We start from the raw sequence: 72,089 nt of genomic DNA, 5'->3' as shown, positions 1-72,089 counted from the left end.
GTGTGTGTGTGCTCTGAGTGTGTGAGAGTGTGGGTCTGCAGTGTGAGTGGTGTGTGTGTGTGTGTGTGTGCTCTGAGTGTGTGAGAGTGTGGGTCTGCAGTGTGAGTGGTGTGTGTGTGTGTGTGTGTGTGCTCTGAGTGTGAGAGAGTGTGGGTCTGCAGTGTGAGTGGTGTGTGTGTGTGTGTGTGTGTGCTCTGAGTGTGTGAGAGTGTGGGTCTGCAGTGTGAGTGGTGTGTGTGTGTGTGTGTGTGTGTGTGTGTGTGCTCTGAGTGTGTGAGAGTGTGGGTCTGCAGTGTGAGTGGTGTGTGTGTGTGTGTGTGTGTGTGTGTGTGTGCTCTGAGTGTGTGAGAGTGTGGGTCTGCAGTGTGAGTGGTGTGTGTGTGTGTGTGTGTGTGTGTGTGTGTGTGTGTGTGTGTGCTCTGAGTGTGAGAGAGTGTGGGTCTGCAGTGTGAGTGGTGTGTGTGTGTGTGTGTGTGTGCTCTGAGTGTGTGAGAGTGTGGGTCTGCAGTGTGAGTGGTGTGTGTGTGTGTGTGTGTGTGCTCTGAGTGTGTGAGAGTGTGGGTCTGCAGTGTGAGTGGTGTGTGTGTGTGTGTGTGTGTGTGCTCTGAGTGTGAGAGAGTGTGGGTCTGCAGTGTGAGTGGTGTGTGTGTGTGTGTGTGTGTGTGTGCTCTGAGTGTGAGAGAGTGTGGGTCTGCAGTGTGAGTGGTGTGTGTGTGTGTGTGTGCTCTGAGTGTGTGAGAGTGTGGGTCTGCAGTGTGAGTGATGTGGGGCGGGGCTCACGGCAGCCCCCGCTGCAGCGCGGAGGTCAGTAACTGAAGAGCGCGTGTTCATCTCAGAGTCGCCAAAAGTCTCCAATAACACCATAAAAACTCGCTAGATTTGTCGCTAGTCGCTTTTTTACAAAAAAAGTCGCTGGAGGGTCTGAAAAGTCACTAAATATAGCGACAAAGTTGCTAAGTTGGCAACACTGGTGATAGGGGGAGTTAAACTGAAGTGGGTGAGGTAGTTGGCACTTCAAATTATAAATTCTAATTATAACAATTATATTGTTGTATGTTTTCGCAGTGTATGGTTTGATTTTAATATAAAGAGGACTTTTCATTTGTTAACATTCTGCAATATAATTAATGTAGAAATTTGATTTTCTACATTTTTGCAACAACTTAATGTAATCATTCAATATTCACGGAATTCCTCACTTAACTTTTTTTTATCGTATTTCATCAATTTTTCATTTTTTAACGTATTACTTTTTGAAAAAAAGCTTTTTTATCACTACCCCTCTAATGCGCAACATTGGTCAAAACTGTAACTTCACGTATGGCTCAGTGTTTCTATGATATATCTTAGCAATAAATTAATTAAGTTATTCAGAATTTAAGGTATTTCTCAATTAACTTGTTTTTGATCATACATCCTTATTTTATTTCTAAAATAGCAATGGTGGTTGCTATGGTGTTGCTAAGTGGTTGCAAAGCAGTTGCTAAGATGTTGCTAGAAAGGTTGCTAAGGTGTTGCTATGGTGTCTGTGGTGGTTGCTATGGTGTTGCTATGCAGTTGCAAGTTGGTTGCTAAGGTGTTGCTATGGTGTCTGTTCTGGTTGCTATGGAGTGACAATGATTTAGTAAAATCAATATATTAGAAAATATATTTAGTAAAATAATATATAAAATATTAGTCATTTAATTAGTTATTATAGCTGAATGAATAAAGTTATTAACAGAAATGTTAATGATGGAAAAGACAAAGCAAGATAAGCTACTAGATAAATCTGAGTTTTAACAGTATAAATGAATGTAGAGTTACTATTTGGTACATGACAGGCCACTGTTGCCCTTCCTATTTATGTGTTGTAACTGCTTATTAATGGTGTATAACCTTATTAATAACATTAATAAACTCCTTATAAACTATTTATTAACCCTTTATAACAGAGCCTTATTTTAAAATGGTTCCAGCCCTTTTTGTATACATATATTGCATACCTGAATAAGTGTACAGCTCTTGCACATACTAAATGACTCATCTCGAAACAATGATCTCATAATAACCTGTGTTTAAATTGGTATGTGGTCAGTGATGCTGATGGGAGGGACTCTACATTTCGCCACTATGTCACTTCATGAGAAACAGGAAACAGCAAAATCAGACAGAAGAAGAGACAGAGGACGACACGTAAAGACGAGCAGAATTCACTGTACGGAGGATTAAATCTGAATTACAGAAGATAAACTCACTGGATTGGAGTTTGTGTGAAGATCAGGATGAAGATCCTCCTCATCTTCACCTTCTTCCTGATCTCAGGTCAGATATTCTACTTTAATTGTATGGATTTGTGTTTCATTTAGATTTTGATGCAGAAATGTAGAATTTTGAGAATTTGGAAGAAACTAATGAGATCAGAAAGATTACTTAGATTCTTCTATTTGATTGGCAGGTCCAGCAGCTTGCTTTGATGTGATTGGCTACTCAAGAGGCAGCATCATTATCTACTGCTATAACAAACTATCTGGGAATAATGGATATTTCTGTAAAGAATCAACAAACCAGTGTGTGTTTCTGGAATCTGCTCAAAGACAAAACTCATGGGATCATAAAGGCAGAGTTTCTCTAGTTGATGGTTCTGGATACTTTAGAGTTTTCTACAGAGATCTGAGTTTAGAAGATGCTGGATCATATCGGTGTGGAGAGGCTGGAGTGTGGAATCACACTGTGAACCTGAGAGTGAAAACAGGTGAAAATTAGCTATAAATAAATACTGAAATTATTCCAAAAGAAAAAAAAATCATCACAGACTCTGAGAAGACTTAAGCACTAACTCTAAGTTTCAAGAAATTTGAATTCCAGATCATGCTGCTTCTCCATCAGCAGCCAGACTCAGAGAGAGAGAGTACAGTAGATCATGCTGTTTCTCCATCAGCAGCTGGAGTCTGAGAGAGAGAGAGAGAGAGAGAACAGTAGATCATGCTGTTTCTCCATCAGCAGCTGGAGTCTGAGAGAGAGAGAGAGAGAGAGAGAGAGAGAGAGAGAACAGTAGATCATGCTGCTTCTCCATCAGCAGCCGGAGTCTGAGAGAGAGAGAAAGAGAGAGAGAGAGAGAGAACAGTAGATCATGCTGCTTCTCCATCAGCAGCCAGACTCAGAGAGAGAGAGTACAGTAGATCATGCTGTTTCTCCATCAGCAGCTGGAGTCTGAGAGAGAGAGAGAGAGAGAGTACAGTAGGTCATGCTGCTTCTCCATCAGCAGCCGGAGTCTGAGAGAGAGAGAAAGAGAGAGAGAGAGAGAGAGAGAGAGAGAGAGCACAGTAGGTTATGCTGTTTCTCCATCAGCAGCCGAAGTCTGAGAGAGAGAGAGAGAGAGAGAGAGAGTACAGTAGGTTATGCTGCTTCTCCATCAGCAGCCAAAGTCTGAGAGAGAGAGAGAGAGAGAGAGAGAGAGAGTACAGTAGGTTATGCTGTTTCTCCATCAGCAGCCGGAGTCTGAGAGAGAGAGAGAGAGAGAGAGAGAGAGAGAGAGTACAGTAGGTTATGCTGCTTCTCCATCAGCAGCCGAAGTCTGAGAGAGAGAGAGAGAGAGAGTACAGTAGGTTATGCTGTTTCTCCATCAGCAGCCGGAGTCTGAGAGAGAGAGAGAGAGAGAGAGAGAGAGAGAGAGAGAGAGAGTACAGTAGGTCATGCTGTTTCTCCATCAGCAGCCAGAGTCTGAGAGAGAGAGAGAGAGAGAGAGAGAGAGAGTACAGTAGGTTATGCTGTTTCTCCATCAGCAGCCGGAGTCTGAGAGAGAGAGAGAGAGTACAGTAGATCATGCTGCTTCTCCATCAGCAGCCAGAGTCTGAGAGAGAGAGAGTACAGTAGGTCAGTCCATGCTGTTGATGGAGAAGAGCTTATTTACAACAGACAGACATACATAATTTCATTTTGGAATGCTGTGATTATGGAAAAAAAAAATAGATGCATTATTTATTGTTTATGATTGACAGATCCGTGTTGTTTGGGACCAAAGACTGTGATTGGTTATCTGGGAGAGAACGTCACCATCAACTGTTCCTATCCAGAGGAGTTTCAGACAAACACCAAGACCTTCTACAAACAGAACGGTCCATATTTATCTCGAGTGATCTCTACCACAGATCCTCAGAAAGGAAGATTCTCCATCTCTGATAACAGAAGATCTAGAGTTGTCAGTGTGAGAATCAGTGATGTGAGAGAAGATGATGGAGGAGTTTATTACTGTGGAGAGTGGATTGGAGGGAATGAAGTCAGTTATCTTCCCCTCTACACAGAGATTGATCTGCAGGTTTCTGGTGAGAAACAAACTTTTACTACAGATCATGAAGCTGTATTTAGCTGGCTAAAATATTAAGTTAATAATGAGTGCTTATTAATATAACAGCTAAAGTGAGCGCAGTCTTTTTATATCAGAAGAAATGACACCATCTGGGCTTAAGCTTCTGGGTAATGGTCTCGGCATCACTATGACGTGTCTAACTTTTACACTTAGAGTAAAAGAGTAAAGGAAGAGAGTCTTTTTTAGAACATTAAACTCTATATACACCTCCTCATTCATTGTGCACATCTGAATGCATTCCCTAGAAGTGATGTCTACAATTTTATTCATTATTATTTAGTATTTAATATTAGTATAGAGAGAGTTTCCCAGACTGGGATTAAGCATAGTCATAGCGATATTTTCCTGAAAAAAATTCTCTATTCAAACTGCAGCTTCACAAAGAGTAAGTATAACGATACAGAAGTCAGTACTATTTCCAATGAGGTTGTAATATTTAATATTTGTCAATGATGCTTCTATTCCTCATGCACCTGTATAAATAGCCCTCTGTTTCCTTTGCTCCTCGTCGAGTTTTATCTAGTTTACTAGCTCTGTTACGATGCGTTTTCGTTGGTTTCTTGCCTTATTGTTACCGACCCTTTTCAGCTTTTTGTTTACTCTCTTGTCTAGCCCCATTGTTCTACTGTTGATCTTTAGTTACTGACCTAGCTTTCCTCTCTGACTACTCTCTTGCCTTATCACTCTACTCCTGATTGATTACCCGTGTACCGACCCTGCTTCTGGCTCACTACGTTCTGGTATGTTGCTGTTTATTGCTGCTGTGTTGTTCACTAGTTGTATATTGTACACCAATCCCTTTGGGATCTGTGTTTACAATAAACCTGTGTTTTTTTTATCAGCACTTTTCTCACCTTGTCCTGGCCCTGGTGATACCATCTATACAAAGCATCTCCTATGCTGCCCTGCCATGTTATTGACCTAGACTGTCTCACCAATCTTGTCTGGTTTTGACCTTGCCAATGATTTTGGGTTAGCCTTAATTAATTTAACCCCTCTTATTGTATCCACACTTGTCTCATCCCTGTCTGGTCCTGACAAAACTGATTGATCAGAGCCAAATTACGAGACAAAAGAGAAAACCTGCTGAAATACAATTTGAATAGCCAAAAACCAAAGTCAAATGACAGAAAAAAGGGTAAACATTCGGAATTAAAAACAGGATGCCGCTGGACAAACATTAGCGATACTAGGCAAAAAAATAAAAAAACAAACAGGTTTATGTACACATAGTGTGGCGCCACAGACTGGAGTGAGACACCAAAAATAGGAGAAATTTTCAATAGGGCTATACCAACAAATGTACTAAAAGTACAAGCAAAGGTAAAACCAGAGACAAGCCTAAACAAACCAAAATGCCAGAGCCAAATAAACAGTCCAGAAGAAATAAACTGCAGACACAAAGGGGCAAAAACCAGAGCAAACGCACCAAGGTAAACTAGCAAAAGGGACAACACAAAAATCAGAAACAAAAAAAGCAAAAAATAGGCCAGGAAACAAGGGAAAACAGCTGAAAGAAATCAAAACTCAGGTGAGGCTGATCTACCAATCTGGTAGTGATTGGCTGGCTGAGACACATGACTGAGAAGTGCATTCTGGGAAAATGTCTGTAAAGGAATTGGATGGCATGACATAAAAAATATAATTGAAGAAAAAAACATAATTGAAAACTATTTTAGAATTCAGGGGATGATGACCAAGAGAGAAAAAGAAAAAGATGTGATTGTCTAAGTCCAATCATATGTTAATGTCAGATGCATTCTGGGAATTGTAGTTCTTGGGAGGAGCATGTCCATGGACTGGAAGGGAAAAGACTAGGTTTGCGACCACATTGTCAGTATCGGGCATGACCATATGTAGGCTCACACTTCAGTTCCATAAAGGCTCATAACTACATAGGTCTTAAAATAGAACCCTGTGGGACCAACAAATATTCTATACACAACAGTTATCTAATAAAACATAACAGTTTATGCATTGGAAATAATAACTAAATAATTATGGTAAAATAAATTAACTTATTTTTTTATCCATAATTATTTTTATACTATGATTTTGTTTATGCTTTATATTGTAGCATCACCACATACATACAGAACCACATCAGAGTCTTCAAAGACTTTCACTGTTGCCCATTTTGAGTCACTTCATTCTTCATAAATGCTTCAAACATGTTTATTGTTTTAAAGGCTCAACCAACAGAACCCCATTGGTAACCTCAACAGCAGCACCACCGGCACCATCAGTGATACCCTCTGGTAAATCTCATGTAATGATTAAAGAGGAGTTTATGGTAATAATTATGTAATAAATTTGGTCATGGTCTGTTCTGTGTGTCTCTCAGCTTCAGGCTTCTCTGTCATCATTATCATCATCGCCATTGTCATCATCACTGTGAGCATCTGTGTGGTTCTGCTGCTCATCTTCTACAAACTGAGACGCTACAAGACTCAAGGTGCCAATCAGAAGTGATTTTCTCCTGCTGGTTCATCCAAGGCCTGCAACTAGTTTGCAATGGCAGTTTAATTTTGTGTCATTTGGATACAGTGGGTATAGTTGGAGATGTTTTTGGCACTTTTTGGTTAATCTTAAATAGAACTCAAACCATTATAGGAAGCTTAACGAAATATTGGCTGCTTATGGACACATAGTTATCAGTTTGATATCATCATCTACTTTCAACATATGATGATTTAAAAATAGGTAATTTTCCTTTTTTTATTCTTAAAATATATAATCAACTGAAAAATCCCTCAGTAATCGCAAGATACTCAGGCTCTAAAGAAGCAAGACAACTAAAAAAAAATGTCTGATTGTATCTGTTTATTTCTGTTTTTTAGGCTCCAACTCTTCATCAAACATGGCAACAACAGGAACCAACAATCAAGTAAGTGCCTCTTATTTTTTTAGGTATGCATTCAAAATTTAAATATAATTTAATGCAAAGAATATATATATACAGTTGTGGTCAAAAGTTTACATACACTTGTAAAAAAACATAATGTTATGGCTGTCTTGAGTTTTCAATAAGTTCTACAACTCTTATTTTTCTGTGATAGAGTGATCGGAACACATACATGTTTGTCACAAAAAACAGTCATAAAATTTGGTTCTTTCATAAATTTATTATGGGTCTGCTGAAAATGTCACCAAATCTGCTGGGTCAAAAATATACATACAGCAACAAAATTTGTCAATTTTGGTGATGTAGCGAGTTGTGTCAATCAAATTAGCTTCATGTCATGGCCTCTTCACTTCTTGTAAGTGATTCTGATTGACTACAGCTGTTGACTTCTCATGAGCCCATTTAAATAGGGCTCATTTGACCCAGTGATTAGACTCAGCTACAAAAGCTACAATGGGAAAGTCAAAGGAACTCAGTGTGGATCTGAAAAAGCGAATTATTGACTTGAACAAGTCAGGGAAGTCACTTGGAGCCATTTCAAAGCAGCTACAGGTCCCAAGAGCAACTGTGCAGACAATTATACGCAAGTATAAAGTGCATGGAACAGTTGTGTCACTGCCACGATCAGGAAGAAAACGCAAGCTATCACATGCTGCCGAGAGGAGATTGGTCAGGATGGTCAAGAGTCAACCAAGAATCACCAAGAAGCAGGTCTGCAAGGATTTGGAAGCTGATGGAACACAGGTGTCAGTCTCCACAGTCAAGCGTGTTTTACATCGCCATGGACTGAGAGGCTGCCGTGCAAGAAAGAAGCCCTTGCTCCAGAAAAGGCACCTTAAGACTCGGCTGAAGTTTGCTGCTGATCACATGGACAAAGATAAAACCTTCTGGAGGAAAGTTCTCTGGTCAGACGAAACAAAAATTGAGCTGTTTGGCCACAACACCCAGCAATATGTTTGGAGGAGAAAAGGTGAGGCCTTTAATCCCAGGAACACCATGCCTACTGTCAAGCATGGTGGTGGTAGTATTATGCTCTGGGGATGTTTTGCTGCCAGTGGAACTGGTTCTTTGCAGAAAGTAAATGGGATAATGAAGAAGGAGGATTACCTCCAAATTCTGCAGGAAAACTTAAAACCATCAGCCCGAAGGTTGGGTCTTGGGCGCAGTTGGGTGTTCCAACAAGACAATGACCCAAAACACACATCAAAAGTGGTAAAGGAATGGCTAAACCAGGCTAGAATTAAGGTTTTAGAATGGCCTTCCCAAAGTCCTGACTTAAACCCCATTGAGAACATGTGGACAGTGCTAAAGAAACGGGTTCATGCAAGAAAACCATCACATTTAGCTGAACTGCACCAATTCTGTCAAGAAGAGTGGTCAAACATTCGACCTGAAGCTTGCCAGGAGCTTGTGGATGGCTACCAAAAGCGCCTAGTTGCCGTGAAAATGGCCAAGGGACATGTAACCAAATACTAATGTTGCTGTATGTATATTTTTGACCCAGCAGATTTGGTGACATTTTCAGCAGACCCATAATAAATTTATGAAAGAACCAAATTTTATGACTGTTTTTTGTGACAAACATGTATGTGTTCCGATCACTCTATCACAGAAAAATAAGAGTTGTAGAACTTATTGAAAACTCAAGACAGCCATAACATTATGTTTTTTTACAAGTGTATGTAAACTTTTGACCACAACTGTATATATATATATATATATATATATATATATATATATATATATATATATATATATATATATATATATATATATAAAATGAGAAAACAGATACAGATGTACGTGTGACGAAGGTACGTTTGAAGAATAATGTAGCCCTAAAACTCCCCCTAACCTACTCCTGCAGCCTAACAAGAATCAGGACACCCTACTACTAGACCTGCACATTCAAAACAGAGGAGTATGACTACATGGTAGGACCAAAGGGTAAAATGGGATTTGTCCTTAGTTGACATGCCTTTGGAATGTTGCCCTAATTACCTTAGGGAACAATACCAATGCCATGCACCAGCAAACTAGGGTGGGGTGCCCATTTTTATAAAAGCTTGTAAAAGCTGTACTTTGTTTGGATGACCTGATATTACCATGATGGCGGTCGTCTTCCTTGTGGAAAAGTTAAACTACATTTTTAAATGTTTGCAGACACATATGCATGTGTTTGAACATATGTTTTAGAAGAATCAGTGTGACCTTAAATAATGCCTAGTCCTGTTACATGTAACATTCAGCATTATATTACAACCCACATATAACTGATTCTCTCAACAGGTTTCTCACTCTGCATCAGACTATGCAGAAATTAGAGACATCAGACCACATCAAGACACCCAAACCACTCCACTTTACTCCACACTCCAACCACCCACCAATCCTCTGAAGACCATGTACGTCCTCGCACAGCGACCATCACCCAGTCCTGCTCAGGGAACCTACAGCATGGTACAGCTTCCTCAACCCTCACCTGAAGCCCAGGGGTACTCCACTGTTAGTTTCCAGAATAATCCAGATTCTGCCACTGATGCCAGTGTTGCTTTTGGGAAAACACAGCATTACTTGAACAGCATGAGTAAGGGGTCACAATATTCATAGAGCGGGCCAAGTATTATTTCACCAGTCACCCATGTTTAAACACACAGTAAAATCGAGTTAATTTTGTGCAAAAAGTTTTACAAAACTTTTAAAGAAAAAAAAAGATACTTGGTTACTTCATTATCCTTTTCAGTTTTTTAAATAATACATAAATATTTTGGATTTTGCCCTCATTTGCGAGTTTTTTCGGAGGAATTTGAAGGAATTTCTGTGTATTTTTGTGCATTTTGCTGCTTCTGTAATCTCTTTTTCGCTTCTATGTGTATATAACCTGCAATTTTGGTTAGCTGAGTTATAGCTTGCATTTCTTTTTTTTTTGTACATAGACAGAATACTCTCAAACACACTCACACGGAATGGAAGAACATCCATCATTTTATTCATTTTTTAAAACCTTTTTGCTTTTTTACAAATATTCACATTTGAATAACATTACCACAAATTCAAATAATGATACAAAGCAAACAGAACACAAAAGCACATTTTATGCTGCATAGTGCATGTTTTTATACATACACAAATTGTGAAACAATAACCAAACTGTGAGTTTTACATAATACAAAAAGAGAAAACAATGGATATTGGAAAAGTTTTTTGCATAACAACTAACATTTAAACACAGTCAATGTGAGTACAAAGGACTTTTTAGTTGTTGTTTGGCTTACTAAAACTATATCTGATAGATAATCTGTCAATCTCATTGATCAGCACTGATAGCTTTAATGATACTTAAATGCATGGGTGAAATCAGCATAACTAAAGAATGTGTTTGTCATTTGTAACATTTGTACTTTCTTTCTTTTCTTCCTTTGTAATTGTGTATGGAACTCAAAAACCTACAAAAAAAATATCATTTATAAAAAATATATAATTTAAACTTTTTGTCTGTTTAAGGATTTTCTATGTACTTTTTAGGTATTCATTTGGAAAGATGTGATGACATGAGATTATTCTAATTTAAAAAAGAAATTTTCTCTTTGATACTGATGTAGCCAGTGAATTGTTGTGATCTAAATCATTGGTTGTGATTTAATAATCCACAGAGTCCTTAAACCTTAACAGAGTTGAAGTTAAGACTTCCAGGAATCTTTCAACCACAAATTTCCTAAAAGGAGGAACTAGAAAGTTGAGCAAGTCTATTCTTAGAAAAAATAAGCCAACATGATTTAAGAAGAATGCACAAAACCTACATATATATTTTCCTCAGTTTCTGGAAATTATTATTTTATTTATAGTGTTAGGTAAACATTTTACAATTCATATTCTATGGAAAATAAGGCCTAAGCCTAATTTAACAATACATTTTAAAAAAGGAACCGAGAGCTACAGACACTGACTAATTCTCTTCTTCAGAAGTTGGTGAGGTTATAAAAAGAGGATGATGGCCTAACTGAACCTAGAAGTTGTGGCAAGACTAACCACAGTTTGTCACCAAGAGGCTCAAATAAGACAGCAGAGCATTGCACTATGATATCAGTAGATAAGACACTACTGAGGTCAAATAAGGTCAGATGGTTTGTGAATTTTTAAGTTAATTAATATTAGATTTTTGGACATGGATTATTACTAGTTTCAGACCATTTTTTTAGTAGAGAATCTCTATTCAGAGTATAATCATGAACACCACAGGGTGACCATATGCCCTCTTCGTCCTGGACTCCACATGCAGTTATATGTTGGCATTAAAGTTTTACATTTATTACAGGTGTAGTTTGATTAGCCACGAAATCTAATCTTATGCCACAGAAGGCCTTAAATTACAAACTGCCCTATAAAAAAGCTCTCAGAGGCTACTTTTGGGTAGTGTACCTCTTGGCGAAATATTGTTGACTGATAGACATGCCTCTATAAAGTATTCAAAGACATTTTGTCTAATTGACAGTCAGTAAGATGGGGCCATCATTACCTTCAATTGCAGTAGTGTTGTAAACGTCTCAGAAACATGGACTGCTATGGATCAGAACCATAAAGGATCCAGGTTCTGTTCGTGATGCAGTAATAATTGGGTTCAAGTATGAAGGCCTTGTGGTGACCGCTTTAATCTTGTCTTTGAGACCTGGACTGAAAAGTTCACACTGTAAACTGCTGGTGTGGACTGAAGAGTTCACACTGTAAACTGCTGGTGTGGACTGTAGAGTTCACACTGTAAACTGCTGGTGTGGACTGAAGAGTTCACACTGTAAACTGCTGGTGTGGACTGAAGAGTTCACAATGTAAACTGCTGGTGTGGACTGAAGAGTTCACACTGTAAACTGCTGGTGTGGACTGAAGAGTTCACACTGTAAACTGCTGGTGTGGACTGAAGAGTTCACACTGTAAACTGCTGGTGTGGACTGTAGAGTTCACACTGTAAACTGCTGGTGTGGACTAAAGTGTTCACACTGTAAACTGCTGGTGTGGACTAAAGTGTTCACACTGTAAACTGCTGGTGTGTCTGATGATCTGGGAGACATTGCACACGACAGTTGGTCACCCCTAGTAGTGATATGAGGAACACTTCAGCTTCACTTCACTTCAACAGTTCAGCTATATGTGGGGGGGGGGGGGGGGGTCGTGGTCTTGGGGTCCTTCCCCATATACAGTGAGTCCAAGAAGTATTTGATCCCTTGCTGATTTTCTTTGTTTGCCCACTAATAAAGACACTATCCTTCTGCACTTTTAATGGTAGATATATTCTAACATGGAGAGACAGAATATCAAGACAAAAATCCAGAATATAATTTTAAAGAATATATTTTAATTAATTTGTATTTCAATGAGGAAAATAAGTATTTGATCCCTCTTGCCAAACACACTCAATACTTAGTGGCAAAGCCTTTGTTTGCAAGCACAGCGGTGAGACGTTTGTTGTAGTTAACCACAAGTTTAGCACACACACCAGGGGGAATTTTGGCCCACTCTTCTTTGCAGATCCTCTCTAAATCATGAAGGTTGGTGGGCTGTCGCTTGGCAACTCTGACCTTCAGCTCCCTCCATAGATTTTCGATCGGATTGAGGTCTGGCGACTGGCTGGGCCACTCCATGACCTTAATGTGATTTTTCTTGAGCCAATCCTTTGTTGCCTTTGCTGTATGTTTAGGGTCGTTATCATGTTGGAAGACCCAACCACGGCCCATTTTCAGATCCCTGGCAGAGGGGAGGAGGTTGTCCCTCAGGATTGTGCGGTACATGGCTCCATCCATCTTCCCAGTGATGCGGTGAAGTAGCCCTGTACCCTTGGCAGAGAAACACCCCCAAAACATTATGCTTCCACCTCCATGCTTGACGGTGGGCACAGTGTTCTTGGGGTCATAGGCAGCATTTTTCTTCCTCCACACATGGCGGGTGGAGTTGAGGCCAAAAAGTTCAATTTTGGTCTCGTCTGACCACAAAACCTTCTCCCAATAACTTGGTTCATCTTTCAAATGATCATTGGCATACTTGAGGCGCGCCTCCACATGTGCTCTCTTCAGCAGGGGTACCTTTCGGGCACTGCAGGATGTGAATCCATTGTTGCGCAAAGTGTTGCCAATTGTTTCCTTGCAAACTGTGGTCCCAGCTGCCTTCAGGTCATTTGCTAACTCCTGCCGAGTGGTTGCAGGACGATTTCTGACCGTTCTCAGCATCATTGCCACCCCACGAGGCGAAATCTTCTTTGGAGCACCGGGCCGAGGTCTGTTGATTGTCATGTTATACTCTTTAAACTTTCTGATAATTGCACCAATAGTTGTTACTTTCACATCCAACACCTTACTAATCTTTTTGTAGCCCATTCCAGCTTTGTGAAGGTCAACAATTCTGACTCTGAGGTCCTGTGACAGCTCTTTGGTTTTACCCATGTTGGAGACTTGAAATCTGTGTGATCTGTCTGATTCTGTGGACAGGTGTTTTTCACACAAGTGATTAGTGAGAACAGGTGGCTTCAGGTCAGGTAACAAGTTGATTGGGAGTGTCTAACTGGTCTGTAAAAGCCAGAACTGCTAATGAATACTAAGGGATCAAATACTTATTTCACTCCATGAAATACAAATCAATTAATATATATTCCTTAGATTTATTTTCTGGATTTTCTTTTTAATATTCTCTCTCTCCATGTAAGAATACATCTACCATTAAAAGTATAGAATGATCATGTCTTTATTAGTGGGCCAACGAAGAAAATCAGCAAGGGATCAAATACTTCTTGGACTCACTGTATATTTTTTTAATTCCCTGCATTTTGGTGTATTTTAACAGGTTACTTAATCTTATGAATATTTTAGATTCAGATACAGCTCCCTTGCTAGGATTTACCCCTTAAACCTTATAGCTTGGTTATGTCTTTGCGTCAACAACTGCAGTCATGCATTGGTAATAAATGGCAATGAATTTAGTTCCACTATTCTGTGCAGAATTGTTTTTAGCATGACAATCCTGTTTAAGATCATGCCACAGCATCTCAATCAGTCATAGCTATACAAATCAATTAGATTTTTTATACATGTTTTTACCAATTATGAGATAGACTTGCTAGTGTACTTCAGATCATTGTCCTGCTGCAGAACCCAAGTACACCTGAGCTTAAGGTCACAAACTGATGGCAAGACATTGTGTTTCTGGATTTTCATCAATTCCTGCAAAGCAGCCCCAGACTATCACACTACCATCATCATGTTTTACGTTCAGTATGATGTTTTTTTCTGAAATTATGTATTAGTTTTACTACCAGATGTAACAGAACACACACCTTCCAGAAATTCCACTTTTGTCTCATCAGTCCAATGAATATTTACCCAAAGTTCTAGAGATCATCAAGATGTTTCTTGGTAAATGTGAGACAGGTCCTTGTGTTCTTTTTGGTCAGAAGTGTTTTTTATCTTGGAACCATACACTTCTTGGTCGTATCTAAGACCAACAAAGATCAACAAACCCAAAGGTCAGTGGATCAGTTCACTTTTAGAAAAGAGGAACCAACAGAACTAGACAGAAATAAAAAAAGATCAAGACACTCGCATACACATGATTACACGTCTCAACAGCAGACAAGTCTTTCTGAGGAGAGTAACTGGGGCTTTTAGAACATTAAACGTTAGAAAAGCTTCTCTAAGAAGAAATCAGATCTTAAAAATATCCAAAGGCTACTTTTTGTTACTTCGAGATGAGGATCCTCCTAATCTTCACCTTCTTTCTGATCTCAGGTCAGTTGTTGCACTTATAAAAACCTACAGCTGAATGAGAATGCTACATATTGCTTGCACTCATGCTTTATTGTATAAATTTTCTTTTTTGACTGATGTTTATTAATGATTATATGTTTAAATGAAACATTTTAAACAACTTTTGGTAGGTGGAGTGGACTGTGACGATGTGACGGGCTATATTGGAGGAAGTGTCCTCATTAACTGTTATTATACTAACCCGAACTACATCAATCACACAAAGTACTTCTGCAAGTTAGACAAAAATCAATGCATGGAAAAGTTTCTTTCAAACAAATCGACTTCACCAAATCCTGATCAGAAGATCTTCTCTATGGATGAAACTGAGCTTAAATTGTACAGTGTGCTCATTAAAAACATAAGTCAGCAGGATGCAGGAACCTACAGATGTGGGGTTGAAAATAGAAACCAGTTTACAGACGTGGAACTGAAAGTGGAAGAAGGTGAGAGTCTAGTTTAATTTATAGGTCAGTATCTATTTTTATACAGCAAATGAAAATGAGATACTGAGTTTTATTTTATATTGTTATATGTTTCTGGCAGATACTTGCTGTGGGATGTCATTGCCTCACAAAGCTCATCCAGGAGAGACTGTTACCTTTACCTGCAAATATCCAGCGGAATTTCAAAAGTACTTTAAGTACCTGTACAAAGTGACTAATCACAACTTGAGTGTGGTCATTTATACTCTTGGATCATCAGTACAGAAAGGGAGATTTTCGATTTCTGACCATACAGAAAAAAACCTTTTTAATGTGAGCATCAGTAACCTGACTGTGAAGGATGCAGGAGTTTACCTGTGTGGAGCTCAGCGGATAAAGGATGGAGATAGGAAACCATACTATTCTCTCTTCAATGAAATGCAGCTTCAAATTGAAGGTGAAATTGATAATTATGAATTTTGCTTTTAATATTACTGTAAGTTTTTTCTAGTATTTGAAATGTAAAAAATGCTTAAGAGTAGATTTCTTTTTATTTGGGGATTTAGAGACCTCTCTGGTGAAAATGTGTAATTGCTCAGGGCATGTGTAAGAATACATTCAGTACATAATGCATCTATAACTTCCAACAAACCTAACAGACCACTGGATGGTCATGCCAGGACATTTGTACCATTAATTATATACTAGTGCTTCTCAAGAAATTTGAATATCATAAAAAACCAACACTGATTGGTGGAAACTTCACACTAGACCTCAAGCAGCTTGGACTGTGTGTCTCTCCACTCTTCCTCCAGATTTTGCTCCCTTGATTTACAAACGAAATGTAAAATTTATCAAAAGTACCAATTGGTCTTCTGTAATATTCACATTTTCTGAGACACTGATTTTTGAGTTTTCATTGGCTGTAAGCCATAACCATCAACAATAATAGGAATCAATGTGTAATACATCTATGTATAGTTTTGAATGTTTCACATTTTAAATGGAATTACCGAAATAAAGTAACTTTTGAATAGTATTAGTTGTACAAGTATGCAATGGCAATATTGATTTTTAAATCAATTGTAAGGCCTTCTGTTTATTTTCTAACAGTGCTGTGAGGATTTGATGGAATTTAGCCATTAGATGATGTGGGGAACTCATAAATGGTTAGTTATGGATCAAACCTACCACCCCACGCAAATCTGGACAAGTATGATAAAACTGATAAAACTATGTAATGATAATATGTAAAGTGTAATGATGAGTTTATTGGGTAAACTGTACAATATATTGCTGAAAAATGCTATCAGTTGGAAGTTCCGCCATGAGAGTCAGCAACATATGTTTCTGCAGGATGTTCTGCATTAAGTGAGCTGTTAGTGTTCCTCATATCATTAGCAGGGCAAAGCAAAGGCAGTATTGGAGCTAACCATTACTAACCATCAGACCAGACCATCATCATATCTAGGAGTTCAGATTTCTCATTCATGAGACCAATGCAAATGATGGCAAGATAACAGGCAGTTAGTCTTAACTTGGTGCACTGTCTCAAAGACTGACAACTGGGCAAAGTGTCTCAGAGTGCATCGTAGAGACATGACTAGCATTTAGAATTTCGTAGTCTCTCACTGAGATATTTTATTTGGTACAATAATTTATATTTCGGTTTACTTAATAGATTATCAAAGTTGGCAGTTGGTTCAATTAGGAACTCAATTAACCACAGTTCACTAAAATACTAATATCTTTTTTATTGCTTAGTTCTTAGTTACTCTGTCAACATCACCATCATCATAATCGTCATCACTGTGAGTATCTGTGTGGTTCTGCTGCTGATTGGAGGATTAACACTGATCTACTACAAACTGAGACACAAGAAGACAGAAGGTAACACAAGCACAAGTTATGCCACACACCACTAGTCCACTAGTCATCACTTTAAGGGAATGTGGGGATGTGTTAAAGTATAACAAGCTTCTGCAAGTAATTGTTTTCAGATGGTCTACGCAGATCTTTGGTAATTTTTTTTTATCTTTGGAATCTTAAAATTCAAATTCTATTGTTGTAATACTAGAAATTACTTGTCGTTTAGTCTTATTGGAGCAATTCCTGACTAAACCACTGGATCTGATATTTTAAACATAATTATTACATATATCTTACATTTCCCTGTTTTAACAGGATCTCCAAACATGCAAATGGAAACCAATGACCAAGTGAGTTCTTTAAAAAACATTTTTGTTACCTTTTATTAACCCTTTTTTTCATGTACGGAAATGTGTATTAGCTTAAAACTACAAAATAAACATATACAAAATACACAATAATCCCAATCCTAAATATGATGTTCAAATTAAAGTTATTGTTGTTTCTTTATTTATTTTATTTCAGACTGATGTGGATTACGAAAATTATCCACCCAGAAATAATCAGAACATCAGCATGAATTCAACCTACCAGAATCAACCCCCCAAAGTCAACCAATCAGATTCAGTCTACCAGACCCTACACCCAAATACCAACCAATAAGATTCGGTTCTCCAGACTCTAAAACCAAATGCCAACCAATCAGATTGAGTTTACCAGAGTAAAGACCCCAAGACTAACCAATCAGATTCGGTCTACCATAATCTAAACCCCAACACCAACCAATCAGATTTCATTTACCAGAGTCTAAACCCCAACACCAACCAAATTCACCAATCAGATTCTAGTCTAGATTCCAATACCAACCAATCAGTTTCAATCTGCCATCTTTAATGTGACATGGCAAAAATTATGGGACACATTAGGATTGCCTGTCCCATGACTATTTGGATATATTTATAGTTTTTTTCTGAGCTAGGCTAATGGCAAATATGTATATTATTTTGAATGATATTATTTTCCTCTGTAGTGAACAAATACAGTATATTAACCCTACATGAATGAGTATATTATGTCCAAGCTCACTGTTAAATAAATAAATCTGCTTTAGTTTAATACATTTAATACTTGCCATTTTACTGAGCTTATTCCATATTTCAAAATGACTATGCATCTGTCACAGTTCATTTTTTATTGTTGTGTATATTTTAAGTGACATGAAGCTTTATATTATTTTATCTTTTTATCTCTACTTTGAAATTTTTGTTTTAGCAATTTTATTTTGTTGTGATTTAAATCAGGTCCTCCCCCCTTAATGTTGACCTGATATTTTATAAAGAAGGATAATGATGATGTCTGTAAGTTTGATCTTGTTTTTATTTCACAAAAAAATAAAGAAAGAAATAAAACTTGCACTAACTGCATGTTTGTCTTTATTAAATCTTTGCGCCCCCCTGGCCTTAACAGGTACTGCAAAAAAGTATAGATCACACTAATGGGCTACTCCCACTAAACCCAGCACAAGGCCAGCGCTTTCAGATATTTTATGGGAAGAAAAATCTAATCCTTGTTTAAGAAAATATATATCATGCAGGCTCTTAATGCTACCTCGTTTTAGTTGTGAACAGTGTGTTCTAGTTCTTTAAATAACATTATATTTTAAATAACTTACCGAGAGCAGCAGACTCTGACTGATTCTCTTCTACAGAAGTTTGTAAGGTTATAAAAAGAGGATGACGACTTAACTGAAACTAGAAGTCGGTGCAAGAATAACCACAGTTTGTCATCAAAAGGCTTAAGACAGACAGCAGACCATGATCATATGGGATCAGAAGATAAGACACTACTAAGGTCAGATAAGGTCAGAACTGTTTTATAAAGTTTTTAAGTTAATTAGCATTAAGGTTAGATTCCTGGACAGTGATTAATACTAGTCTCAGAGGTCTCACAGTGAGTGCTACAATGTTGTCGTTGACATGGACTGAAGAGTTCACACTGTAAACTGCTGATGTGATTGATGATCTGGGGAGCATCTCATATGACAGTCGGTCACCCTAGTAGTAAAATGATCATAAGTGTATAGTTTTATGCAAATAATCCAGGTTCTGATCAGGATCCAGAAAATATGGGTTTATTTATGGAGGTCCCATAGTGAGTACTTTGATCTTGTTTATGACATGGACTGAAGAGTTCACACTGTAAACTGCTGGTGCGATTTATGATCCGGGTAATATCTTATATGACAGCTGGTCACCCCTATTAATTAAATTATCGGAACTGTATAGTCTTTAGCAAAGAATCCAGGTTGTGTTCATCATCCAGTGAAATTTGGGTTCAATTGGGTTCAACACCATGCCATAGAGGGTTAACCCCCCCACCTACTTGAAGTCCCTCACCCACAATGCCAAAATATGGATGCCCCATGTGTTCCCAGTGTCCTATTTGTTCAAAAACCAAGAAAATGGTCTTAAGGTATTGTACAATATCTTGGTACCAATGATAGAAAAGCACCAACAAGAGATTCAGGGGTATATTTCAAAATATTCTCACCACGTCTGATGGAAAGATGTATTTTAATACTGTGGTAATGATGTAGGTTTGAACGTAGGCAATTTTAGTGTAGTGGCCTTTACATCAGGTACTTTTGGGAGTGAGTCATAAACTGAGGTCATAGTTTGTGGCTTGCTGTGTGCGATTGTCTCACGGTCAGTGATACGGGGGGCTGGAGGCGTTACGATAAGCACATTTTGTACATTATCACTCGATGTGACGGAAGATCAGCAGACAGACAAACTCCACTCTGAGTAAGGAGCAGAACAAGAGTTATACCAGATATTTGACGAATGAAGCTAACATTTATGTGGGCATCACGCTTTTTGGAAGAATGAAGACCTTCCTTCTCATCTTCACCCTCTACCTGATCTCAGGTCAGAAATTCTATTCATCTTTACACTTTAAAACCCAGGTTTTAGGTTGTATCTTCAACAGTCAGGAGAACCTTGAAAAGTTTTACTGTGGTTTAAAACTTCACAACCAAAGAAATATGGAGGATTTTACTGAGATCAGAAAGAAAAAGGGCTGCTTTGTTGTTACTGGTGATTCCAGGAATAGGGTAATTTTGTGGAACTGATGATGAGAACATCTTGCTCAAAGGTGACATCACTGAAAATCTATATTATTACATATAGTATTTATTATTTACTTTAACTTAGGTTTTTACACATCTTTACAAGGTCTGAACTCCTGTTGGCTATTTATAGCATATAGGCTTTATTGAACATAGACTCATTGTTTTTTAATCAAATTAAATATATTGTAATATTTATGACATTGTGTCAAAGATTTTCTTTTAAAAGCATTTCATTTGTATTATTTTTTATTTTTTATAGTAGCACAAAACAAGCAAATGAAAACATAAGCCCAAATTTGACTTGTAGAAGTTCAAAGTTCAAAGTTCAAAGAGTTTATTGTCATGTGCACAGTAAGAAACAAGTTTCCTCGTACAATGAAATTCTTTCTTTGCCCCTCGCCAAGTATGCCGCATAAAGATAAAAATAGAAAATATACAATAAAGAAAGAATAAAAAACAAAATATAAATATTAATTAGTGTTAACTTTTCATCCATGATGGAAATATATACATGAAAGCAGTAATGGGGTATGGATATTATTTACAAGTAAGTACATGTTATCTACAGCAGTGGAATATGAAAAAAGTGCAAAAGGTTCAGTAGTGCAATTATAAAATTTTGCAAAGTAAAGTAAGCATGTGTCTCTGAGAAATGTCCTTGACATGTAAACGTGTAGAGAGTAATGTGAATGGTTATTTCTGAGGTAGGTTCAAGAGTCTGGTAGCAGTGGGGAATAATCTGTTCTTTAGCCTGGTGGTTTTGCATTTCACACTTCTGTACCTCCGGCCTGAAGGCAGAAGAGTGAACAGTCCTTGCTGGGGGTGGGTAGAGTCTTTGAGGATGGAGGCAGCTCTCCTGAGGACTCTCTGGTGGTAGATGCTCTGCAGAGAGGGCAGTGGAGTTCTGATGATCTTCTCCGCAGTCTTTACAACTCTCTGCAGGCGTGTACGGTCCGTCGCAGTAGTGTTGCCGTACCACACGGTGATACAGTTGGTCAAGAGGCTCTCAATAACACAGCTGTAGAAGTTGCAGAGTATCTTGGGAGACATCCTGAACTTCCTCAGCCTCCTCAGGAAGTACAGCCGCTGTTGAGCCTTTTTGACCAGCTGTGTGGTGTTCAATGTCCAAGTGAAGTCCTCACTGATGTGGATGCCCAGGTATTTAAAACTGTTCACCCTCTCCACTTCAAGCTCCCGGATGAACAGTGGCTGATGAGGTCTCCTCTCCCTCCTCATATCCACTATCAGCTCCTTCGTCTTGTCTGTGTTGAGGGCGAGGTTGTTGTCCTCACACCATGACACCAGTCTTGTCACCTCCCTCCTGTAAGCCGCTTCATCTCCGCCACTGATACGTCCTATCACGTCCACGTCCTGTCATCTGCAAACTTCAGGATGATGTTGTCCTTATGGGAAGCGACACAGTCGTGGGTGAACAGGGTGTAGAGGATAGGGCTGAGGACACATCCCTGTGGGGTGCCTGTGTAAGTGGTGATACTGGCTGAAGTCCTGTCTCCAATCCTGACAGACTGAGGCCTGCCAGTCAGGAAATCCAACAGCCAGCTGCAAAGGGTCGGGTGCAGGCCGAGTACATACAGTTTGTTTGTGAGTTTGTGAGGAATGACTGTGTTAAAGGCAGAACTGTAGTCCACAAAGAGCATCCTGATGTAGGAGTCTTTGTTTTCCAGGTGGGAGAGAGAGTAGTGGAGGGCAGCAGCGATAGCGTCTGAGGTGGATCTGTTGGGACGGTAGGCATACTGCAGGGGGTCCAAAGTGTCCAGTATGCTGCACTGGATGTGATCCAGAACCACTCTCTCAAAGCACTTCATAATGATCGGAGTGAGTGCTACTGGCCTGTAATCATTCAGGCAGGTTGGGGGGCTCCTCTTGGGGAGGGGGACAATAGTTGTGTTCTTGTAGCAAGTGGGAACAATACTCTGGCTGAGGGAAAGATTAAAAATGGAGCTGAAAATGTTAGCCAGTTCATTAGCACATGCTCTGAGGGCCCTTCCAGGAATGTTGTCTGGTCCTGCCGCCTTGCGGGGGTTGATCTTCCTCAGAGCTCTGTATACCTGGCCTGATGATACTGTCAGAGCTGGGGAGGGGGGTGTGGAGGGCTGTGTGTGCCTCTCGGTGGTAGTGCTGGGAGTTTCAAAGCGGGTGTAAAAGGTGTTGAGGTCATCTGGTAGGGTGTCTGCAGTGCTCAAGGTGCTGGTGGTAGTCTTGTAGTCTGTGATGTGCTGCAGGCCTTGCCACTTCGGCCTGGAGTCAGCAGTGGAGTAGAAGCCATCCAGTTTCTCCCTGTACTGCCTCTTAGCTGCTGTGATGGCCTTCCTCAGTCTGTACTTTGCGGCTTTGTACTCAGTCTCATTGCCTGATTTAAATGCAAGAGAGCGAGCACGCAGCATGCGTCGTACATGGCTGTTGATCCAGGGCTTCTGATTGGGGAATCTCTTCACTTGTATGGTGGGCACGATGTTATCCACACAAGTGCTGATGTAGCCGGACACATGCTCAGCATAGTCCTCTATGCAGACAGAGGAGTCCTCCATTGTGGCTGCAGCTTTAAACACATCCCAGTCTGTTGTAGCAAAACAGTCCTGCAGGATGCCCTCAGTCTCCAGAGACCACAGTTTAACTGTTTTGGTAACAGAGTTTGCCTGTTTGAGTCTCTGTCTGTAGGCTGGGTAAAGGAACACTGAGATGTGGTCTGACTGTCCGAAGTGGGGGCGAGGTGCGGCTCTGAATGCACCACGTACATTGCTGTACACATGGTCAAGGGTGTTCTTGTCGCGGGTGGGAATGTCCACGTGTTGATAGTGTTTGTGAAACACAGTCCGTAAGTTGCACTGATTAAAATCCCCTGCGGTGATGAAGACGGCATCAGGGTGAGCCGTTTCCAGCATGCTGATGACGTCATGGAGTTTGCCGAGCGCTGCCGTAGAGTTAGCCCGCGGAGGGATGTAAACAGCGGCTAAAAACACAGCAGTAAATTCCCGTGGTAGATAATAGGGACGGCATTTCAGCAGTATGAACTCCACGTCTGTATGTCTCCACACCACGCGTTGTTTACAAACACACACACACCTCCCCCTTTAGCCTTACCGGAGGCTGCAGTCTGGTCTCCTCTGTGTACGGAGTGAGTCTCTAGCTGAATAGCGCTGTCCAGAACTTTATCTGAGAGCCAGGTCTCGGTGAAAATAAGAGCGCAGCACTCTCTTAATTCCCGCTGTGATGTAATCCTCGCTCTCAGCTCGTCCAATTTGTTTTCCAAAGACCGCACGTTAGCTAACAGGAGGCTGGGCAGCGGTGGTCGGCTAGCGCGAGCCTTTAGCTTTAGCTTAGCATGTAGCCCTCCTCTCTCGCCTGTGTCGCCGCCTCCGAAGCGCTCTCCTTGGGTCAGCGCACTCGCTTGGGGTCGGCGCCGCTGGGTCTTCCTGGCGGCGCCGGTGGCTGTGGGAGCGAACAATGGGTTGCAGCTCCGGTGGAATAAAGCCAGTAAATCCAAAATTACTGTGTGATGCGATGTCCAACAGAGTTTGTCTGTCATATACTAGCAGTGCACGACATTTGTGTACTGCTAAGAGAGCGTAAAAAGTCCAAAAAAGAAGATAAAAACGGCAAACTCGAGCAGAGCGAGCAAACACGTCCGCCTCGGGGGGCGCCATGATGCGTCTGAACAACAGAAACTAGAAAAAAGAATATCCACACCTTAGGTTTTGATTGCCAAGTAGTATCTAGTGGGTTGCTATTGTGTTGCTAGTTAGTTGACATGGTCTGATATTCCAAGTGGTTGCTATGGCGTTGCTCAGTGGTTGCTATGGTTTCAAGCTGGTCAAGATGGTATCCCAGGTGGTTTCCATAGCATTATAAAAGGGTTACAAGCTTGTCCTGTCCAAGGCAGTTGCTAAATAGGGGCAAGGTGGTTGCTAAGGTTCTGCAAAGTGGCTGCAAAGTGTATAAGATGGATGCTAAAATGTTGCTAAAGAACTGTTCGGAGATGTCTAAGGGGTTGCTATGGTCCTTGTGGTTGCATACACATAGGTTATAAAGCCTGGTCTGCAAAGGCTTTTGTTAGCTGATGTTTCAGAGCTGGGGATCTGGCACTTGCTGTGATTAGAAAAGAGGCAGATTCTGACTTCATATAACTAATAATGACCTTTTTTTACATACATTTTCTTTGCAGTTATGAAATGCTTTTTGACCATATTATACAATTAAATCTAATAAACACACTCAGATCTTGATAACTTTTTAAGGTATATTTTAAATTTTGTTGGGTCTATATCCAGTACTTTTTATTCTGATAGTGTGTATTGCAGAACTTTACATTTGTTCATTTTTGAGATGGAAATTGTGATTGGCAGGTCCAGTGGGCTGCTTTGATGTGATTGGCTACTCAGGAGGTAGTGTTAAGATTTACTGTAATCAAGTGAAGAAACCCAGGGCGATTTTTTGCAAGAAAACAGCAAATGAATGTAGAGAACCTTCTGGAACCAAAGCAAGCAGTAACCCTGGATCCACTGTGGTGACCATTAATCGTTTGAGATCCCAGGATGCAGGATCGTACCAGTGTGGAGAGAGTTGCGCCCCCCTTATGGTAGACCTGAAGGTAATTGAAGGTGAGACAAAAAAAATATATTAATATAAACTGTATAAATACTATGGTTAGCCACTAGGTCTTGCAACAAAACTACATAAAATGCTTCACACATTGCCCTATAAGAACACTTTCAGAAACTACTTTTGGGTAGTGTAACTCTTGGTGAAATATGTTGACCGATTGACATGCTACTAGCTGCCCTTTAGCAGTATAATAGTATAACTAAACAACAACAATAATGCTTACGATTTTGAAATATTAAAACTTAAAATTCTGCATACTCTAAGTTCCAAAAGATCATTTATCTTTTATGATTGACAGATCAATGTTGCAATGGGTCAACGACTGTGATTGGTTATCTGGGATCGACTGTCACCATCAACTGTTTCTATCCAGAGCAGTTTAAAGAAAAAAACAAATACCTCTACAAATGGGACGGTCAACGTTATACTGAAATTATCGAGTCCAGAGATTTTCAGAGAGGCAGATTCTCCATCTCTGAGGACAAAAGGTCTAGAGTTGTCAGTGTGGGAATCAGAGATGTGAGAGAAGATGATGGAGGAGTTTATTACTGTGGAGTGCGGGTCGATAAAAATTTGTTTCAATATGAATCCATCTACAGAGCTACTTTTCTACAGATTTCTGGTAAGGATGTTTCATACATGTACACATCTAGAGTGCACTTGTCCAGCAGTTACAATTGTTTTGTCATAGACATGTCATATGTTATATACTAAGGATTGGTTTCCCAGGCAGGGATATGTAAGAATAGACTATTCATTAAATTAATTAATTAAATTATTCTTTTTTTTTGTTCAAACTGCTGCACTGTCCAAGATTAGTCTTAATATGCCTGTTTAGGAAATGATCCCTACAGTTTTTCTGCAAATATTTGTGGACACCCTTTCTAATGAATGGATTACACGTTCTAGTTTTGTTGAGTTTTTGAGATGGTATTTGTGATTGGCAGGTCCAGTGGGCTCCTTTGATGTGATTGGCTATGTAGGGGGTAGTGTTACAATTTACTGTATGCAAGAGAAGAACTCAAGGGCAGATTTTTGCAAGAAAACAGCAAATGAATGTAGAGAACTTTCTGGAACCAAGGCAAGCAGTAACCCAGGATACACTGTGGTGAACTTGAATCGTCTGAGATACCAGGATGCAGGATCGTACCAGTGTGGAGAGAGTTGCATCCACATTATTGTAAACCTGAAGGTCATCGAAGGTGAGGACCACAAACATAACTTTTGCATCAACTAAATACTAAATAAAATAACATTGCTGTTCCTGTAAATAAGCTTCACAGGGTGAATGAGCAGGACGGTATCTTCTGCACCATTAAAATAGCAATCCGCCAAAGTCAGAGCTCACCTGGCTCTTAAAGGGAATAAAGAGCAAGTGACACACTGATTGATTTATTTGACGTTACGACCAAAAAAATACCCATGATTAATTAAGAGAATTAGTACACACCTTTAGTGTATTTCGAGCCACACAAGGTGTACTTTTACTGTGGTTATGATAGCAAAGACACGATTGGTTCACATTACCCAGCTGAAATGTCTCGTAAAAATTGTCCATTTCAACAAACAAGCAAATCTGGCAGAGCTGCAGATACCAGGAGACCCCATTTCATTAAAAAAAAATATATATTTATCTTTTATGATTGACAGATCCATGTTGCACTGGGTCAACGACTGTAATTGGTTATCTGGGAGAAACCGTCACCATCAGCTGTTCCTATCCAGAGGAATTAGAAGAATATTCCAAATATCTCTACAAATGGGACGGACAAGATTTTATTGAAGTGGCCCGTTCTGCATATCTTCCTGAGAACCCAAGGTCTAGAGTTTTCAGTGTGAGAATCAGTGATCTGAGAGAAATGGATGGAGGACTTTATTCCTGTGGATTGTGGGTCGGAGGGAATTCAGTTCAATATAAATCCATCTACAAAGAAATTGTGCTTTCCATTTCTGGTAAGGTCATTGCTTAGCTTTGTATTAGTGGTTATACTGAAGTCATTGACATTTGCCTAGACCCCTTCTAATTAATGCATTTTTAGCTTCTGCACTTGTGTTGTAAGTTACACCCATTGCAGATACAGATGTGCAAATGCACGTCCAACTACAGCTAGGCCCTAAAATATTTGGAATGATACAATTGTCTTGATTTGGGCTCTACATGCCACCACACTGGATTTTAAATAAAAAAATAAAATGTTATTGAAGTGAACACTTTCAGGTTTAGTGCAAAGGCTTGGACAAAAATATCCGATGTAGTGTTTAGGAACTACAACCTGTATATAAAGCCCTCCAATATTGAGTTGTGGATCAGTAGAATTGTGTTCTCTGGAATGATGGCGCTCCATCTAATACAGTTTTTAAATAGAATGAGTTGGGTTGTTGGGGATTAATAAGGTCATCATCCAACCCAATAGATGGTATTTTTATGGTATTTATAAATTTGTATACCCTATAGAGTGTATTGCCAATTTATTGGGCTAACTAGACTATACTCTGTGTAGCTGGGCTTTTCATTAGGCTGAGCATAAGTAGTATTCTTAGACATCCTAGAAAATTGTTAATGGTCATTTCTGTGTTTCTTGTTTTCTTTTTTTACCACCCATCATCACCTACATTACTGGCAATAATGGAAAACTGAAGAGAAAAGAAGAGACCTTACATTCCCAGATCAGTCCGGTAAGAATTGCGCATTCCTTTCATTCCAACCTTTTAGACCGTGCTTGATTTTTATGGATGAAAAAATGCAAGTAAAATTTAGAAAGTGTACATCAAACAGGACTGTAAATCTGTGGAAAGAGTTTTTTCATTTCTAGGCAACTGTTATGGTCTAGAGTTGCTATGGAGGGGTTAAATGGTTGCTAAAGTTTGCTATGGTTTTTATAGGTGGTTGTCTTGGTATCATCAACTTTTTTTTTACTTTGTGTGAATTTTACTCTTACATAATTTACTATTAACGTGGATGGTCCATTTTAGATGCCTAATGGATTTTCACCAAACATTCAATGCATATATTTTGAGGGTCAGGTTTAGGGTTACATTCAATAGAGAAGAATTTACATTTAACTAAGAATTCAGTTGCAATTCAGTTTAATGGACATTTATTTGAATGGTAGTTAATCATCTATAAGGCATTACCAATGGACCATCCAAGTAAAGTGTTACCGATTTTCTTTTTTTTTTCAAAAATGATTTATTTAATATGTTTATTATGTTTGCATGATTGTAACCAAACACCATGACACATTGTTAAACTCCAGTAACACCACCACCAGGCAAAACCCCAACAGACAAGCCAGAATGCTCATGTCAGCCTGGTAAGCTGATTTGCAATTACTTGCAACAATTAATCTGAATGCAAAATTTAATTTTGTTCATATTTTATTTTAATATTGTTATAGTAATTTCAGATTTGTTTGGACAAGCTATTCTGTGTGCCTGACCATTATTTGAATGAAACCGTCCATATTTTGTAATTTTAGCTTTTTTCATTTGAACTTTTTAAATCAATATTTTTGTAATGGTGCCCCTCCTTGACATAAATTATCTTGATAGATGAGTTTATCTTGAGGTTATCTTTTATCAAATAGATATTAGATAAGTGTAAACTGATTACGCTACAGGTGGCCAAGATATTGCGTTAGAGCAGTAACAAGTAAAAGGTAATAAGTAAAAAGTAATATGTAAATCACCATACTTCCGTTCCAATAGGAAATGTTGTAAAGTGCCTTCTATGCCACGCCTACCTGACAGTGTCCTATAGTTGTTCTCAAAATAGGATATATTGTATTTTATAGTAAATGTCAAAGCATATTATTGTTCATTTTTAGCTAAATGTTATTAAAAGTTTAATTACCTATGATTAATAGCTAAGTAGTAAGCTTTCAATCTATCTATCTATCTATCTATATATATATATATATATATATATATATATATATATATATATATATATATATATATATATATCCTATTCAGATTCGACTGTCATCATCACTGCATGTATCTCTGTAACTCTGGTTCTGATTGGAGGATTAGCGTTGATCTTCTATGTCATCAAACACAGTAAGTATTAACTCACATAATTCAGACTGTTGTTTAACTGCATTTGTTACATACTATGTATTATGTATTATAATGTTATTATGTATAAGTTTTTCATTAAAATCTCAAAAAACAACAAACAACCATAAAGCCAAGTTCAAATCTAGCAAGCATAATAATATTTAGTTATCTTGGTTACTTTAATTTATTCTCAATTAATACTACATCAGTATTATAAATGTTTATTTAATACCGTCTAATACCATTGCATCTTCTTTTATTCTGCAGGATCTGTTTATTTAACCAGTCAGACACAAAGCAATAAAGATGTAAGTCCAAATGTTAATAATTTAACTCCAAAGTCTTAACTCTAGACTAAAAAAAAAATGTTTTAGTTGACATATTAAAAATGTAAAATGCTAATCCTAATCTTAAATTTTATATTAGATTATTATATTAGATTATTTTGACAAAATATGTTTTAAAGTAAGATATTTACACAATTTTCTTACTTTTGGTTAATCTGTGTGGTGTGTGCTGTTTTGGTGTCAGGCTGATGGAGATTACATATTCATGCGAAGCAGAATCTTACCAGAACAGGTCCCGCCTACCACAGCCTCGACCCCTACACCAGCCAATAACATTCATCCTACAAGATCCAAACCTCCGAAACCAACCACTTCAGAATCATCCAACCAGAGCCTCGACCTCAAAGCCAACCAAGATCATTCAATCTATCAGAGCCTCGACCCCAAAACCAACCGTGGAGGTTCAATCTATCAGAGCCTCAATCTAAAAACCACCACGTTCATTCATTCCGAAAACCAACCTTAAAGCCAACTACAGTGGGAAAGCCTTAATCTCAATTCCAACACCTCTGTTTCAGTCTACAAAAGCCTAAACCCTAAGATCAACCACCTTGATTACTCCTACATTGCTTAAGAGTCTCAAATGCAAAACAATCCACTCTGATTTAGACTCCAAGAGCCGTACATACTAAACATGATCACTGAGGATTCAGACTATCATGGCCTAAACTCCAAAATCAACCATTCTGATTCTGTATACCAGAGCCGCAACCCCAAAACCAACCACTTTGTTTCAGACTACCAGAGCCGCAACCCAAAAACCGACCACTCTAATTCAGCCTACCAGAGCTGCAACCCCAAAACCAACCATTCTGATTCAGTCTACCATAGCTGCAACCCCAAAAACCAACCACTTTGATTCAGACTACCAGAGCCTCAACCCCAAAACCAACCACTCTGATTCAGTTTACCAGAGCCTTAACCCAAAAACCAACCACTCTGATTCAGTATACCAGAGCCGCAACCCCAAAACCAACCACTCTGATTTAGACTACCAGAGCCGCAACCTAAAAAACAACCACTCTGATTCAGACTACTAGAGCCTCAACCCCAAAACCAACCACTCCGATATTGACTACTACAGCCACAACCCAAAACCAACCACTCTGATTCAGTCTACCAGAGCCTCAACCTAAAAAACAACCACTCTGATTCAGACTACTAGAGCCTCAACCCCAAAACCAACCACTCTGATTCAGTTTACCAGAGCCTTAACCCAAAAACCAACCACTCTGATTCAGTATACCAGAGCCGCAACCCCAAAACCAACCACTCTGATTTAGACTACCAGAGCCGCAACCCCAAAACCAACCACTCTGATATAGACTACCAGAGCCACAACCCAAAACCAACCACTCTGATTCAGTCTACCAGAGCCTCAACCTAAAAAACAACCACTCTGATTCAGACTACTAGAGCCTCAACCCCAAAAAACCAACCACTCTGATTTAGACTACCAGAGCCACAACCCCAAAACCAACCACTCTGATTCCACGCTCCAAGACTGTCTTCAGCATTGCTAATCCCAGCAGACCACACTCCAAGTCCAGTTGTCAGCATCGCTAATGCTGCTAGACCACACTCGAAGCCTGGTTAAAAGTAGCTCTACTAATGCTAGCTCATGCTCCAAGCCCAGTCGGCAGTGGTGCTAATGGCGCTAGCCTGCACATCAAGACCGCTCGACAGCACTGCTAATGCCACTAGCCTACACTCCAAACCCAGTCAGCAACAATGCTAATGATGCTAGCCCATGCTCCAGTCTAACTAACAGTCATGGTGTTTAAAAGTTGCAGACCTTTATTAGCTCAAATGTTTTGTCTACTTGTAGCAAACTTCATATATCCATTGCAATCAAACCTGTTGTGTCCCTATATTCTACATTACAGTTGTACAGTGTAGTGTTGCCCACTAACACTTGTAAATGTAAATACTGTATTTTTCCAAGCAAATATTATTATATCCTGTACCTTATACATTTTAACTGGTATTGTATTGTATGTGTTTTGTTTACAGAAAAGAAAGCATTCTGCTATTTTCTAACATATTGCATCACATTTTCCATTACTAAAAACCTGCCTAGCAACCAACAAAAAGAGGAAGATGTGTGGTTTTGCTCGGCTATTTTTTCAATAATAACCACAGCATGTCTGACCATATAGTTTATACAAGAAATAGCAAAAAAGAGAGAACTTTGATTGCAGTTAAACCTGTTGTGTCCTTATCTTACATTACAGTTGTATGTGTGTGATGCCCACTAACATTTATATGTAAATGCTTTTTTGCAAGCAAATATTTGTAGATCTTCTATTATCCTGTTATTGTATCATTTACATTTTTCTTCATAAATAAACCATTTACTAAATGTAATACAGCTGTTTTCTGTATCTTTCCCTTCTTTTCACCACTTTACCTTCTTTTCACACCAACTTGGCCTAAAAGGCCTCAAGCACATACAGTCTTATTTACAGAAAGAGGATGCAATAAAGTCATAGTTTTTGAAAAGGCCTACACTGGTCACCATTGTTGAGCAGGGGTCGTGAACAAGATGTGTGGTTTATTACATTTTTGTCTGATATATTGATGTTTTAAAGACATTAATGAGATGAGTAACAATTAGTTAGAATTGGTCAAAAGTTGTCCAACTGATATAATTACTGATTAGGGCCCTTTCAACCATAAAGTTTTAGTTAGATTGACCTGATGACCTTTGTACAATAAGCTGCGGTCTTTGATAAAAATCAAAATTAATGTCAAAATAGCAAAAATAGACCATTTTTGACATGTGTTGACTTTTGACATGTAATTGTACAGTTGTTTAAGATAAAGTACTGAATCATATAGTCTACATAATCTGATCATAATTTATATTTTAACTATTTGAAAATAGTTTTGTCTGCTCTAGTGCCACTTAAGGCCAATCTGGAAGAAGATTTGCACAGCTTGTGCCCCTGTAATACATTACAAAGCAGCTTTTTTAAATATATTTTTTACTTTAATGATGTCAAGTTTTCTTTCTAGCAAAAGAAAAACACATTTAGTATATTGTTATATTTTAACCTCTTTTTTTGTTTGTCAGGAACCAAAGCCTTGATTAGCAGAAAGGACTGCAATTATTCTACATGACCAAGAATCCTGTCTTTATGATTAATTGTTTCTTTTGGCTGATTTAGATTTTTTTATGTAAAATCCTAAGGATAACATAGTGGGACTGAACCCTAATTAACAGAAATGGACAGAAATCACCCAAAACTGACTATAAGAGTAGCTGGACTTTCCCACACAGAACAGAGATGTAGAGTCTGAGTTGAGAGACTGTGGGGTGGAAGGTATATATGAGGTCAGTAGAGATGGGTAGTCTGAGTTCAAGGGGGTTTGAAGGATGTCCATCATGTCATTGATGGTTGATTTTGGATTAAGAGGCCGTGATCTGAGAACAGCAGTTAAGGAACTGCAAAAGACCTAATCAATGACTGTGGAAAGAAGGGCTTGGGTAGGATGGGGAATGGTGGTGTACTTGAGCAGGTGTAGCTTGGGGGGTAATCTGGTCCAACATAAAGTAATTCTAAAGTTACTGATGTAGGGTCTACAGCTGTTGATGTAGTGGAACTGGAGGCATTAGCATGTGCTACACTACCTGTATGAACAAGGTATAGCACTAGTCACCAAAAAGGCAGATAAGGCTCTGCAGTTAGGAGGTTGGATTTATGATAGGACTCTGAAGTGACCTTGTAGAGGGGGTTGATTTAGGATGCCAGAACTCGCTGCCGGACCATCCAAAGGTGTTGTAGGCTTAATTTAGAGAAACTCTAATGAAGGGAGGTGTCTACCTGATGAGCCATGTGACATCATTCTCCTAAACGTCATCAAGGAGTATTCAAGAAATTATTGAATAGTTAAGACCCAATTTGTGCCAAGAAAGTAACTGACACTATTACAACACCTCCACCAGCCTAAACAGTTCACACACTTATCCCTATTCTTACCATTGTAGTGCTCATAACCTGAATCTGATGACCCATATCTGCTTGATTTTATAGAATTTATTTTGCCACAAGATTGTTGATTAGAAAAGTGCATAAATAAACAGGTGGAAGTCTGAGAGTGTTCATCCTTAGTGATTCATCTGGAAACAGTGATCTCGCAATACCCTGTGTTTAAATTGGTCGGTGGTCAGTGATGCTGATGGGAGGGACTCTACATTCAGCCACTATGTCACTTCATGAGAAACAGGAAACAGCAAAACCAGACAGAAGAAGAGACACAAACAGAGAACGACACGTAAAGACGAGCAGAATTCACTGTACGGAGGATTAAATCTGAATTACAGAAGATAAACTTACTGGATTGGAGTTTGTGTGAAGATCAGGATGAAGATCCTCCTCATCTTCACCTTCTTCCTGATCTCAGGTCAGATATTCTACTTTAATTGTATGGATTTATGAAATGTGTAGATTCTATGCGGTAGATTTTGATGCAGAAATGTAAAAATTACAGATTTTGGAATTTGGAAGTAACATGAGTTTTTTATTGATTGGCAGGTCCAGCAGCTTGCTTTGATGTGATTGGCTACTCAAGAGGCAGCATCATTATCTACTGCTATAACAAACTATCTGGGAATGATGGATATTTCTGTAAAGAATCAACAAACCAGTGTGTGTTTCTGGAATCTGATCAAAAACAAAACTCATGGGATCATGGAGGCAGAGTTTCTCTAACTTATGGTTCTGGATACTTTAGAGTTTTCTACAAAGACTTGAGTTTAAAGGATGCTGGATTATATTGGTGTGGAGGGACTGGAGGGTGGAGTCAAACTGTGAACCTGAGAGTGAAAACAGGTGATAAATAATGCATTTTAAAATACAATTACACTGTCATCAGTTTTTAAACATTAGAGGTGTACTATATTAAATAAGAAATATAGTGCTCTGAGTGGCTCTATGATACAAATCCCATGTCATGCTGCATCTCCATCAGCAGCTGGAGTCTGAGAGAGAGTACTCTCTCAGACTCTCAGACTCTTAGAGTGGTTTCAGTAGGTGGCGCTAGTCTGTTGATGGAGAAGAGCATATGTATGACATGCAGACAAAATACATTATTACTATGTGGAATTGCTGTAATTATGATGTATGGAAAAAATACAAATAAATAGATGCATTATTTATTGTGAATGATTGACAGATCCATGTTGTTTGGGACCAAAGACTGTGATTGGTTATCCTGGAGAAACCACCACCATCAACTGTCCCTATCCAAAGGAGATTCAGAAAAACATCAAGTTCTTCTACAAATTGCAAGATAAATATGTCTCTGCAGTGATCACAACCAGAGATACTCAGAAAGGAAGATTCTCCATCTCTGATAACAGAAGATCTAGAGTTATCAGTGTGAGAATCAGTGATGTGAGAGAAGATGATGGAGGGGTTTATTACTGTGGAGCGCTGATTGAAGGGAATAAAGGCAGTTATCTTCCCCTCTACACAGAGATTCATCTGCAGGTTTCTGGTGAGAAACATAAACTACAGATCACTGATTGGTTTATTTCACATCACGCCCAAAAAACACACCCATGATTAATTAAAGATAATAAGTACATAAGTGGTATTTTTTTGTTCCCTCTTGATACGAAAGACACACCAACACGCCCTAAATAATAAAAAAACTCTTTGGGACAGCAAGTAATGTGCTAAAATAAAGAGCTATAAAGTAATTAATAAAGGTAATAGGTTAGAAATACCACTTCTATAAAAATAAGCCTATGGATTAAGAGGTTAATATACTGTACTAATGATTGAATAGTCGAACATTTAGAAAAGTGTATTTTTTTCAATGTTTTTTATACCTTTGTATTTTGTGAATTCTTGGTATTAACCCCAGTAACAATGTCTCCAACTAAACCAGCAACACCAGCACCAGCAGCTACCCCACCAGTACCAACAACTACCCCACCAGCACCAACAACTATCCCACCAGCAACAACATCTACCCCACCAGTACCCGCAGCAACCCCAACAGCACCAACATCTACCCCACCAGCACCAACATCTACCCCACCAGCACCAGCAGCTACCCCACCAGCACCAACATCTACCCCACCACCAACAGAGCCAACTACACCAACAACAACCACTTCTGGTAAACCCTCTTTTACATATATTTCTGTTCAACGGTTTATTGAACATGCACAGAAGGTCAAATTTAGAGTTTAATACTTAATGAATTTATTTATTACATTTATAGATCTAAAATGTTTCTCAATCAGGAATGAAGAAAAATGTCTTTCTGAAAGAATAAGATCAGCCCAAAAAATTTGATCAACATTATTTTCATGTCTCCCAGCTCCAGGTCCCTCAATCATCATCATCATCATCATTGTGAGCATCTGTGTGGCTCTGCTGCTGATTGGAGGACTAATACTGATCTTCTTTATTGTGATTCTTAAGAAGAGAAAAGGTATTGTTCACCTGGTGTCATGTCCTGTCTGTCCTCGTGCCTGTGTGTGTTCCACGTGACCTGTGCCCCTGTGTTCTGTCCCAGTACTTTTCCACCTGTGTCAATTTGTAGCTCCGCCCCCTAGCCCCAGGTGTTTCCACTTCCCTTGTGTGTTAAATAGCCCTCCTCTGTCTCTTGTCCTTCGTCGGTCTTTGCACTAACCCCTGTTGTTTGTCGTACCTCTGTTTCTTGTGTTCATTCCTGCGCTCCTTGATTTCCTGCTCTCTGTTTATCCCGTCTTGTTTTAGTTCCTTGTTTATCTTGTTTACTCTTTGTTATATCTCTGCTCTGTTTTGTTCATAGTCTTGTTACATTATTCATTTGTTTTCCTCGTATAGCCTCCCTCTTTGTTTGTAGTTTATATTTATCTTCTGGTTTATTCTCGTGCTCCTTAGTTCCCTCCTTAGTGTATACCTTTTATATCTTTGTTTATCCTTTGTTATTTTTAAGTTCCCTGTGTTTTCCCTAGTTTATTCCCTTGCCCTGTTTTAGTTTATCCTGCCCAGTTTTAAAGTATCTCTTGTTTGTTTATGTTAGTTTTATATCACGTTGTTTTTCTTATTCATTTCATTGTTCCGTGTTTACCCGTCTATTTGTTTATTTGTTGTTTAGTTATTAAATTCCTTTACTTCCTAACTTGCACTTACGTCGTCTCCTCGTCTTCCTACCTGGGTCAATCCTGACACCTGGATACACAAACACACAGTTATCTGAAATAAAAAAGGTACTGCAAATTTAAAAGTATCCAACTGGTAATGTCATATTAACTGAAATACCAAAGCATTCATCCAGCAACACCACAGCAACCACTACAACACTATATATACTATAAACCGATATTAATCAATATGATAGCCACTATACTACCACTGATAGCTGTATTAGTAGAACTATCAATAGATCCACATCACCTGCTTGAAGACAGAATTCTATTGTTGCAATGCTGGAAATTACTTGTTTTATTTGGAGCAATTTCTGACTAAAACACTAAAACTAATATTATTTATATAAAATAATTATCATAACTCATCACATTTATCATGTAAGACATCATCACATGCTAATCTGTTTTACCTTTCTCCTTTTCAGCAGGATCTCCAAACATGCAAATAGGGACCAATAATCCAGTGAGTTATTTAAAAACCTTTTTATAAACTCTTTCCTTCAAGAAATGTATATTAGCTTAAAACTACAACCAGCCAATTAAAAACCTGTTTATAACCCCATTCATCAATATGATGTTGAAAGTATAGTCAGTGTTGTCTCTGTTTTTGTTTTATTTCAGATTGATGTGGATTATGAAAATGATCCACCCAGAAATAATCAGAACATCGTCATGGAGTCAACCTACCAGAATCAACCCCCCAACATCAACCAATCAGATTCAGTCTACCAGAGCCTAGACCCAAAAACCAACCAATCAGATTCAGTCTACCAGACTCTAAACCCCAACACCAACCAATCAGATTCAGTCTACCAGACTCTAGACCCAAAAACCAACCAAATAGATTCAGTCTACCAGACTCTAAACCCCAACACCAACCAATCAGATTCAGTCTACCAGAGCCTAGACCCAAAAACCAACCAATTAAACTCAGTCTACCAGACTCTTAACCCAAGGGCCAACCAATTAGATTAGCTTTACCAGAGCCTAAACCTAAAAACCAACCAATTAGATTAAATCTACCAGAGCCTACAACCCAACACCAACCAATCAGATTAACTTTATCAGAGACTAAACCCCAACATCAACCAATCAAATTCTGTCTACCAGAGTCTAAACCCCAACCAATCAGATTCAGTAAAATACTCATGGTGTTTTAAATTTCTTATTTATTCAGCGTTCACCTGGAATCTGCAGGCTTGTATCAGCTCATATGTTTTTGTCAAGTCAAGTAGTTTTATTGTCAGTACTGCATATGTACAGGACATACAGAGAATTGAAATTACGTTACTCTCCTTCCCAATTTTACATCAAGTACAGATAATAGATATAATAAAGAGAATGGGAGACACTATGAGTACAATACAGCAGGGACACAAATAGACATACATGACAGAGAAACAAGGTGCAGTTGTGTGGGGAGAAATAGATATATAAATATAAGTAAAAAAAAAAAGAAATAGATATATAATATAAAAGAGTGGGAGACACTATGTGTACAAAACAACAAGACACAATAAACATACGTAAGACAGTAGTGCAATATTGATGGTGATTGAGATGGAATGACAGTATAAATAGTATATATCAGCAGTGCAAATATGGTATGTGGTATATATCTTGTCTACTTGTAGCAAACTTCATTTATCCATTACAATCAAACCTGTTGTTCTGCATTCTACATTAAAGTTGTACAGTGTATTGTTGCCTACTCACACTTATATATAAATACTGTCTTTTTCCAAGCAAATATTTTTATATTCTCTACCTCTAGCATTCTTCAAATATGCATTGCAGTTAAACCTGTTGTCTTACATTACAGTGGTCTTTGTGTGTCGCCCGCTAACATTTATATGCAAATGCTTTCATTTTTGCAAGCAAATATTGTGTATCTTGTATTATCCTGCCACATTGCATCATTTACATTTTTACTTCATAAATAAACCATTGACTAAATGTGATACAGCTGTTTTCTGTGTCTTTACCTTCTTTTCACACCAACTAGGCCTAAAAGGCCTCAAGCACATACAGTCTTATTTACAGAAAGAGGATGCAATGAGGTCATAGTTTTTAGAAAAGGCCTTCACTGGTCACCATTGTTAAGCAGGGGTCTTGAACAAGATGTATGGTTTATACATTTTCTGTCTGATATATTAATGTTTTATAGACATTAAAGGGATTAAGAAATGAAATAAATGTCAAAATAACCAAAAATAGACCCATTTTTGAAATGTGTTGACTTTTGACATGTAATTGTACAGTTGTTTAAGATAAAGTACTGAATCTGATTTATTGAATAAAGGAAGTGTTTTGTAAGGGATCAGCCAGTTTAACCTTAGTTTGCCATTTAGACAAGACAGATGGGCACCAAGCCTAGGCCAGACCCAATGCTACAGCCACTGCCATCTTTACACTTTTAGAATTGGTTAATACATTCTTGTCCAGCTTTATTACACTGTAAATATCAATATACTGCACATTTTCCATGGAAATTAAGTAAAAGCAAATGCTAAATGTGTCAAAGGTGTCCCCTAAATAATGATGTTGGACTGATTTAAGACTACAGGCACTATATTACACCTTGCACAATGCACATTCTGATGTTCATTGCTATATTACATCATAATCAACAGTATATTTTTACAAATATTGTCTGCCTCTTTTAAATAGCAACAGAGCTTCTGAATATATCTACCCTGATGGGCGTGGTGTTCTGGAAATGAGGTGTGTTCAGGTACATTTCTGGAGTTTTGCTATCTTGGCAATTGAAAACAAAGAAGCTCCACTGACTGAATACAACCTAGACAGACATCAACACTCAGATGTTCATCGCTATCTTGGCAACACAACTTTTACATCAACAATAAACAGAATAGTAAATAAAATAACATTGCTGTTCCCGTAAATGAGCTGCTGGAGATCCTTCACAGCGTCAACCAGCAGCTCAGCTTCCTCTGCTGAGAAGAGTTTGTTGGACACGTCCAGGTAGCTGCACCGTTACAATAGCAATCCACCAAAGACAGAGCTCACCTGATCTACTCTTAAAGAGAATGATGAGCAAGAGACACTCTGATTTGTTTATTTCACATTACGCCCAAAATGAACCACACTTTTCCCGTCGTTACAATAGCAAAAACACACTGATACACCCTAAATCAAGCTACACTGTTGATGGTTCACCTATTGATGAGTAAATCACTATTACAACACCTCCACCAGCCTAAACAGTTCACACACTTATTCCCATTCTTATCATTGTAGTGCTCATAACCTGAAGCTGATGACCCAAATATGTTTGATTATATAGAATGTTTATTGCCACAAGTTTATTGATTAGAAAAGTGCATAAATAAACAGGTGGGCTCTGAGAGTGTTCATACTGAGTGACTCATCTCAAGAAAACGATCTCAGGTGTGGTCAGTGGTCGGTGGTCAGTGATGCTGATGGGAGGGACGTTACATTAAGCCACTGTGTCACGTCATGAGAAACAGGAAACAGCAAAACCAGACAGAAGAAGAGACACGAACAGAGGACGACACTTAAAGACGAGCAGAATTCACTGTACGGAGGATTAAATCTGAATTACAGAAGATAAACTCACTGGATTGGACTTTGTTTGAAGATCAGGATGAAGATCCTCCTCATCTTCAGCTTCTTCCTGATCTCAGGTCAGATATTCTACTTTAATTGTATGGATTTATGAAATGTGTAGATTATATGCTGTAGATGTTGATGCCAAAAACGTAGAAATGAGAGAATTTGGAAGAAACTAATGAGATCGTGAGTCTTTTTTTATTGATTGGCAGGTCCAGCAGCTTGCTTTGATGTGATTGGCTACTCAAGAGGCAGCATCATTATCTACTGTTACTACAAACTATCTGGGAATGATGGATATTTCTGTAAAGAATCAACAAACCAGTGTGTGTTTCTGGAAACTGTTAAAAAACTAAATTCATTGGATCATGGAGGCAGAGTTTCTCTAGTTGAAGGTTCTGGATACCTTAGAGTTTACTACAAAGACCTGAGTTTAGAAGATGCTGGATCATATCAGTGTGGAGAGACTGGAGGGTGGAATCGAACTGTGAACCTAAAAGTGAAAACAGGTGATAAATAATGCATTTTAAAATACAATTACACTGTTAAAATCAGTTTTTAAACATTAGAGGTGTACTATATTAAATAAGTAATGTATTGCTCTGAGTGGCTCTATGATTCTGGGATCACCAGTTTGTATCCCATGTCATGCTGCATCTCCATCAGCAGCTGGAGTCTGAGAGAGAGTACAGTTAATCTTGCTCTCTTAGAGTGGTTACAGTAGGTGGCGCTAGTCTGTTGATGGAGAAGAGCATATGTATGACATGCAGACAAAATACATTATTACTATGTGGAATTGCTGTAATTATGATGTATGGAAAAAATACAAATAAATAGATGCATTATTTATTGTGAATGATTGACAGATCCATGTTGTCTGGGACCAAAGACTGTGATTGGTTATCCTGGAGAAACCACCACCATCAGCTGTTCCTATCCAGAGGAGTTTCAGACAAACACCAAGACCTTCTACAAACAGAGCGAACCATATTTATCTCCAGTGATCAGAACCACTGATTTTCAGAAAGGAAGATTCTCCATCTCTGATAACAGAAGATCTAGAGTTGTCAGTGTGAGAATCAGAGATGTGGGAGAAGATGATGGAGGAGTTTATTACTGTGGAGTGGAGATTGGAGGGTATGAAGTCAGTTATCTTCTCCTCTACACAGAGATTCATCTGCAGGTTTCTGGTGAGAAACTTAAACTTTTACTAAAGATCATGAAGCTCTTGTGTGTTTGTTGTTTTATATGGAACAAATCCATTTTCCTGTAAATATAAAGATTTTAATTTCCAAAATAAATGTTTGGTGAGCAGTTATAATATAATATGACTAATATAAATCAATAAATAAGGTACAAATATAAAGTAACATTTAAACTTGTGCAATCTTTACACAACAGCTAAAGTGTGAAAATTAGAGAACTTTTCACAAACTTTTAACCACAGAGAACAGAGGAACTTGCACTGGCTTAGATGTCTGGTCAACTGTCTCAACATCACCACAGTGCATTTCCGCCCACGCCTTTAAAATAGTGTCAGAGTTTCTAAATATATTTACGCCGATGGGTGTTGTGGTGCTCAGGTAAATATCTTGGCAGTGGGAAAGACAGGAGCCCCACTGATTGATTAAAACTCAAATACAAATGCGCCAAAGTCAGAATACACCTGCTTTTTAAAGGGAATGACAACTGGCACACTGATTGGTTTATTTCACATTACACCCAAAAAACACACCCATGATTAATCAAAGAAAATTAGTACATGACTTCGATCACATAAGTGGTATTTTTTGAGCCCTCATGATAGCAAAGACACACCAACACGCCCTAAATAATAGGAAAAAAACTCTTTGGGAGAACAAATAATGTGCTAAAATAAAGAGCTATAAAGTAATTCATAAAGGTAATGCATTCGAAATACTACTACTAAAATAATAAGCCTATGGATTAAGAGGTTAATATACTGTACTGAGGATTGAATAGTCGAACATTTAGAAAAGTGTATTTTTTCAATGCTTTTTTATACCTTTGTATCATGTGAACTCACCTTGGTATTCACCCCAGTAACAATATATCCAACTAAACCAGCAACACCAGCACCAGCAGCTTCTCCACCAGTACCAACAACTACCCCACCAGCACCAGCAGCTACCCCACCAGCACCAACAACTACCCCACCAGCACCAGCAGCTACCCCACCAGCACCAACAACTACCCCACCAACACAGCCAACAACACTAACAGTGACCACTTCTGGTAAACCATCTATTACATATATTTCTGTTTTTTGGCTTATTGAACATGCACAGGAGAACACATTCATTAAATGAGGATTCCATTAAATGTAATGCATGTAATAATGTTATATATTTATGTAAATGTGTATTTATTTTAGATTTATAAATCTAAAATGTTTCTCAATCAGGAATAAAGACAAATGGCATTCTGAAATTTTTTATTAACATTATTTTCATGTCTCGTAGCTCCAGGTTCCTTAATCATCATCATCATCATCATCATCATCATCATCATTTTGATCATCTGTGTGGCTCTGCTGCTGATTGGAGAACTAACACTGATTTTCTTTATTGTGATTCTTAAGAAGAGACAAGGTATGTTTACCTGGATACAGAAACACACAGTTATCTAAAAGGACGGGGGGAAGAAGACAGCCTCCACGTGGCCGTCCCCTCAAGTAGCTGAAGAGTAGTTGCAAGGTTTCATGCCCTTCAAGCGAAAACAAATGTCTTCACATTGTCCACAGACCAGAGCCTCAGCGCTAACGCCGCTCCAGCTTAACATCGAAGGTCTCACCACTGCCAAGGTTGACATCCTTGAGCAAATAGCCATCAAAAACTATGTGACTGTGATCACCCTGCAGGAGACCCATGTGGAAAACAAGAGCATCCTGAAGGTTCCTGGGTACACCTTGGCTGGTCATATTGCTAGCAAACACCATGGCATAGCAACATTCGTCCACAAAGGCACGGTCTGGTCAGCTGCCGGACAATCTCCAGAGGGTGCAGCAATAGAATGGCTATCAACGAAAGTGCATGACATCACAATCATCAACATCTGCAAACAACCACCCAGCAGACTGGTCCCATCATCCCTGCCAGACATCCCAGCCCCTGCTGTATATGCTGGTGACTTCAATAGCAACCACACAGACTGGGGTTACAGCAAATCCAACAGTGATGGTGACGTCCTGGTGAACTGGGCCTCGACTGTGGATGCAACACTCCTATATGACCCAAAGGAGCCATGCACATTCTATTCTGCCCGATGGAACAGTACCACTAATCCAGACCTGGCATTTGTGAAATGGAACAACATCCAGCCACTCCCTGTAAGGCGCACCCTGGATATATTTCCCTGGTCACACCATGGACCATCACTTGTCACTATTTCATCTATGGTCCAGGCTACGCAAGGGAAGGACATCAAGAGGTGGAACGTTTGGAAAGCAAACTGGGCAGGCTTTACCGAACAAGTCAGCAAAGCAGCTGCTAGTCTACTACCCCCATGTTCCAACAACTTAAACGATGCCTACAACTCGTAGTGTAAGATGCTGCTGACAGCCGGCAAGAATAACAGCCCCCGTGGTGTGCGCAAGGCCTATGTTCCCTGCTGGGACAAAGATTGTGAAATCCTTCTTCGTGCCCATAAAAAATCGCGGACCAGCAAAGACATGGACAAAGCAGCAGATATCCTGTTCTGCAGGCTAACTGAGAAGCATAGGCAACCCTGGACTGAGACAGTCGACAACTGGTAGGTCCTGCACAGTGCCCCATCACTGCAAACTCCATTGCGTCACTCCTGTTGAGTAATGGCCGATCCCCCAATGCAGACAAGGACTTTGCTGTGATTGATTGAGTGAGTGATTGACCCCCAGCTGCCCAAAGAACAAGATGGTTTCCAAAGTGGCAGATCCACAACAGATCAGGTGACCCTCCTGTGCCATGGCATAGAGGAAAGCTTTTAGGCAGGAAAGAAAGCTGGTGCTGTTTTCCTGGACCTCACAGCTGCTTATGACACAGTCTGGCTACGTGGGCTACATATGAAGCTTCTGGATACTATCCCAGACAAGCACATGGTGAGCTTCATCATGGAGATGCTAAGCAACCGCAGCTTTCGACTACACACCAGCAATGGCCAAAGCAGTAGGATGATAAGGCTCAGGAACGGCATCCCACAGGGTTCAGTGTTGGCCCCAATGCTGTTTAACATCTACATCCCTCACCTACACATAACAACATCCCAGAAGTACAGCTACGCAGATGACCTGGCCATCTTATTCAGCAATCGATCCTGGGAAGCAGTAGAGGAGGGCCTCTCCAAGGACATGCAGATCTTGAGCTCCTACTTGAAGAACTGGTGCCTCAAGCTCAGTGTAAATAAGACAGCAATGTTCCACCTCTACAACAAGGATGCAACATCACGGTTGAAAATGTGCAGCTACAATCCGAACCCTCCCCGACGTACCTCGGAGTGAAGCTAGACAGAACACTGTACTTTAAGCAACATCTGGACTGTGTCAAGGCAAAAAACACCGCCCGTGCTGCACTGATACGGCGTCTCGCTGGCACTACATGGGGAGCTGACACAAAGACACTGCGCATCTCCACCCTGGTTTTCCCCACCGCTGAGTACAGTGTCCCAGTCTGGTGTCGCAGCCCTTAACACTGCCCTGTGGACCATCTCTGGATGCCTACGAGCCACTCCAACCTATCAACTACCTGTCCTTGCTGGAATTGCCCCAGCAGAGGTCAGAAGAGAAGCAGCCATGCTGGTTCTAGCTCGGAAGGCACAGATGAGTGAATCCCACCTCCTCCACAAGACCGTCACAAAGACTTCACAGCGCATGTGCCTCAAGTCCCGACACCCCCTTGCCACACATGACCAGGAACTGCTCTGCACAACACCTCCTGGGTGAAGGCAAGATGGAAAGACCAGTGTAAGGCAGCAGGATCATCTACACTTCATCAATTTATCAAAGATCTGATAAATGTACCTGGCTAGCACCTCACCCGTAGGGAGTGGACAACCCTTAACCGCCTGAGAACAGGAGTAGGGCGCTTTGGTGCAGTGATGCAGAAGTTGGGTCTTACAGACAGTGCCCACTGCGAATGTGGGGACGCATCACAAACTCTGGAACATGTGATGACTACCTGCCCCAAATTCCGGCCACCAAATGGCACTCAAGGTCTAAAAGACCTGGATAATGAAACACTGGACTGACTTGCAGCAACAGAACTGAGGGTCTAAGGACATACGCCAGAGAGAAAGAGAGAGAGATCTAAAATGACAAAGGCACTGCAATACTTTAGAAACCACCTAAACAGCAACCACTTAGCATTATAGCACCTGGAATGCAAATGCATTCAACTAGTAATCTCATAGTAACTAACTGAAATACCAAAACATTTATCCAGTAACACCACAGCAACCACTAGCAACACTATAGCTACTATAAAGCACTATCTGATATATAGCGATATCCACTATACTACCACTGATGACTGTATTATTAGAACTATCAATAGCTCCACATACAGTCCCCTGCTTGTAGACAAAATGATGATCTTTAAAATGCAAATTCTATTGTTGCAATGCTGTAAATCATATTTCATCACATTTATTATAACTGTATTTTTACCATGCAACGTTTAAGACATCATCACAGGCCGTAACAGGATTGATTGTCCAGCTTGCCATTAATCATTCTCTATATAATCTGTTTTACCTTTTTCTTTTTCAGCAGGATCTCCAATCATGCAAATGGGGACCAATAATCCAGTGAGTTATTAAAAAAACATTTTCATAGCCTTTTTAATAAAACCTTTCCTTCTTTTGCAGAAATGTATATTAGCTTAAAACTACAACCAGCCAATTAAAAACCTGTTTATAATCCCCATCATTAATGTGATGTTGAAAGTATAGTCAGTGTTGTCTCTGTTTTTGTCTTATTTCAGACTGATGTGGATTATGAAAATGATCCACCCAGAAATAATCAGAACTTCGGCATGGATTCAACCTACCAGAATCAACCCCCCAACATCAACCAATCAGATTCAGTCTACCAGAGCCTAGACCCAAAAACCAACCAATCAGATTCAGTCTACCAGACTCTAGACCCAAAAACCAACCAAAGAGATTCAGTCTACCAGACTCTAAACCCCAACACCAACCAATCAGATTCAGTCTACCAGAGCCTAGACCCAAAAACTAACCAATTAAACTCAGTCTACCAGACTCTTAACCCAAATCCCAACGAAGCAGATTCAGTCTACCAGAGCCTAGAGCCAAAAACCAACCGATTAAATTCAGTCTACCAGACTCTTAACCCAAGGGCCAACCAATTAGATTAGCTTTACCAGAGACTAAACCCCAACACCAACCAACCAGATTCAGTCTACCAGAGCCTAAACCCCAATACCAATCAATCAGATTAGCTTTATGAGAGTCTGAACCCCAACACCAACCAATAAAATTAGCTTTACCAGAGTCTAAACCACAACACCAACCAATCCGATTCTGTAAAATACTCATGGTGTTTTAAATTTCTTAATTATTCAGTGTTCACCTGAAATTTGCAGGCTTGTATCAGCTCATATGTTTTTGTCTACTTGTAGCAAACTTCATTTATCCATTACAATCAAACCTGTTGTTCTACATTCTACATTAAAGTTGTACAGTGTATTGTTGCCTACTAACACTTATATATAAATACTGTCTTTTTCCAAGGAAATGTTTTTATATTCTGTTCCTTATAAATTTAAAACTGTTTAACTTTAACTTTTGTCCATTTGTAGCATTCTTCATATATGCATTGCAGTTAAACCTGTTGTGTCCTATATCTTACATTACAGTGGTATTTGTGTGTCGCCCGCTATCATTTATATGCAAATGCTTTCATTTTTGCAAGCAAATATTGTGCATCTTGTATTATCCTGCCACATTGCATCATTTACATTTTTACTTCATAAATAAACCACTGACTAAATATAATACAGCTGTTTTCTGTATCTTTACCTTCTTTTCACACCAACTAGGCCTAAAAGGCCTCAAGCACATACAGTCTTATTTACAGAAAGAGGACGCAATGAGGTCATAGTTTTTGAAAAGGCCTTCACTGGTCACCATTGTTGAGCAGGGGTCTTGAACATGATGTATGGTTTATTAAATCTTTGTCCAAAATATTGATGGTTTACAGACATTAATGAGATGAGTAAAAATGAGTTAGAATTGATCAAAAGTTGTCCAACTGATAAAATTACGGATTACGGCCCTTTCAACCACAAATATTTATTTAGATTGACCTGATGACCTTTGTACAATAAGCTGCGGTCTTTGATAAAAATCAAAATAAATGTCAAAATAGCAAAAAATAGACCCATTTTTGACATTTGTTGACTTTTGACATGTAAATGTACAGTTGTTTAAGATAAAGTACTGAATTATATAGTCTACATAATCTGATCATAATTTAAATTTTAACTATTTGAAAATAGTTTTGTCTGCTCCAGTGCCATTTAATTTGATTACTAAATTAAAGGTTATGAGACAGGATGAAGCTGAAGTCTGCAGATGTAGAGTCTGAGTTGAGAGATTGTGGGGGAAGGTATATATGAGGTCAGTAGAGATGGGTAGTAGGGGGTTTTAAGGGGGTTGAAGGATGTTCACCATGTTCTTGCTGGTTGATTTTGGATTTAGAGGCAGTGCATGATCAAAATCAACCAGCATGGATGTGGTGGACATCTTTTAAACCCTCTTTTAAAGGATTGTGGGAAGAAGGGCTTGGGTAGGATGGGGAAAGGTGGTGTACTTGAGCAGGTGTAGCGTGGAGGGAATCTATTCCACCGTAAAGTAGTTCTAAAGTTATTGATGTAGGGTGTACAGCTGTTGATGTAGTGGAACTGGAGTCAAAATTAACCACACCCATGATTCATTAAGAGAATTAGTACATGACTTTTTCTAATTTCTAATTCCTCCAGTTTGAACCTGCTGAGGTCATATTTCTCTGAGCAATAGAGTAAGGATCACCCTCCAACCAAATTAAGACACATCACAGAATATTCTCCTTAAACACAGTTTAAAAATCTTACAGATGTCAACATGGAGGATATTAATGCTCAAAAACTCTGTTATTCAAGGAGTGATTGAACAGTAAAGACCCAATTTGTACCAAGAAAGAAATTGACACTATTACAACACCTCCACCAGCCTAAACAGTTCACACTCTTCCCCATTCTTATCATTGTAGTGCTCATAACCTGAATCTGATGACCCATATCTGCTTGATTTTATAGAATTTATTTTGCAACAAGGTTGTTGATTAGAAAAGTGCATAAATGAACAGGTGGAAGTCTGAGAGTGTTCATACCGAGGGACTCATCTCAAGAAAATGATCTCACCTGTGGTCAGTGATGCTGATGGGAGGGACTCTACATTTTGCCACTATGTCACTTCAAGAGAAACAGGAAACAGCAAAATCAGACAGAAGAAGAGACACGAACAGAGGACGACACGTAAAGACGAGTAGAATTCACTGTACGGAGGATTAAATCTGAATTACAGAAGATAAACTCACTGGATTGGAGTTTGTTTGAACACCAGGATGAAGATCCTCCTCATCTTCACCTTCTTCCTGATCTCAGGTCAGATATTCTACTTTAATTGTATGGATTTATGAAATGTGTAGATTCTGTCTCATGATCATGAGTCTTTTTTTATTGATTGGCAGGTCCAGCAGCTTGCTTTGATGTGATTGGCTACTCAAGAGGCAGCATCATTATCTACTGCAATACCAAACTATCTGGGAATGATGGATATTTCTGTAAAGAATCAACAAACCAGTGTGTGTTTCTGCAATCTGCTCAAAGACAAAACTCATGGGATCATGGAGGCAGAGTTTCTCTAACTGACTTTTCTGGACACCTTAGAGTTTTCTACAGAGATCTGAGTTTAGAAGATGCTGGATCATATCGGTGTGGAGAGACTGGAGTATGGAAGCACACTGTGAACCTGAGAGTGAAAACAGGTGATAATTCATTATAAAAAATCATTTAACTTGCATTTTAAATTTCATAATTATGTTGTCATAATCAGTTTTTAAACATTACATCTGTACTGAAGTATTTCCAAACATAATATATTGCTCTGAGTGGCTCTATGATTCTGGGATCGGCAGTTTGTATTATAAGCCTTGCTCTCTTAGAGTGGTTACAGTAGGTGGCGCTAGTCTGTTGATGGAGAAGAGAATATGAATGACATTCAGACATCACACATTATTACTATGTGTAATTGCTGTAACTATGATGTATGGAAATAAACTAATCAGTATACCCATTACTTATTGTGAATGATTGACAGATCCTTGTTGTTTGGGACCAAAGACTGTGATTGGTTATCCTGGAGAAACCACCACCATCAGCTGTCCCTATCCAGAGGAGATTCAGACAAACATCAAGACCTTCTACAAACTGCAAGATCCATATGTAGCTACAGTGATCAGAACCAGAGATACTCAGAAAGGAAGATTCTCCATCTCTGATAACAGAAGATCTAGAGTTATCAGTGTGAGAATCAGTGATGTGAGAGAAGATGATGGAGGAGTTTATTACTGTGGAGGATGGATTGAAGCTGTTAAAGTCAGTTATCTTCCCCTCTACACAGAGATTCATCTGCAGGTTTCTGGTGAGAAACTTAAACTTTTACTAAAGATCATTATCAGTTGTTTTAAATTGGACAAAACAGTTTTTCTTCAAATATAAACATTTTAATATGTACAGTAAAAGATGGGTGAATAATAGTTCTTAATTGACCCACCTTAAAATAAGGTAAAGTGTATAAAGTAACCAGTCTTTATATCACAACCTGAGCGTGAGAATAAAAAAACCTTTTACCAACTTCAAACCACAGAGAACAGAGGAAATGGCTCCGGCTTAGACATGTGGTCAACAGTCTTGCGCCTACACACATATGATGAAAGATTAAGAGATAGATAGGGATGGGAATTTGTCTTAAAACATTAGCTCTTAAGCCCTGTTTAGGACTACTTGTAGTCCTAAACTTGACTTTGATCTTTATTAATTCCATTAATGCCATTTTCATCTATTTTCTAGACCCTAATATAGAATCTTAATAATGTGCTAAAATAATCTATATAGTCTATAAAGTAATTCATTAAGTTAATGCTTTAGAAATACAAATAATTTAATAATTAGCCTATGGTTTAAGAGGTTAGCATACTGTTCTCATGACTTAAAACTGTTTTTTTTAAAGAAAACACAGAACATTTCCTGGTTTAGGCCATTGCTAGGTTGCTGCTATATTGCTTTAGTCAATTGTGAATGTAATGCTATGTTATAGTGTGGTGTTACTATGCAGATGATATGGTAATAGGTTGGTTGTTTTGTTATTGCAAAGCAGTTTGTTGCACTGCTGTTGCTAATTGTTGCTATGACATTTTAAAGTAGTTTGTTGTTAAGGTGTCACTATATACCTGCTATGCAAAGGGATTAGTTGCTAAGGTATTAATAGGATGTTGCCATGGTGTACTAAGTGTTTACTGAGTGATTTGATTAGATGATCTTGAGTCACTATGGATGTGGATTATATAAAATCATGCAGTTTTGTGGCTGTGGGGCAATTGAGCCAAAAATAAGGTAAAATCAGTTTTTTTAGGAGCAGAAACACAAATAACTCAATGGGAATAAACAGGGATAAAAAGAAAACAACAAATAAACGAGTGCAGGTCAAAACGACAATGGATTTTTTCTTGCCGGCCTGGTCTGAGATAATAAACCTGAAAAAGCATTTGTATAGTTTGTAAAGATGTATAATAGATGGGAGGCTGTAACAAAATTAATAGTATAAATAGGATCCTATGGGAAAATGGTATGCAAATGAGTGTATCAGATGAACGAGTGCAGCAATATTGCCCTGTACTTATCTATTTATCATATTTTAGTTTCAACTTTCCTTCCATTGGCTTTTTATTAATCTTTTTAATGCCTGAAATCCACATGAAAAACACCTCAGTACCAGCCTATAATACTTTAGGAACTGTGTAGCAATATATAATACATATATATAATATATAAACCTCATAGAAAGATGGCGGCGCGTGCACAACGAGAGGCTCAGTGTCTCTGGATTTCGCTTTTTAGTAGTTATTAGTCTATTGTTTCCACATTTTTTATCACAGACTGCCAGGCGAGCATCTCATACAGCCGGCAGTTTCTGTTGGACATTGGTTGTACCCACATTAATGGAGTTTTTAACAATCTGGAGTTACCTTTGGAAATCTCGAGAGTGCCGTGGACTACGAAGCCGGCTCCCCCAGGTGAGTGAAGCCGGCGCTGGCGCCGAGACCATAGATAGAGGCGGGGGCAGCGAGGAGGGCTGCGTGCTAAGCTAGGGCTAAGCCCCCACCGATCGCCAGTTCCCAGCTTATTCTCGCCAATGTCCGGTCTCTGGCGAGAAAAATGGACGAGCCACAAACAACCAATCCGCTACCATAACAACCATAACATTACTGTAGTATCCATTAGGCAATATTGTATATCCCTATGTGAATTCTTGGTATTAACCCCAGTACCAATATCACCAGCGAAACCAGCAACACCAGCATTGACATCTAAGCCACCAGCACCATTTACAACTCAACCATCACCAACAACTACCTCACCAGCAACTACCCCACCAGCACCAATAGGCAACCCAGCACAAACAGAGCCAACTACACCAACAGTGACCACTTCTGGTAAACACTCTTTTACATATATTTCTGTTCTTGGTTTATTGAACATGCAGAGGAGGACACATTAATTAAATTAGGATTTGATTAAATGTAATTATGCATTATTCTGGTATAATTATGTAAATTTGATAATTTGTACATTCATAGATCTAAAAATGTCAATCTCAAAGAGCAAGATCAGCTCTTGTTGTTAGTGAAAACCTTAGTTTTATGTCTCCCAGCTCCAGGTTCCTTAATCAACAACAACATCATTATTGTGGGCATCTGTGTGGCTCTGCTGCTGATTGGAGGACTAACAGTGATCTTTTTCATTGTGATTTTCAAGAAGAGACAAGGTATCATTCACCTGTATACACAAACACACAGTTACCTGAAATAACAAATGTACTGCAACACACATTATGAACAACTGAAGAACTACAGGAAGTCTTTAGCAGCACCATAGCAACCACTTAGCAACCAACTAATAACCATTCAGGCCCCATATTAACCATAGCCTTCACTCATTTGTGGGAAAGAAAGAAACAGGGTCAGTACGAATACATATTAATGCCGTTAGGGTTAATGAATGCTCCTATTATATTCAAATTCCTCATTTATGAGTTACGTCTTTGTGTATCTGGATGATATCCTCATTTTTAGTTGGAGGAATGTACCAACCATGAATGAATGGGTCTTGCTGCTGCTTCTGGACATCCATCCTTTTTTGAAGTTGGAAAAGTCTCACTTCCATGTCTGCACTGTTTTCTGGGTTTCACTATTTTTTTTACCAGTAGCTTGTTAGAGGGTTTGGTTTTTTATACTATGGGCAGTTTTCTGTGGTTCAAAACAACAGAACACAATCTAGTAGCATCTGTTTAACAACCACCATGAATCGCATAGCAATTCTCTTATCAAAATCACAAAATCATATCAAGCACCTAGCAAATACTTAGCAACACTGTACCAACCACTTAGCAAAAACACTAGGTGACTACTTAGCAATCATTTTAGGTTTAGCCATCCAGCAACAACACAACAACAACCTAGCAAAACTATAGAAACTTCTAAAGAACATTAAACAACTACTAACTACAACATAGTATCACTTTCTCTGTTAAAATATGAAGTAAGGTGCTGGTATATGAGTTACAATGAGTGCACTGAATATTTTACACTGAATCTGAATTTGTATGTACTGTATATCTGACCTGTATTATTTTTTAATTCTGTACATTAACAGGCTCCACCCCTTCCACCAGATCCAAGCACAGTGAGAATACAGAGGTTAGTTATTGGTTATTTTTGTTTGTGTTTATACTGTTTATAAACATGGCTGTTTGGTCCAAAGATGTTCTCATTAATGTCCACTCTTAGGTTCCTGCTGTGGTCAATAATGATGAAGAAACTGGACTCACCACCCAAACTCCACCCAAAGACCAAGAGCTCACCTATTCCACTGTGAGTTTCCATAAGAACCCAGGTTCTTCCACTGATGCCTCAGTTAGAATCAGTAAGGAGGAACCTGAAACTGAGTACGCCACCGTCAAACATATTACAGCACTGAAGTAACTGTCCTACACCAACTTTCTATGCATACAAGTCTTCAATTTACTGTGAATACTATATTATCTGAGGGTTTAAGTTGTTTTAAATGGTCTATTCAAGATCATTTAATTCAAGTTCATAGCTTAGCTTAGCCTAGCCTTGGTTAGCACTGTAACAAAAACATTAACCAATAGTATTGATTTCTGTCCTGGGTCTTTTTGGCATGGTGTTTAGTTAGCTAGCTGAAGAGATGGACCCAATTGGTCCTTTTCCCATTTCTGTTTGGGCCTAGTGTTAGCCTTTAGCTCTTTAGCCGCTCACATGTTTGCAGACATAGTTTCACAATTTTAGCCTAGAAATTAACTTAATCAGCTGAACAGTAATTCAATAGCATTTTTAGCTCGTAGCATTTTAAGCCTTCCTTACTCATTATGTTGCATTTAGCCTAATAAGGATTTTTTCTTTATTTTTAGTAAGTTGAACTCATATAAATGTTGAAGATGTAAATATAATAAGTATAGATTGTAATGCAAACCAATTTTAGGTTCCTCTGAAAATGAAAATAAACCCATTATCAAACATTATGTTTAAGCTGTTTGTCTAATTAATAACCACAACCACAAATAAATGCATTTCAAACTGATAACTGGCACTTTTGTCTTTGCTGTTTATTTTTCTAATTATTGGTACCTATAATTAACAATGTTTCATTATTTTAAATAATCATAATACCATTCATGACACGAAGAATACATAATGTAGATACTTTGTCTCTTATTGTTAGTGGGTTAACGGTTGATATCTTAGTTTACCATAAAAATAACTTAGCAACACATAGAATGTAATGTATGCATGAACAACTGCAGAACTACAGCAAGTCTTTAGCAGCACCACAGCAACCACCTAATAACCATTCAGCAACCATAACCATAGCCCTCCCCAGAGCTGAGTTCTTCTAGTGAGAAAGAAAAAAATTATGTCAGAAAACTGCCTTTATTATCCCAACTGGTCACTCCGAATATATAGCGATGCCATTTGGCTTAATGAATGCTCCTGTTATGTTTCAATGACTCATTCATGAGTTTCTCTGCAAGAAATGTGTCTTTATGTCTTTGTGTACCTGGATAATATCCTCCAGCACTCCAAGTGTGGTTGGCAACATCGCTAATGCTGCTAGCCCAGGTTCCAATATCTTCAAGTATAGTTATTTTCTAATTCTAATTTCTATTTACTCCAGTTTGAACCTGCTAAGGTCATATTCTTTTAATGCTCAAAAAGTCTGTTATTCAAGGAGTGATTGAATAATAAAGGCCCAATTTGTGCCAAGAAAGAAATTGATCTATTACAACATTATTAGTTCACACACTTATCCCCATTCTTATCATTGTAGTGCCATTAATCTGAAACTTCTGACCCTTATCTGCTTAATCTTATAGAATTTATATTGCCACAAGATTGTTGATTAGAAAAGTGCATAAATGAACAGGTGTGCTCTGAGAGTGTTCATACTGAGTGACTCATCTTGAAACAATGATCTCAGTGACCCTGTGTTTAATTTGGTATGTGGTCAGTGATGCTGATGGGAGGAGCTGTACATTTATACACTATGTCACTTCATGAGAAGCAGAAAACAGCTAAACCAGACAGAAGAAGAGACACAAACCGAGAACGACACGTAAAGACGAGCAGAAATCACTTAACAGTGGATTAAAGCTGAATTACAGAAGATAAACTAACTGGAGTAGATTTTTTTAAACATCAGTGGAGCTGAATTTCATTTTAGGATGAAGATCCTCCTCATCTCCACCTTCTTCTTAATCTCAGGTCAGATATTCTATTTTAATTGTATGCATGTATGAAGCATGTAGATTCTGTGCTGTAAATTTTGATGCAAAAATGTAGAAATGAGAGAATTTGGAAGAAACTAATGAGATCAGACAGTATCCTAAGAGTCTATTTTGATTGGCAGGTCCAGCAGCTTGCTTTGATGTGATTGGCTACTCAAGAGGCAGCATCATTATCTACTGCAATAACAAACAAAAAGTTGTGAATGGTGGATATTTCTGTAAAGAATCAACAGACCAGTGTGTGTTTCTGGAATCTGATCAAACACAGAACTCATGGGATCATAAAGACAGAGTTTCTGTACGTCTCAGATTCGAATACCTTAGAGTTTTCTACAAAGATCTGAGATTGGAAGATGCTGGATCATATCGATGTGGAGAGACTGGAGGGGCGAGTCATGCTGTGAACCTGAGAGTGAAAACAGGTAATAATTTGTTATAAATAAATAATTTAAATTCAATGCATTTTAAATTACAATTATGCTGTCATAAACAAGTTTTTAAACATTAGAGGTGTGCTGACGTATTTCCAAAAGTAAAATAGTGCTCTGAGTGGCACTATGATTTGAGAATTGCCGGTTTGAATCCCTGTCACGCCCTTGCCCTGTTTTCCCTGTGTTTCTCCTCTCACTGTGTGTTCCCCAGTAATTTTCCATTCACTTGTCTAATTTGTAGCTCCGCCCCCTCAATACCTGTTTCCCCAGGTGTTTGTAGTTTCGTGTGATTCCTTTGTGTATACATAGTCCTAGTGTTTTAGTCTGTGTTCGCCGGTCTTTGCACCTTCCCCTGTTGTTTTGTCATTCCCACGGTTTTCCTCGTGTATTACCCTAGTTTATTGTTCTTTGTTTATTTCTTGTTTGTCCCTTATTTCTAGTTCCTTGTTTATTTCCTTGTCCTGTTTAGTTTATTTTCTGTCTAATTTAGTTTTTTGTTTATTTTTCCTTTTACCATACCCGTTTCCGTTATCATTACTTCTTGTTTGTTTCTTTGTTTATTTGTTTATTTATTAATAAAAAACACCATTACCTGAATTTGCGTCTGCTCCACGTCTCCTTGCCTGACAAACCCTGACAATCACACGTCATGCTGTATCTGCATTTGCAGCTGGTGCTCTCTAAATGTGATTACAGTAGGTGGCACTAGTCTGTTGAAGAACATATGTATAACATGCAAACATCTTATATAATTGCATTGTGGAATTGCTGTGTTAATAATACATTATGAATTGTTCATGATGAACAGATCCGTGTTGTCTGGGACCAAAGTCTGTGATTGGTTATCTGGGAGAAACCGTCACCATCAACTGTAACTATCCAGAGGAGTTTCAGACAAACAACAAGACCTTCAACAAACAGGTCGGGCCATACTTATCTCCTATGATCTCTACCACTGATTCTCAGAAAGGAAGATTCTCCATCTCTGATAACAGAAGATCTAGAGTTATCAGTGTGAGAATCAGTGATGTGAGAGAAGATGGAGGAGTTTATTACTGTGGAGAGCGGATTGGAAGGAATGAAGTCAGTTATCTTCTCCTCTACACAGAGATTCATCTGCAGGTTTCTGGTGAGAAACATAAACTTTTACTAAAGATCATGAAGTGCTTGTGTATTTGTTGATTTAAATGGAACAAATCTGATTTTCACGACTTGTGCCCACTGTTAAAATAGCGTCTGAGTTGCTAAATATATTTACACTCATGGGTGTGGTGGTCTGGAAGTGAGGTATGTTCAGGTAAATATCTGATTTGTTACTATCTTGACTGTCAGAAATAGAGGTGCACCACTGACTGACTAAAACCCTGACAGTCAACAATTGCCGCACAATCCTATCTTAGCCATTCAGGAGCGCTGTGTGCATTCCAGCTCATTAAACACACACAAATAAATGCATTGCAGCACAAATCCAGGTTTTACATCAACAAAAAACTGAATAAAGGATAAGAGAGCACCTGCCTCTTAAAGAAAAAGAAAACTGGCACATTGACACATTGATGACACATTGGTTTATTTCACGTCACGCCTAAAACACACCCATTTAGGAAAGTGTATTTTTTGAAGGAAACACAGAACGCTTTACTTCTAACCATCACATTACTATAGTATCTGTCAGACAATGCTTTATATACCTGTATATGAATTATGTGAATTCTTGGTTTGCAGCCCTAACAGAGCCAACTACACCAACAAGTACCACTTCTGGTAAACCATCTATTACATATATTTCTGTTCATTGGCTTATTGAACATGCACAGAAGAACACATTCATTGTAATGCATGTTATAATGATACAAAATTATGTAAATGTGACAATTTATTATATTTATAGATCTAAAATGTTTCTCAATCAGGAAAATGGCATTCTATAAGAGCAAGATGAGCTCTAGAAATTTGATTAACATTGTTTTTATGTCTCCCAGCTTCAAGTCCCTCAATCATCATCATCATCATTTTGAGCATCTGTGTGACTCTGCTGCTGATTGGAGGACTAACACTGATCTTCTTTATTGTGATTCTCAAGAAGAGACAAGGTATGTTTACCTGGATACACAAACACACAGTGACCTGAAATAAAAAAGGTACAAGCATCCACCTAGTAATGTCATATTAACTAACTGAAATACCAAAGCATTTATCAAGAAACACCACAGCAACCACTAGAATCACTAAGCACTATAAGCACTATAAAACACTAATCCAATACTAATCAACATGATATCCGCTATACTACCACTGATGGCTGTATAAGTACAATTATCAATAGCTCCACATCACCTGCTTGAAGACAAAATCCCATTGTTGCAATGCTGGAAATGACTTGTCTCAGTTTTATTGGGAGCAATTCCTGACTAAAACACTAAAACTAATATTAATTATATAAAATAATTATCATAACTCATCACATTTATCTTAACTGTATTTTAACCATGCAGCATATACATCATCACAGTCTAATCTGTTTTAACTTTCTCTTTTTCAGCAGGATCTCCAAACAAGCAAAGTGGGACCAATGATCCAGTAAGTTATTTAAAAACGTTTTTATGAACCCTTTCCTTCATGTACAGAAATGCATGTTAGCATAAAACTACAATCAGCCAATTAAAAACCCTTTTATAATCCCATTCATTAATATGATGTTGAAAGTATAGTCAGTGTTGTTTCTGTTTTTGTTTTATTTCAGATTGATGTGGATTCTGAAAATGATCCACCCAGAAATAATCAGAACTTCGGCATGGATTCAACCTACCAGAATCAACCCCCCAACATCAACCAATCAGATTCAGTCTACCAGAGCCTAGACCCAAAAAACAATCAATCAGATTCGGTCTACCAGACTCTGAGCCCAAATTCCAACCAAGCAGATTCAGTCTACCAGAGCCTAGACCCAAAAACTAACCAATTAAATTCAGTCTACCATAATCTTAACCCAAATGCCAACCAATTCAATTAGCTTTACCAGAGACTATACCTAAAAACCAACTAATCAGATTCATTCTACCTGAGCCTAAACCCCAACATGAACCAATCATTTTCATAAATTTCTAATTTATTTGCAAATAAACATGTGAAATCTATCCAAACCCACTAGTTCTAATGTGACACTAAAAAAAGCAGAGTGAGCACAAAAAGAAAACAAGAAAAATTAAAAATGTTAAGACTGAAAACTCTTTATAAAAGGAGCTAAAGCTGCCTTCAGCTGGTCTGAGCAAAGTTTATCTCATCCATAATAAGAGCCTCTTTCCCAGCCCAGTATTTGCACTCAAATCTGGGGACAAAATTATCTGAATTAGTATCAGCGCTTCATGGAAAGCATGATTACAGGTTAACCTACAGTTATTCCAGTAAACATTTAAACTTTTTACACTGTACGACCGCATGGTGCTGCTAGTGCTCCAGCTGAGTTAGCTAAGCATGCTTGTGGGAGTTAGCATAGCATGCCAGCCTTTTTTGGTACTTGGAAATATGGCTTGCTTACATCAACTGGTAAAATGGCTAACGCGCTAAGCCAATGTTAGCTTCACCTGGTCAGGTTCTACTTTAAATTAAGTACATTCGAAAACAACACTGGAAATCAACTTCAAACAGTGCAAAATATACTAGTGTGGCTCCATCTACCATGTTTTTAAATGTATATATGTACAGTTCTTCTGTGGTAGTTTAATGGTAATTTTTTTTAATGGTGTTACATTATTTTTGTCTGGAGTAAACATGTACAGTATATTAACCCTACATGTAAGGATATATTATCTCCATTTTTAATAAAATGCAGATAATTGTATAAACCTGCCTTTTACTAACAGTGCAGAAGTGGGTTGGCTACTCTTAAGCTTTAGTTTTAGTTTAATTAGTGTATCTTGCCATTTTACTGAGCTTATTCCCTATATGGAAAACTATATTTCAGTAAGATTCTCATGCCGTCACAGTTCATTTTTTTATTGTTGTGTATATTTTTAATATCATTAAGCTTTCCTTAATTTAATCAATCTATCTCTACTTTTAAATCTTTGTTTTAGCAATTTAAATTTGTTTTGGTTTAAATGGTTTGGTTTAAACCTAATCTTATAAAAAGAATGATAATGATCATTTTGACCTTGTTTTGATTTTAGAAAAAAAAAAATCTATGCATGTTTGTCTTTATTAAATATGTAAATAAAAATAAATTGCTATGACATGTTATGCACATTATACACTCCTGCTGGCCTTACCAGGTACTGCAAAAAGTATATGAATGATCACGCTAATGGGCTACCCCTTCTAAATCCAGCACAAGGCCAGCACTTTTAGAGTTTCTTTACTGGTTGTTAATGGGCAAGGTAGATGAAACATCTTCTATGTGGGTAAGACAACTGATCTAGGAGGTAGACCAGAGTATATAATTACATGGAGTTTGAGTTTGACTAGCTAGTTTGATTTTAATTTGTCAAGCTGGGAATATTGGTTGAATTGTTTGGTCAAGCTGGATGTTCTGGTGTGTTAGTGGGATCATGCTGGTGATAATGATTGTATAGCCTGACCAGATAAACCATTAAACTCAAATAAATATACAGCTCCTAACCCATGGCAACCCTGACCGGGAAGAAGAAGATAAGAAGACTCAGAAATGGATTAAAAAAATCTGCTTAAAACAGTGTAGGGTGTTCATGACAATTACCATACAGCTTACAACCTTCAGGACTTGCTATTTAATAGAACATTATTCAAAACCTACATATATTTTTCTCAGTTTCTGGGAATTTTAGATACTTTTTTCAGTTATCGATTTCTGTTTTTATATTCTATGGAAAATTATTAATAAGTTTCTGCCTACAAAATGATATATATGTCCTTATATTAGTGAACAGCGTGCGGCTAGTTCTTTAAATAACTTACTGAAAGTAGCAGACTCTGACTGATTCTCTTCTACAGAAGTTGTTAAGGTTATAAAAAGAGGATGAAGACGTAACTGAAACTAGAAGTCGCAGCAAGAATAACCACAGTTTGTCATCAAAAGGCTCAAGACAGACAGCATAGCATTACACTATGATATCAGTAGATAAGACACTACTAAGGTCAGATAAGCTCAGAATTGTTTTATAAAGCTTTAGGTTTATTAGCTTTAAGATTCGTTTTCTGGACAGGAATTAATACTAGTTTCAGACTATGTATTTTTCTTTCAGTGGAGAATCTCCATTTAGAGTTCTGTGTAGTTCAGGACTAGGCTTTACAGAAGCAGCAAAGCAGCCCCACCATATTTTTTACGCTCAGTAAGAAAGTTCTTATTATGAGTATATGTGTTAGTTTTATGCCAGATGTTACGGGAAACACACCTTCCAAAAAGTTTCACTTTTGTCGTCAGTCCAAAAATATTTACCCAAAGTTCTGGGGATCATCAGGATATGTTAGTTGGTAAATGTGAGATGGGTCATTGTGTTATGTTTGGTCAGCACTGTTTTTATGTTGGAACTCTCCCATGGAGACCATTTTCACCCAGTCTCTTTCTTCTTATTAAATCATTAACACTGACCTTAACTGAGGCGAGTGAGACCTGCAGTTCTTAATGTTGTTCTGGGTTCTTTTGGGACCTCATGGATGAGTTGTTCATGCCCTTTTGGAGTAATTTCAGTAGGTCGGTCACTCCTGAAAATGTTTGTGAATAGTAGCTGTCACTGTGGTTCGCTAAAGTCCCAAAGCTTTAGAAATGACTTGAGATTACGTGAGCTCTCATGTGTTTTTGAATTTATTCAGATCAGGGTATAATAATAATGTAAGTATGTAAGTAATAATGTAAGTAACATAAGTAATGTGTTCCTTTTTGAGATCTTTCATCCTGCTTCGTGTTGTGATACAGGTTCTATTTAAGTGATTTCTTCATTCTACAGGTCTGGTAGTAATCAGGCTTGGTTGTGGCTAGTAGTAAATTGTTTTTTTTTTGTGATAAATTACCAAAAGTACATAACTTAATTAATGTAACGCTATTCATAATAAAGTGCTTAGTGAGTGTTCATACTAAATGACTCATCTCAAGAAAGTGATCTCACAGTGCCCTGTGTTTAATTTGGTATGTGGTCAGTGATGCTGATGGGAGGGACTCAATATTTCGCCACTTTGTCACTTCCTGAGCAACAGGAAACAGCCAAACCAAACAGAAGAAGAGACACGAACAGAGGGTGACACATAAAGACGGGCAGAATTCACTTTACGGAGGATTAAAGCTAAGTTCGTGTGAAGATCAGTGGAGCTGAATTTCAGATCAGGATGAAGATCCTCATCATCTTCACCTTCTTCCTGATCTCAGGTCAGATATTCTACTTTAATTGTATGGATTTAAAAAGCATGTAGATTCTGTGCTGTAGATTTTGATGCAGAAATGTGGAGATGAGAGAATTTGGAAGAAACTAATGAGATAAAGTCTTTTTGGATTGGTAGGTGCAGCAATTTGCAAAATTGCTAAAACCCCAAAACTTTCTCTAACTTCAAATAGGGTAAAAGCTGGTTGTCAATTTAAAGTATGGTACAGCCAACTCGACTCATCTCTACTCATCTGCCCTGATCTCACATCATACATAGGCTTTAAATATGTTTTCAGTACTGTATTATACTACTGCATGGATAGATTCATACTATATCTGAAACGTCAACAAACTCATAGGTCAGGGGATCAGATCCCTTTTAGAAAGAGGAACCAACCAAACTAGACAGAAAGAGAAAGACCAAGACACTTGCATACACGATAACACGCCTCAACAGCAGACAAGTCTTTCTGAGGAGAGTAACTGAGGGCTTTTAGAAATTAAACAGTAGACAAGCATCTCTAAGAAGAAATCAGGTCTTAAAAATATCCAAAGGCTACTTTTTGTTACTTTAAGATGAGGATCCTCCTAATCTTCACCTTCTTTCTGATCTCAGGTCAGTTGTTGCACTGTTAAAAACCTACAGCTGAATGAGAATGCTACATGTTACTTGCACTCATGCTTTATTGTATACATTTTCTTTTTTGACTGATGTATTTTAATGATTATATGTTTAAACTAAACATTTTAAACAACTTTTAGTAGGTCGAGTGGACTGTGACGATGTGACGGGCTATAAAGGAGGAAGTGTCCACATTAACTGTAAATATACTAACCCGAACTTCAGGAATCACACAAAGTACTTCTGCAAGTTAGACAAAAAAAATCAATGCATGGAAAAGTTTCTTTCAAATGAATCGACTTCACCAAATCCTGATCAGAAGATCCTCTTTATGGATGAAACTCAGCTTGGATTGTACAGTGTGCTCATTAAAAACATAAGTCAGCAGGATAAAGGAACCTACAGATGTGGAGTGGAAAATAAAAACCAGTTTACAGACGTGGAACTGAAGGTGGAAGAAGGTGAGAGTCTAGTTTCATTTCTAGTCCAATATTTTAACATTTTACTGCAAATGAGCATTTTCACAAAACTATCTGGACTTCTTACACTTACACAATAGCCTAGATACTCCTGTTTCTTTTTAGCTGGTTTTCATTCCGGCTTCTCATCAGTTAATAAAACCCCAATCCAGATAAATCTCTCCATCCAGAATCTGATTGGATGTAGAGAAGTATAAACATATACCATTCCGACTCCCTATTTGTTTATACTGTGATCCATCACACCTGCACACATTATAGTCATTATGGCTTTTAGTAAAATGTGTTTTGGGGAGGGGGGGCTAATGCTCTATAGGACTCTGTGGGCGTGGCCTAAGCTATTGTTCTTAATGGCTTTATTTTTTCACCTTACATTACTTTTACTTTTATACTTTAAGTAGATTTAAAACCAGTACTTTTTTTTACAAAGCTAGTTACTACCCTAGTATCTATACTTCTACCTACAGAGTAATGAATGGAGATACTTTTAACACCTTTGGTATTTTTTTTTTCTGGTAGATACTTGCTGTGGAAAGTCATTTCCTCACAAAGCTCATCCAGGAGAGACTGTTACCTTTACCTGCAAATATCCAGCAAAATTTCAACTGTACTTAAAGTACCTGTACAATGTGACCAATCACAACTCGAGTGTGGTCATTTATACCCTTGGATCAACAGCACAGGAAGGGAGATTTTTTATTTCTGAACATACAGAACAAAATGTTTTTAATGTGAGCATCAGTAACCTGACTGTGGAGGATGCAGGAGTTTACCTGTGTGGAGCTCAGAAGATATATACAAAACCTTACCTTTCCCTCTTCAATGAAATGCAGCTTCAAGTTGAGCGTAAGTATCTATTTTTGTATTCTTGCTGATTTTTTAGTCAGTTTTTCCTTTACGTTTAAATTACGTTAATTAATTATATTTGTTTTCTGCATGATGTACACACCAATCAACAGCAAGAAGGCCTGGTAAGAACACATGTTTTTACACAAAGATTTTTTAGAAAATTCTCATCTTGTGAGTGCGGTCGACCACTAGCCAGCATGTTCATGGCAAGGTGGCATGAATTATTGGAGCTGGACCGAGTTTAGATAGTGGTACCATTAATTATACACTAGTGCATATCATTGAAAAAACATCATTGATTGGCGGAAACTTCACACTTCTCCACTCTTCCTCCAGACTTGATCCCTTGATTTACTTTAAATTAAATGTAAAATGTACTGATGATCAGTGATGGTTTGGAGAGACATGTCATCTGCTGGTGTTGATCCACTGTGTTTTATTATCAAGTCTAAAGTCGAACAGCACTTCATGCTTCTCTCTGCTGATAACTTTTATGGATATGTGGATTTCATTTTCCAGCAGGACTTGGCACACTGCCCACACTGCCAAAAGTACCAATTGGTCTTATTATATAATATTAAAATTTTCTGAGACACTGATTTTTGAGTTTTCATTGGCTGTCATAATCATCAACAATAAAAGGAATCAGTGCTTAAAACAGATAACTCTGTGTGTTATACATCTATACATAGTTTTGAATGTTTCACAATTTAAATGGTATTACTGAAGTAAAAAATAACTTTTAAATGAAATTAGTAGTACTGGTATGCACTAGTATATATGATATTTTATCCTCTTTCACCTCAGGATTACTAATGCTTTCACGTAATAGGGACTGCTGCTTTAATAAAAATATACTCTGATTGTAGAATTATGTTTTCGAAGGTCTGTAGTCTTCTGCTCTGGCAATATTGATTTTGAAAGGCCTTCTGTTTATTTTGGAACAGTTCTGTGAGGATTTGATGGAATTTAGCCATTAGATGATGTGGGTAACTCATAAACGATGGTTAGTTGGTAGTAGTAGTAGTAGTTCACTGCTCCACAGCCCAGATCCGCAAAGCTTTATACATTTTATACTTTATCTACAGAGTGTTCGGATACATTTGTACACATATTGGAATTTGTTAAGAGACTGTAACGCATAGTTTATGTCAGTCATCTTTTAGAGCTTACACTCTATTTATTTAGCAATGATAGGTTTCTGACCACAAGACCTCTGATTGGGTACTTTTAATTAACAATGCCAGGAACATCACTGTGCCTGATTCATTTGACCCAGTCTTACACAACCTACCACCCCACGCAAATCTGGACAAGTATGACCAAGAGTTAAAAACAGAAAAAAACAGAATAATGATGATGAGGTAGAGTAGGACTGATAAAACTATGTAATGCTATGCTAAATATGTGAAAATAATGATAATATATAAAATGAAAAGATGAGTTTCATGGGGAAACTGTACTATAATATACTGCTGAAAAATGCTATCATTTGGAAGAGGGCATTGTAGGGACATGACTAGCAATTAGCATTTAGTAGTCTCGCACTGAGAGGTATTTTATTTTGTACAATAATTTATATTTCGTTTTGCTTAATAGATGACCAAAGTTGGGAGTTGGTTCAATTAGGAACTCAATTAACCGCAGTTCACTCAAATACTAATATCTTTTTTATTGCTTAGATCTTAGTTACTCTGTCAACATCACCATCATCATAATCATCATCACTGTGAGTATCTGTGTGGTTCTGCTGCTGATTGGAGGATTAACACTGATCTTCTACAAACTGAGACACAAGAAGACAGAAGGTAACACAAGCACAAGTTATGCCACACAAAACTAGTCCACAAGTCCACTAGTCAGCACTTTAAAACCCTCTCCAAGCTGTAATGTGGGAATGTGTTAAAGTATAACAAGCTTCTGCATGTAATTGGTTTCAGATGGTCTAAGCAGATCTTTAGTTGTTTTTGTTGATCTTTGAATTCTATTGTTGTAATACTAGAAATTACTTGTTGTATATTCTTATTTGAAGCAATTCCTGATTAAAACACTAGAGCTGATTCACATAATTATTACAAATATCTTACATGTCTCTGTTTTAACAGCATCTCCAAACATGGAAATAGGGACCGATAACCCAGTGAGTTACTTAAAGGTCACCTTCCGTCGTTTTTTCTTTCATTTTAAAATGTCTAGTTGTGGTCTCTAGTATGAATGAATGACATGTGAGCCGTTTTTGTAAAAAAAAAGTGCTCAGGTGTCTCTGTATAGCTCTTTTTTAATGGACTGTTTTAGGGGTGTGTCCAAAATGACCGGATTCCAGCTTTGCTCATGAATATTCATACATGCAAACAGCATGCAAATATCTCTCCTCTGATTGGCTAGGAGCACTGCGACGCCCCTCCACCGCTCTGCCGCTCACTGCCTCCCACCTCCTAACTGATGAGCGGTGATGTTGCGTCGCTTCAGCTCCGCCTCTGGGAGTTTCTCGAGCCAAGGTGGGCTGGTCTGTGAGTTTCTGCCTACGTAGGCAGAAAGATAATTCAAAATTCACCCGTTTTTCGGAGGGGGGGAGGGGGGATTTCTTTGCTTAGCTCCTGCAGACAATGGGGGCTGCAAAACAGTTTAATGTGCAGGTGTACACATTCAACTCGGAGAGACCTACTGTATTCCACAAAAAACAAGAAAAATCGGATTTTCGCGGAAGGTGAGCTTTAAAAACCTTTCTACAACCTTTTTATAAACACTTCTTTTCATGTACAGAAATGTGTATTTGCTTAAAACTACAATGAACATCGTAATCTCATTTATCAATATGATGTTGAAAGTATAGTCAGTGATGTCTCTGTTTTTGTCTTATTTTAGACTGATGCGGATTATGAAAATGATCCACCCAGAAATAATCAGAACATCGGCATGAATTCAACCTACCAGAATCAACCCCCCAACATCAACCAATCAGATTCAGTCTACCAGACTTTAAACCCAAATGCCAACCAATCAGATTCAGTTTACCAGACTCTAAACCCAAATGCAAACCAATCAGATTCAGTTTATCAGAGCCTAAACCCCAACACCAACCAATCAGATTCAGTCTACCAGAGCCTAAACCCCAACACCAACCAATCAGATTCAGTCTAAGAGAGCGTAAATCCAAACACCAACCAATCAGATTCAGTCTACCAGCTTTCATTAGACAAGGCAAAAGGCATGGGACATAATACTAATGTCTGTCCCATGACTTAATTTAGATATATTTATAGTTCTTCTGTGCTAGATTAATGGTAAATATGTATATTATGTTGAATTACATTATTTTTCTCTGTAGTGAACAAATACAGTATATTAACCCTACATGAATGAGTATATTATGTCCAAGCTCACTGTTAAATATATTTTTAATATACTTATAAAGATAATTTTATAATCCTGTCTTTACTAACAGTGACCCAGTGAGTTGGTACAATAGCTAATCTTAAGCTTTTTCTATCTGTTTTAGATTAATACATTTATTATGCCACTTTACTAAGCTTATTCCATATTTAATTTAATGCTGTCACAGTTCATTTTTATTGCTGTGTATATTTTAAATGACATTAAGCTTTATGTTTTTAATAATTTCATCTCTAGTATAAAATCGTTGTTTTAGCAATCTAAATTTATTTTGGTTTAAGTCAGGGCCTGACCTTAATGTTGACTTGATCTTTTATAAAGAATGATAATGATGATTATGTCTGTAAGTTTGAGCTTGTTTTGATTTCACAAAAAAATAAATAAAGAAATAAAATGTGTGCACTAACTGCATGTTTGTCTTTATTAAAAATCTGCACCCCTGCTGGCTTTAGCAGGTACTGCCAAAAAGTATAGGAATGATCACACCAGTGGGCTACTCCCACTAAACCCAGCACAAGGCCAGCACTTTCAAACTCTCTTTGCAGCTTGCAGATGGCCAAAGTGATTCAAAATCAATATATACAAGTATAGGTCTATGTATAGATTTTGAATTCATATTCATGTATAAGTCTAATTCTAATTTTCTAAGAAAATGTATATCATGCTGGCTTTTAATGCTACATCATTTTAGTTCTTTAAATAACATCATATTTTAAATAACTAACCAAAAACAGCAGACTCTGACTGATTCTCTTCTACAGAAGTTGGTAAGGTTATAAAAAGAGGATGACGACTTACTACTAAGGTCAGATAAGCTCAGAATTGTTTTATAAAGCTTTAGGTTTATTAGCTTTAAGATTCGTTTTCTGGACAGGAATTAATACTAGTTTCAGACTATGTATTTTTCTTTCAGTGGAGAATCTCCATTTAGAGTTCTGTGTAGTTCAGGACTAGGCTTTACAGAAGCAGCAAAGCAGCCCCACCATATTTTTTACGCTCAGTAAGAAAGTTCTTATTATGAGTATATGTGTTAGTTTTATGTCACACTTACCTGGTTATTATCTAGAACCTGCGAGATATTTCAGTGTAAGGAGATTGTATTGGTACTTATCATCATGTTACTGTGGTTAGTACCTCACACTTACCTGGTTATTACCTAGAACCTGTGAGATATTTCAGTGTAATTAAATTGAACTGTCCTTGTTCTTACCATCTTGTTAACCAACATAATTACCTAGTTCTTCGGATTTTGTACCACCCATGTACCTGTTTATTACCTAGTTCCATTTCAGTGTAATTAGGCAAGACTGTCCTGGTACTTACCATCTTGTTACCAAAAATAATTACTTGGTACTTCCGAGTTTGTACCTCACTATTACCTGGTTAATACCTAGAACTTAGGGTACTGTAAAAGAAAGCGTTACCGAATATTTACCCAAAGTTCTGGAGATCATCAAGATATGTTTGTTGGTAAATGTGAGACGGGTCGTTGTGTTCTTTTTGGTCAGCACTGTTTTTTATTTTGGAATTCTCCCATGAAGACCATTTTCACCAAGTCTCTTTCTTCTTATTAAATCATTAACACTGACATAACTGAGGCGAGTGAGACCTGCAGTTCTTTAAATGTTGTTCTGGGTTCTTTTGGGACCTCATGGATGAGTTGTTCATGCCCTTTTGGAGTAATTTCGGTAGGTCGGTCACTCCTGAAAATGTTTGTGAATAGTAGCTGTCACTGTGGTTCGCTAAAGTCCCAAAGCTTTAGAAATGACTTGCGATTACGTGAGCTCTCATGTGTTTTTGAATTTATTCAGATCAGGGTATAATAATAATGTAAGTATGTAAGTAATAATGTAAGTAACATAAGTAATGTGTTCCTTTTTGAGATCTTTCATCCTGCTCCGTGTTGTGATACAGGTTCTATTTAAGTGATTTCTTCATTCTACAGGTCTGGTAGTAATCAGGCTTGGTTGTGTCTAGTAGTAAATTGTTTTTTTTTTTTGTGATAAATTACCAAAAGTACATAACTTAATTAATGTAACGCTATTCATAATAAAGTGCTTAGTGAGTGTTCATACTAAATGACTCATCTCAAGAAAATGATCTCACATGTGGTCAGTGATGCTGATGGGAGGGAGCGCTACATTTCGACACTTCATGAGAAACAGGAAACAGCAAAACCAGACAGAAGAAGAGACACGAACAGAGAACGACACGTAAAGACAAGCAGAATTCACTATACGGAGGATTAAATCTGAATTACAGAAGATAAACTCACTGGATTGGAGTTTGTTTGAAGATCAGGATGAAGATCCTCCTCATCTTCACCTTCTTCCTGATCTCAGGTCAGAGATTCTACTTTTATTGTATGTATTTGTGTTTCATTTAGATTTTGATGCAGAAATGTAGAATTTAGAGAATTTGAAAGAAACTAATGATATCAGAAAGATTACTTAGACTCTACTATTTGATTGGCAGGTCCAGCAGCTTGCTTTGATGTGATTGGCTACTCAAGAGGCAGCATCATTATCTACTGCAATACCAAACTATCTGGGAATGATGGATATTTCTGTAAAGAATCAACAAACCAGTGTGTGTTTCTGCAATCTGCTCAAAGACAAAACTCATGGGATCATAAAGGCAGAGTTTCTCTAACTGATGGTTCTGGATACCTTAGAGTTTTCTACCAAAATCTGAGTTTAGAAGATGCTGGATTATATTGGTGTGGAGAGACTGGAGTGTGGAATCAAACTGTGAACCTGAGAGTGAAAACAGGTGATAAATTGCTTTTATCCTTTGTAAATATTAGAGGTGGACTGAAATTTTTCCATGAGAAGAAAATATCACAGACCCTGAGAGGCCCTGCAGACTTAAGCACTAACTCTAAGTTTCAAGAAATTTGAATCCTAGATTATGCTGCTTTTCCATCAGCAGCCAGAGTCAGAGAGAGAGTACAGTAGGTCAGTCCATGCTGTTGATGGAGTAGAGCTTATTTACAACAGACAGACATACATAATTTCATTGTAGAATTGCTGTGATTATGATGCGTGAAAAAAAACAAATAAACAGATGCATTATTTATTGTGAATGATTGACAGATCCATGTTGTTTGGGACCAAAGACTGTGATTGGTTATCCTGGAGAAACCACCAACATCAACTGTCCCTATCCAGAGGAGTTTCAGAAAAACACCAAGTTCTTCTACAAACAGAGCGAACCATATTTATCTCCAGTGATCTCTACCACTGAATCTCAGATAGGCAGCTTCTCCATCTCTGATAACAGAAGATCTAGAGTTTTCAGTGTGAGAATCAGTGATGTGGGAGAAGATGATGGAGGAGTTTATTACTGTGGAGAGTGGATTAGAGGGAATGAAGTCAGTTATCATCTCCTCTACACAGAGATTCATCTGCAGTTTTCTGGTGAGAAACATAAACGTTCACTACAGATCATGAAGCTCTTGTGTATTTGTTGATTTAAATGAAACAAATCCGTTTTCCTGTAAATATAAAGATGTTAATTTCCTAAATAAATGTTTGGTGAGCATATAATACTAATATAAATATATAAATACGATACAAATATAAAGTAACCTTTAAATCTTTACACAACAGCTAAAGTGTGAAAATTAGAGAACTTCTTACAAACTTTAAACCACCGAGAACAGAGGAAACCGCGATGCTCGTTGCTATCTTTCACTCTGTCAACAGTGTAGTTTTACACTTTTTGCCCACGACCTTAAAATAGTGTCAGAGTTTCTAAATATATTGTGGTCTGGAGGTAAAGTGTGTTCAGGTAAATATCTTGGACAGGAGCCCCACTGATTGATTAAAACTCAGATACAAACTCGCCAAAGTCAGAATACACCTGCCTTTTAAAGGGAATGACAACTGGCACACTGATTGGTTTATTTTACATTACGCCCAAAAAACACACCCATTATTAATTAAAGAGAATTAGTACATGACTTTGAGCACATTAATGGTACTTTTCTGCTCCCTCTTGATGCCAAAGACACACCAACACGCCCTAAATAATAAAAAAAACCTCTTTGGGACAGCAAATAATGCTAAAATAAAGAGCTATAAAGTAATTAATAAAGGTAATCATTAGAAATACTACTACTATAATAATAAGCCTATGGATTAAGAGGTTAATATACTGTACTAATGATTGAAAAGTCTAACATTTAGAAAAGTGTATTTTTTCAATGCTTTTTTATACCTTTGTATTATGTGAATTCTTGGTATTAACCCCAGTAACAATATCTCCAACTAAACCAGCAAGACCAGCACCAGCAGCTACCCCACCAGTACCAACAACTACCCCACCAGCACCAGCAGCTACCCCACCACCAACAGAGCCAACTACACCAACAGTGACCACTTCTGGTAAACTCTCTATTACATATATTTCTATTCATTGGTTTATTGAACATGCACAGGAGAACATATTCATTGTAAGGTGTGTAATAAAGTTATACAATTATGTAAATGTGACAATTTATTACATTTATAGATCAAATTTATTTCTCAATCAGGAATAAAGAAAAATGGAATTCTAAAAGAGCTGAGATGAGCTCGAAAAATTTTATTAACATTGTTT

General features: G+C 38.1%; 4 protein-coding genes and 1 long non-coding RNA gene across 5 annotated transcripts; all 5 read left to right on the top strand.

Moving 5' to 3' along the window:
- Positions 1-2,175: 2,175 nt before the first annotated feature.
- On the top strand, positions 2,176-5,043 carry LOC111189566 (polymeric immunoglobulin receptor-like). The gene is made up of 4 exons (XM_049469545.1): positions 2,176-2,304; positions 2,438-2,734; positions 3,981-4,304; positions 4,988-5,043. The coding sequence occupies exons 1-4, from the start codon at positions 2,265-2,267 to the stop codon at positions 5,041-5,043; spliced, it is 717 nt and encodes a 238-aa protein (XP_049325502.1). The 5' UTR covers positions 2,176-2,264.
- Positions 5,044-45,984: 40,941 nt separating this feature from the next.
- LOC125785669 (putative uncharacterized protein DDB_G0282133) lies at positions 45,985-46,685 on the top strand. The gene is made up of 2 exons (XM_049469658.1): positions 45,985-46,039; positions 46,216-46,685. The coding sequence occupies exons 1-2, from the start codon at positions 46,016-46,018 to the stop codon at positions 46,609-46,611; spliced, it is 420 nt and encodes a 139-aa protein (XP_049325615.1). The 5' UTR covers positions 45,985-46,015; the 3' UTR covers positions 46,612-46,685.
- A 3,019-nt stretch (positions 46,686-49,704) lies between these two features.
- Positions 49,705-52,262, top strand: LOC111188918 (uncharacterized). The gene is made up of 3 exons (XR_007427999.1): positions 49,705-49,939; positions 51,858-52,010; positions 52,229-52,262. It is a non-coding gene; the product is annotated as an uncharacterized LOC111188918 (long non-coding RNA).
- A 3,056-nt stretch (positions 52,263-55,318) lies between these two features.
- Positions 55,319-58,825, top strand: LOC111188823 (polymeric immunoglobulin receptor-like). Its single transcript, XM_049469544.1, has 6 exons — positions 55,319-55,358; positions 55,504-55,803; positions 56,621-56,941; positions 57,795-57,905; positions 58,358-58,392; positions 58,556-58,825. The coding sequence occupies exons 1-6, from the start codon at positions 55,319-55,321 to the stop codon at positions 58,823-58,825; spliced, it is 1,077 nt and encodes a 358-aa protein (XP_049325501.1).
- Positions 58,826-69,737: 10,912 nt separating this feature from the next.
- On the top strand, positions 69,738-71,879 carry LOC125785622 (polymeric immunoglobulin receptor-like). Its single transcript, XM_049469543.1, has 4 exons — positions 69,738-69,829; positions 69,963-70,259; positions 70,583-70,898; positions 71,768-71,879. The coding sequence occupies exons 1-4, from the start codon at positions 69,790-69,792 to the stop codon at positions 71,877-71,879; spliced, it is 765 nt and encodes a 254-aa protein (XP_049325500.1). The 5' UTR covers positions 69,738-69,789.
- The last annotated feature ends 210 nt before the right edge of the window (positions 71,880-72,089 follow it).

The sequence above is a fragment of the Astyanax mexicanus genome, chromosome 21, assembly GCF_023375975.1.
Source record: "Astyanax mexicanus isolate ESR-SI-001 chromosome 21, AstMex3_surface, whole genome shotgun sequence".
NCBI lineage: Eukaryota > Metazoa > Chordata > Actinopteri > Characiformes > Acestrorhamphidae > Astyanax > Astyanax mexicanus.
Note: the sequence above shows the minus strand (reverse complement) of the source record. Positions and strands in the feature narration are given on the sequence as shown.

Excerpts from the sequence above, each read along its gene's own strand:
- LOC125785669 (XM_049469658.1), top strand. The coding sequence starts at position 46,016 with ATGCAAATGGGGACCAATAATCCA. Across the intron at positions 46,040-46,215 it reads AAATGGGGACCAATAATCCA|ACTGATGTGGATTATGAAAA; the intron begins GTGAGTTATTAA and ends GTCTTATTTCAG.
- LOC111188823 (XM_049469544.1), top strand. The coding sequence starts at position 55,319 with ATGAAGATCCTCCTCATCTCCACCTTCTTCTTAATCTCAG. Across the intron at positions 55,359-55,503 it reads CACCTTCTTCTTAATCTCAG|GTCCAGCAGCTTGCTTTGAT; the intron begins GTCAGATATTCT and ends TTTGATTGGCAG. Across the intron at positions 58,393-58,555 it reads AAAGTGGGACCAATGATCCA|ATTGATGTGGATTCTGAAAA; the intron begins GTAAGTTATTTA and ends GTTTTATTTCAG.
- LOC111189566 (XM_049469545.1), top strand. The coding sequence starts at position 2,265 with ATGAAGATCCTCCTCATCTTCACCTTCTTCCTGATCTCAG. Across the intron at positions 2,735-3,980 it reads GAACCTGAGAGTGAAAACAG|ATCCGTGTTGTTTGGGACCA; the intron begins GTGAAAATTAGC and ends TATGATTGACAG. Across the intron at positions 4,305-4,987 it reads GATTGATCTGCAGGTTTCTG|TTACTGACCTAGCTTTCCTC; the intron begins GTGAGAAACAAA and ends GTTGATCTTTAG.
- LOC125785622 (XM_049469543.1), top strand. The coding sequence starts at position 69,790 with ATGAAGATCCTCCTCATCTTCACCTTCTTCCTGATCTCAG. Across the intron at positions 69,830-69,962 it reads CACCTTCTTCCTGATCTCAG|GTCCAGCAGCTTGCTTTGAT; the intron begins GTCAGAGATTCT and ends TTTGATTGGCAG. Across the intron at positions 70,899-71,767 it reads TACACAGAGATTCATCTGCA|CAAGACCAGCACCAGCAGCT; the intron begins GTTTTCTGGTGA and ends CAACTAAACCAG.